The sequence below is a fragment of the Impatiens glandulifera genome, chromosome 1 (assembly GCF_907164915.1).
Source record: "Impatiens glandulifera chromosome 1, dImpGla2.1, whole genome shotgun sequence".
Classification (NCBI taxonomy): Eukaryota; Viridiplantae; Streptophyta; class Magnoliopsida; order Ericales; family Balsaminaceae; genus Impatiens; species Impatiens glandulifera.
Genome location: NC_061862.1, coordinates 34,196,519 through 34,268,607, shown reverse-complemented (window position 1 = coordinate 34,268,607; position 72,089 = coordinate 34,196,519). Strand labels below are relative to the sequence as shown.

General features: G+C 33.5%; 1 protein-coding gene across 1 annotated transcript; it reads right to left on the bottom strand.

Annotated features, from left to right (window-relative positions):
* Nucleotides 1-33,882: 33,882 nt before the first annotated feature.
* LOC124924289 (keratin, type II cytoskeletal 1-like) lies at nucleotides 33,883-35,846 on the bottom strand. The gene is made up of 3 exons (XM_047464351.1): nucleotides 35,318-35,846; nucleotides 34,737-35,161; nucleotides 33,883-34,257 (listed from the first exon to the last, which is right to left on the bottom strand). Exons 1-3 carry the CDS (start codon nucleotides 35,844-35,846, stop codon nucleotides 33,883-33,885), a joined length of 1,329 nt encoding a protein of 442 aa, XP_047320307.1.
* Nucleotides 35,847-72,089: the final 36,243 nt, after the last annotated feature.

Genomic DNA, 72,089 nt, shown 5'->3' with positions numbered 1-72,089 from the left:
AGTGATTCCTCGATGGTTAAAGTTCTATTGTTGTACACTCTATATGCCTTACTCACTGCTCAGTAACCTAACATGATCCCAGTGTCGGTTTTTGCATCAAAAGTAGAAAGATATGTTTTATCATTTATATGAATGAAGCATTTACAACCAAAAATCTTGAGGTACTTATGATTGGGAACCCTGTTAAAATAAACCTCATACGGTGTTTTGTTATGAAACTTGTTAATTAGAGACCGGTTTTGTGTATAGCATGCAGTGTTGATAGCCTCAGCCCAAAATTTCTGAGCAATGCCCGAATCGGCTATCATGGACCGTGCGGCTTCCTTGAGAGTCCGGTTTCTTCTCTCGGCCAGGCTATTTTTTTGAGGAGTCCTAGCACTAGACAACTCGTGTCTAATGCCGGATTCATCAAGAAATGCGGTTAAAGTACTATTGGTGAATTCGGTACCTCGATCACTTCTAATGCTATTAATGCGAGTTGATTTTTCATTTTGCAAACGTTTAAGCAGTGTGATCAGGTTTGATGTGGTTTCTCGTTTGGATGGTAAAAATATTACCCATGTAAATCTAGAATAGTCATCAATAACTACAATGGTGTAAAGCATACCTCCTAGACTAACGACCTGAATCGGTCCAAGTAAATCCATGTGAAGGAGATCTAAGCATCGGCTAGATTGGATATTTCCTTTACTCTTAAAGGTTGACTTAGTCTGTTTACCCATTTGACATGCTGAACAAACCTTATCCTTATTAAACACTATATCAGGAATACCTTCTACTAGCTTTTTACCGCGAATGTAGTTTAAGGTTTTCAGGTTTAGGTGGTTTAGTCTCTTATGCCATAACCAGGTTTGATCAGTCTTAGCTATCATGCATATAGGGTGTTCTACCTTAGTTTTCCAGTCTACCTTGTAGATATTACTTAACCTATTTCCGGTTAGCAGTATAATACCTTAAGAATTCTTAACTAAGCATGCATGTTTAAGAAATTCTACTGTGTATCCAGCATCACACATTTGACTGATGCTTAGCAGGTTAAAACGTAGGTTTTCAACTAAAAGTACGTTATCAATTGTTAAATTACCATGGACAATCTTACCCTTGCCCACAGTTCTACCTTTTGAGTTGTCACCGAAGGTGATTAGAGCACCGGTTTCTATTCTGATGTCGGTTAGCAAGTTGTTGTTTCCGGTCATATGCCTGGAGCAACGCTATCCAAGTACCATTCAGAATTTCCTAGTCGTTTCATTATATCCTGCAAAATGTACATATTTACAACTATTTGGTACCCACATTCACTTGGGTCCACATGCGATTAGTCCCTTGGGTACCCAAACCTTGACAAACCGGACAGCCTTCTTTGCTAAGGTTTTAACCGTCCTTTTAGCACTCGGTTTTGGACATCTCGGTTTTTCTACGAAGGTTTTAAATGAAGGTGATCTTTGGTTTGACCTATGCAGTTTACGATTGGCTATCCTATTTTTGAGAATGTCGGCTTTTCTTTTCTCAGAGTCAAGCCATTTCTCAGAGTCGGTTGGACCAACATAGTCGTATTTTAGCTTTTCTTCCCTATAGTATGCGGTCAACTCTTCTTCAGCGGTCAGGGAGCTTTTAAGGAATCTTATAAGAGGAAGGTTACTCCTTGTAAACCTTACTTTCTCTACGGGTTTTTGGTCTTTGGAGCTATCCTTTGTGTATCCTAGGCCGAACATGCAGAAAGGATGTCTGTAATGACTACACATTTTCTTTACCATATCACTAGATCTCTTATATGCAGCCATCTTATATTGGAGTCGGGCATTTTCTTCTTTGGTTAGTTCTCTAGCTGGTTCACTAGACTGTTCGGTACTGAGTGGTGGTTCCGGTTCTAATTCGGTTTCTATGCTAGGGATTTCATCAGGCTTTATGACCTCTGGTTCGGTTATAACGGGTACTTCTGGTTCTGTCGGAATAGGTACTATAGGATCGGTTCTAAGTTTGGTATTCTTAGGTAACATGGCTAGTAGGTTCTTATACTCTTATACCATGTCATTCAATGCATTATATAACTCATCTTTAGTAAATTCTTCACAAGGAGAGTCAAATACTTGTTCCTCGTTTGCCATGAGACATGTGAGTTCTTCATCACTGTCACTGTGAGCCCATAAGCTTCCTCCATCATCGGCTATTAGTGCTTTCTGAACCTCACTTCCTTCACCGGTTTGTTGATAATTGTTTCGGTTATCTTGGTTATCCGGTTTCTGGTTATCCCTCCTCAGTTTTCTGCATTCCCACTTAAAATGTCCAAAACAGTTACAGTTATAACACCTTACATTGGATTTATCGCCATAGTTGTAGTTTGTCGGTTGGCTTCTTTTCATGAACCTTCTAAACTTCTGTGCAAGCATAGCCACGACATCCTCGGTGAACTGTTCGGCGGTTCTGATCGGTGCAGGTGCAGGAGCAACCGGTTCTGTGGATGTGATCAGTGCTTTGGTTGATGTTGAGGCCGAGACTTCTTCTTCAGTTCTAGATCTCATTTCGAACTCATATGCCTTAAGATCTTTGAATACATCGTGTTGCTTCATCTTGTTTAGGCAGTTTGATTCCCTCATCACCATTGTCTTTATGTCCCATGCACTTGAAAGAGATCTTAGTGCTTTCATGATAACCTCCTTGTTGTCGTACCTCTTTCCAAGTGTTGCTAGCTCATCTAACACACCAGTGAACCGGTCACTATACTCTTTCATCGTTTCTCCTGGTTTCATCTTGATGCTTTCAAACTTCTGGGAAGCCACCATTATCTTGTTTTCCTTTGTTCTTTCATTTCCTTCAAATATCTGAATAACCGTGTCCCATGTCTCCTTTGCGGTTTTGCAGTCTCTGATCTTGCAGTACGTATTTCTATCCACACTGTTGGAGATCCGGTTTTTGGCATGATTATCCAGGTTGTTTCTTCTTCTGTCTTCAGCTGTCCATTCCTTTCTGTCTTTATCAATGATTATCGGTCCTTCGGCCAGAATGGACTCCATCTCATCATCCAAAGTGATTAAGTGTAGGTGCATGTGTGCCTTCCAGTTGTCAAAGTCATCACCTTCTAGCATTGGAGGCCTATCGAAAGACATGTTTGCTTCAGTATTGAAACTAACTGCTCTGATACCAATTGTTAGGATCTAGGACGCCGCTGGAGGACCAGGGTTGGACCGGTTAGCGGGTTTCACTCAAAGGGTGGTGGTTAATCCGGTTAGAGATTAACACTGGGGTTTTAATACTACACAAACTGTCACAAACCCTTGAACTAGGTTCAAGCGCGGAAGAGGTTTGTTTCAGGTTGAAGCAGCACACTTGTATAATAGGCAGAACCGGTTTCGGATGATGAAGGTGTAAAAATTGATGGGTCGGTATTTGTAACCTGGCGGTCCGGTTTGAATAGAGTCAAATAGGTTAGATCGGTGTCAGTCAGTTAGGAAATTGAACCGGCAGAAAGTAAGTAACAAGACAGATTTTATGGATGTTCGGAGATAAAGCTCCTACGTCACCCCTTCCTCTCGAAACTGCGAGAAGGATATTCACTAAGGAATACAAGTACAATCGGATCGAGACTTATTTCCTGCTCGATAACACTCTTACAATTTACACCGAAATTGTAAAATACACACTTCAACTTTAGCAATTAGGCTTTCTCTAGAGATAGAACACACTGTTTTTCACTTGTAAATTAAATGCTCTTAGAATCTCTTGTTGTGCCGCATTTACTCTTCTTCAACTGCCCCTTTTATAGATGAAATATGCCAACGGTCATATTTTACTTCCTTGAGTCTGATTGGCTGAGCAGAGGTTCAGAGGTTCAGTGATTTAGTGATTCAGAACCTGCGGTCATCTTTTCAAACCTGACGGTCAATCTAAGACCTGGCGGTCAATCTCACAGACTTGGCAGTCTGTTCTTCCGGTGTGTAAGACAAACCTGTTAGGTTTGTCTTTTACTCAATGTGGACATTGTCTGTTAAACAGTTGTCTGTACTTGGAAGATCTCCTTTCTGACTTATTCCGAAGTGGAAAAATCCTGTAGGACTGTCTTCTGCAGCCTACAGACTTTCCTCAGACTTGTATGGATATGGAAGTATTCAATCTGTTCCTTTGATATCATTCTCAACAGGTACCCGAATTGTCTTCTTGTACTAGTCGGTCATTCGACTTAACCGGACATCTTCCGGTTATTCCTCTGCCTTGTGGCTGATCGGCTGTCTGATGTTTCCGGTTTTACTTTGGACGTGGTCTGAGTAATGCGCGAGCAGACGTCGTCTAATTACTTCGGACGTGGTCTGAGTAATGCGCGAGCAGACGTCGTCTAATTACTTCAGACATGGTCTGAGTAATGCGCAAGCAGACGTCTTCTAATTACTTTAGACGTGGTCTGAGTAATACACGAGCAGACGTTGTCTATCTTCATCAGAAATTGTCTAAAGAAGAGCGCGAGAAGACGTCGTCTATCTTCATCAGACGCGGTCTGAAGAATAGCGCGAGCAGACGTCGTCTATCTTCATCAGACGTGGTCTGAAGAAGAGTGCGAGCAAACATCGTCTAACTGGTCTAATACCTTGCTTCAGCAGCCGTCTGAAGGATTCCTAGCCTAGGACAAAGAAGCTTTCCGCACCTAAGACCAAGGAATCTCGCACTCGACCGAGGACTCCTAGACTAGGACCGAGAAGTCTTCCGCTTCTTGGACCGAGTAATCTTGCACCCGACCGAGGATTCCTGACCCAAGACCGAGAGTCTCCAATATCCGACCGAGAGCTAGCTCCTCGCACCCTAACCGAGGAACTCTAGCCTAGGACTAAAAGCCTCCCACATCCGACCAAGAGTTCCCGCACCTTGACCGAGGAACCTCAACCCAAGACCGAGGAAAACGACACCCTAGGCCGTGAGGGTTAGTCCTAGGGTTAATAATTTTGTTTATAATTTTGAAATCAAAACAATTTTCTAAAATTCTAAAAAAATAGAAAAAAAATTTCAATTTTTTTTTTAGAATATTTTCATAAAAAATATTTTGATAAGGGTCAATTTGAGATTTATTTTTAATCCTAATACCTTAAACGGATATTTTTCAGTTATTTTCTTCATCAATCGTAGACATCAACCTCATGTACCAGTATTTAAATATTATTATACAATTTTAAAGGTAAGAAAAACTTGTGCATGTGTAGAAGGTGAAGAATGTTGGTTAAATAAAACAAAATAAAACCATTTTTTTAAAGCAAAACATTATAAAGTCGAGATAATTTTTAACGGATAAAGAGAATATAGTGCGAAAGTCTTTTCCTTGATATCATTAAACATCGAACTTAAAAAACTCTAGTCAAAATATGTTTGTATATATATAATTTTATTGGTTTTTTGAAATTAATTGACTACTATTATTAAAAAAATAAACCTTTTAATTATTTTGAATTAATATATATTTCTTTAATCAAATTATAGTTTGATTATGTAAATCTAAAAATTATTTAAATTTGATGAAAAAAAATTAATTATTGTTCTAATTAAATTAAAAATATGGGGACATATTTTTGAAAATTTTTAAAAATAATATTTTATTAAACAAATATTATTTGACATGCAAATAGATGTACATAAATTAATTCAGACCATTAAATAAAATTGAGTTATAAACATACATTATTATTTTTTAAATATTATTAATTAACCTCAAAATGCAATTGTAATAACTAACTGATAATTTTTTTAAACAACGAATTAGATTTTATCTAAATTTCATTCATACCCTTCAAAATTTACATTATTGAAGTAAGTAAAAGAGAAAATAGTGTGTTTTTTATTTCTTCTAGAAGAATGAAAGAATATTTGTGAAAATTATACGTTTTTGAGAGTTTTGTACTAAAAAGAGGGTAATATTTCTATTTCATATGTTAGGAGTTTGTTTGATCATGGGTTATTTGAGATTGTTATTGAATTTGTTTAAAACATATATTTATTTAAAATATAGTTAGAAGGGGAGAAAAAATACATGAAAATTAATATACATATTTTATTTATGAAAATAAAAATTAAATAATTTTTATAATTTTATTAATCAAATTTGATCTTAAAATACCTTTTTCAAAGATTTAAAAATCAATTATGAAGTAAAAAAAGAAAGAGTAAATTTTAAAAAAACCCCTCTATGAACCTACCTAAATAGTTAGATAGAGTGTTAATTTCATTTTTTTTCTTCATAATTCATTTTTCAGCTTTTGTTGTGTTTATACATAAATAGTAAATAGAGGAAGTGTATTTTCTAGACCACACAAATTAATCTAAACTTATTTTGTGAGACTATATATAGAATCAGGTACATATTCTATTTTAAAATAAAGACATTATTAAATTTATTATTTTGATCACAATTTTTAGTTATTACCAAATTAATAATTTGTTAATATTAGTTAATTATAAAGTTATTTTACCCAAACTCATATGACAAAAAAACGACTTGACAATGTAGCCTTTTCAAAATTATGTATTATTTGGTAATATAGTTAAGTAAATATGATAAAGATATAAAAAAAAACTCTAATATAAGACAGAAGAGCTGATTGTTGTAATTAATAAAAAAAGTATAGTATATATTTTCATTAAGTGATATCTTATTATGATACAGTCAAGTGACGACGAGCATTTACAAAACAGATACTTAAATTTAAACCTAATTTTGCTTTAATAATTATATTTGATGGTCCCAAGTAGATTCCTTGCATTATTGGTGTATTTTTTTTAGTAAGAATTTCTCCAAAATGGTCTATCATGCAACATGTGACGTCTGAGTATTCCCTCTCTCTCTCTTACTCTTAGCTAATTAAAATTGATCGAGGTGAATAATAAGTGGGGTCCTCCTATTCCTTCCTAGCTAACTAATAAAATTGAGGTGAATAATAATAAGTAATAGTGAATAATAAGTGGGGTCCTCCTATTCCTTCCTAGCTAACTAATAAAATTGAGGTGAATAATAATAAGTAATAGTGAATAATAGTAAAGGTAAATTTAAAGGATGGAATCACCGCGTGCGCCTGCCTATATATGTAATGTAAATGGCCTCTTGTTTGTTCATCAGTATCGAGAGAGAGAGAGATCAAGAGAAAACCGATCCAGAGAGAGAGAGAGAGAGAAGTTAAGAACTGAAGTTCAAGAAAACCAAACAACGTTTACAATATTTCCGAAGAGAAGAGAGAGAGATGGCAAACAATAAGAAGGTGATGATGTCTCTCACATTTGTAACACTGATCTTCTGCTTGCAGGTACTGGTGGAACCTGCCCGTACCATTTTCATCCCCATGGAGGTTTGCACCCTAAAGCTCTGCGCAGCAGCATGCCTGAAGCGTTTTGGAGGACTCTATCAGTCCTCCAGCTGTAATATTATCAACCGAACTAGCTGCGCGTGTACCGTTAAGTCCCAGGGTGATGTATGAAGAAGAGCAGGAGATAGATACATGACCATGACCATTATTATTATTATTATTATTTCTGTTTGTTTGTTTGTTTGATGATGAACTGATGAACTGATGATGAACTGATGAACTGATGAACTGATGAACTGATGAACTGATGATGATGATGATGTGACGAACTATTATTATTATTATTTATTGTTTGCTTGCTTGCTAGTTAATTAATTATCTATCCTATTTGCATTATATATTAATCCTTTATTTCGTACTTCACTTGATTGCTGTTTTAATTTGTATAACATTTCACTAATTAATTAATTACTTACTGCATGTATGTATGAATGTAGACATTTATAGATATGTGTAATATAATTAATTTCTTCTTCTTTTTAAAAATCACTGTTAATTATCTAGAAATAGATCACTGTTAGCTACAGGTCAGTTAAACGAAGATGAAGATGAAGATGAAGATGAAGATGAAGATGAAGATGAAGATGAAGATGAAGATGAAGATGCCGCAAGCAAGCAAGCAGACTGGAGAAAGAAAGATCCGGGAATGATTGACGACGAGCGTTCTTTGAGATCGATGAAAGTAAAAGCAGACCCACAAATTAAAAGAGTAGCTTGATAGATAAACAGTGCTAGTACCATCGGAAAACCCTTGTCTTAGAAACCCTTCTTTTATCCAAATGACTTAATTCTTGTATAAATTCGTAACTGTAACTGATTTATCTACAAATTTATCAATGTGATCATTTTTAGTTTGACTTTTAAACAAATTCCATTTAAATAAATTCTATAAAATTGCCTAAAATTGATTTTTAAAATTAAAATATTAAAGATTTTCTTTAAGTTTTGTTTTGTTTTCCTAATTATATGTCTTTAAAATTTAAATTATTTATTTTGTGATTGTTTTCATATCAAGTTGGTAACTTCATTTTTACTATTTCATTTTAACTCTAACCATGACTATAACTCAAATGAATGATTAAGAATATAATTTTCTATAACTAACGCGCAAGGTTGAACTAAATTTAACTTCAGAAATTTCATCTATATTTTTTTGTGACATTTTTATGGTCTAGTTTAATTAGTACTAATGGATAGTATTGATTCATAATGAGATTTCAATACTAATCAAGATTCAAGTTTGATACTTTTTTAAAAAAAAAAAATTTAATTACATTTTATTAAAACGACAACATTAGCAAATTAACGATAAATAGAAGAAAATGACTTGCAAAATTTTAAAAAACAATTAAAAATCATTGCATCAAAATCTCAAGTAAAGGTAGTCATTAAAATTGAGTAGGATATCTAATTGTTAATTGACCAAGTTCTTTTCTGATGGGAAAAATAATTTTATATTTTATATTAAGAAAAATTTATTTTCATAATAATTAAAATTTTCTTCAAAAATCACAATTAAATATTACATAACCTCTATCAGATTTTCCAACCGTGCTACGATTAGGTAGAAGGGTAAAATTATTATTTTTCCTTTTTTTCCTCATAATTCAATTTTTAACTTTTGTTGTGTTAGTATTTAAAATAGTAATTTTAATTTATAGAAAACATAAAATAATATTATAACGTGGGATGATTCAGTTTGCTTTTCATATTTAAGTGCCGTACTTTTCAACTTTTATATTTTTTTTTGTGCTAGTACATAAATGGTAACATATTCATTTAATATTTTTTTTTTTATGTGAAAGTCTAGAATCAAAGTTGGACATTAAATAGAATAGTTCTATTTAATATCTTTACTAATGAGGTGTTTCGAAATGGAAGAAGAAACACTCTATTCACATTTGATACCTTGTAATTAAATAGTTTATTCTTGATTATTTTTTTAATTATAATTTATGATAATATTTATATCACAATTTTGTACTCTTTCAAAAATAAAATAGTTTAGTCATAAAAATTTTATTCTCAAAATAAGCTCCCTCCATCTTTTATATATTTTACCAACTTAATTTCACCATTATTTTATTCACCCTTAATTTGAATACAATATGTTATCTATTTTATTTACATTTAGTCATTCTAAATAGAGAGCACCAATAAGTAACAATAATAATGCATGCAGCGTCGGTTTTAGTTGGGCACCGTCGAATCATTTTTATGTAACTGAAAAAAATAATAGTGCTCTACTCCAACTATTGTCATTATTTTTCATATTTTATTCCAAATTTAAATTAATATCTATAATTTGTTACATTAAAATTTCCAAGAAAACTTTTTTCTCTTTAGAAATGTTGAATGCATGAACATGATACGTTCCATTTACGTATAACACATGTGATTAAATTGAGGTTAATTAATAATTTCAACAAAAATAAAAATAAAAATTATTTCTGTAATTCATTTTTTTTATTTCATATTTCCATATTAGTTTAGAACTAGTCATAATCCCACTAAATGCTTGTTTGATCTTTGAGTTTCTTTAATAATTTTTACTTAAAATTTTGCAATCACTTCATCCATTTAATCACTTTTTTATCTAATAAAATACTAAAATTATCTTTTATTTAATTATTTTAAATTAATTTATCTAAGAGAGAATAAATTAATTTAAAGATATTTTGGTCACACAATTCTATTTTTAATTTTAATCAAACCGATTTAAAAAATAACTTATAAAACCCAAAAAAACTATTTCCTAAAATGTGCTCTAAGATTTTATATTTATATTAGATTAACTTTAAGTGATATTTAATTTTTTAAAACTACATTATCCAAAATTCTGATTTGTTATAAAAATTATTTATAATGATTTGTTAAAGGCTTATTTTAAACCTGCTTAGAACATCCCGAATATTAGCCTTTTATATTATTAAACTCTTATCAATGATGAAATTAGAAACAAACATTTTTGTTTGGCAAGCTTCTAAATTCCATCGTATCCTTTATTAACAAATAACGATTTGTTAATCAATATTTCCTTTTTTTTTTACCCGTTAACTTCAGTCTAACATCAAATAAAATAGAATATATATATATATATATATATATATATATATATATATATATATATATATATATATATATATATATATATATATATATATATATATATATATATATATATATATATATATATGTTAAATAATCAAATTGGCAATTGTTTAAAATTATTATTTATTATAAAAACAACTTCAAATATTATCTTATTAATTTTTTTTAAATATGGACAATATTAATTTCAATCATATTTTGATCTTATTTTGAAAATATTAATAATAATTGAAATATTATATTTTAAAAAATAATTAAATATTTTGTACTTTAAAACAATTTAAAAAAATTATTCCTAAAACTCGTAAAGTCTCATATATATAACTTTGAGAGATTTGAGATTGAATTCTTCATTTCTCAAATTGATTTTTTGAAGTTAAGTTATTACATAATTAAACAAAAAATAATAATAATATTTGGAAAGTTTTAAATTGGAAAATTTTGAATTACTCGATTGAAGTTTAAACATAAAAAAACACACAAGAAAATGATAGAGAACCTTAATTAGATAGGCGCCCTACATTTCACTCATAAGCTCTACTATTTAAGTATTATCAATATCACCCCTCAACTTATTTACGTTTATTATTAATGTGTTTTTTATTTTTTTACTTCTTGCATACAACTTTAATTAATTTATTAAGAAATTAGGCTCTCTAAGGGCTTGTTTGATTTGGTTATTTGAGGGGTTTTATTAAAATTATTGTTTAATAAAAAAAATATTATTTCATTTTTTAGTTAATTTAAAACTGTTATTTTCTATCTAAAATTTAAACTTGATAAATATATATATATATATATATATATATATATATATATATATATATATATATATATATATATATATATATATATATATATATATATTAAAACCAAATCTAACAACAAAATATTATTTTTTTTTTTGAAAAGATTAGACTTTTCATTACTCACTCAGTCGAGAAGATCAAAAGCATACAAGAAAAAAAAAAATACCCCACAACCACAAAGACGAACACCCATCCCAAAAACAACAGTACTCCATCAAGAAAAAAAAGAACAAAAACATTTGGGCAAATCAAATATTACATGGTTAATTAACAACATGGAAATAATTTGTAATGACAGACATCGTTTTATCCCAAATGAGCGGGGTGGATGCATGACCTTCACTAAACAACAGAGCCGACCCCGAGGTTTGGGCTGCCCTAGTATCGGTAAAAAAAGTTCGATATACTTTTTGTTGTCCTAGGTCTAGTTTTAAAAATTTATACAAAAAATTCAATTTTGGTGAGATTTGAACTCATAACCACATAGAAACCTTAAATGCATATCTTCAACCACCAAGTTACAACTATTTATGTTTAAAATTACAATAAATATAACTAAATATTTTGATATTTTTAACAAATGGGCTTCCCTAAGGAGTGGACTTCCCTAACTCGAGGGCTTGCGGGGGTTACCTAGGGCCGACCCTTCTAAACAAGCATCTATTAAGTTCGATCCATACATTCCAAATCACAAATGCATAAATAGTCGTCCGAAGTTTTCGTTGTTCATCGGCCGCGGCTCCAAAGGCGAGCCATCCCATGAAAAAAAATCCGCAAGTTACTAGGGAGCATCCAAACATGAGAAATCGTATCCACATTTCCACGCTACACGAGTAACCTTACAGACTTACAATGAAGAAGCAAATGATTAATGTCCTCTTTCTTACAAAAACACACAACGACTACCCAACATCACATCCTTGTGTTTTAACTTTTAACCTTCCACATTTAGAGTGCGGTGTAAGACTGGCCAACAAAATAAAGATATGCGCGGAGGAATGAAAATACCCTCAAATTATTTTCCATGTAAATGAGTCGGGGTTTCCCATTGATAAAATACCCTAACATGATCAAACGGTCAAAACATCATCATTATTCTTCAACGCCAAAGAATTCAATCGAGTGTTATTACAATGGACTTCGGACAAGCATGATAGAAAGAGACCTTTGTTTGGACAACATCCCACACAAAAAATCTCAGACAAAAGAATCTTAGAACCTTCGTGAACCCATAGAGAAATAAAAAATGTATTTTAATGTGAATTAAATATAGAAAAAATTTAAAAAAAAACTTGTTTGCTGTGTCCACATTTCTTCTTCCTGACAACTCAATGATGAATATTTCAGTCAACAATCAATAACATCAAAAGAAAAAACCTAATACAAATGATTAATTTTCCTTCTACAGTATTATAATTCAAATAAAAAGTATAAACTTTCATATAAGCAGATTAACCATATAAAAAGAATAATCACAAGATCCGCACACCTAATATTATAATTAGAGATCTAACAGTGTACTGCCAATTATGAATATTGAAATAATAAAAACAAAAAAGACATAAAAAGGTAAAAAAAAAAATACCTTACGTAGATTCATTTTTGCATAACCTGGAAGATGACAACTCGAGAATGAATACTTCAGTCAGCCATCAATACCGTCAAAAGAGAAAACCAAAACCAAATGATTAATTTTATATTTACAGTATTATAACTCAAACAAAAATATATAAAACTTTCACATAAGTAGATTAACCATATAAGAAAAAACATCTAATACAAGAAGATAAGAAGAACAATCACAAAATCCGCACATCTAATATTATAATTAGAGTTCTAATAGTGTACTGCCAATTATGAATATTGCAATAATCAAAACAAAAAGACATAAAAGGTAAAAAAAATACCTTACGTAGATTCATTTTTGCATAACCTGGAAGATGACAACTCGATGATGAGTACTTCAGTTCGCTATCAATACCATCAAAAGAGAGAACCAAAACCAAATCATTAATTTTATATTTACAGTACTATAACTCAAACAAAAAAAATATAAAACTGTCATATAAACAGATCAACCATATAAGAAAAAACATATAATACAAGAAGATAATAGAAGAATCACAAGATCCCACATCTAATATTATACTTAAAGTTCTAATACTGTACTGCCAATCATGAATATTGTATGTATCAAAACAAAAAACATAAAAAGGTAAAAAAAATACCTTAAGTAGATTCATTTTCGCATAAAGTGGAAGATGTCTTGACAGCTCCCTTGTCAACCAACAAAAATTCTAACTTATTTATTTGTGCTTGCATCTTTTCTTGGTTAGCAACCATCCTCTTCAATTATTATTTTATATCATTAATCTCATCAACCTTTGTTCTACCATCCACAGAAAAGTCAACACTCTTTAAAGATTTTGGATATGCTTGAAGACCCAATCCTCTCACACGTCCATATGTATCAGGACCAATCACTTGTGAGTATATATCGCTATGAAAAGCTCTTATGTCTTGTCCCTCAGAAGGTGTTTGGATTAACTTGTTTTTAATTGATTCCTAAATGTATTAAATTTAACGTTAATACATTTTAAACACATATAAAATGTATACGCATAACATTTTTACCGCGGCTTGAGATGAATTGTCATCTAAAGGTCTTCCATCTTTACAAGCTTTATGTGTTTCGAGAAATACATGAGCTCGTGAGTGCTCCAGTCCAGCGTTTGCCTAAAACACTACAAGTAATACATATTTATAGAATAAATTATTGATGTCATAATTCATATTATTATACCATTTCAAAAGCAACACGAGCAAAACTTTTAGATCCAGATGTATGCGGCATCTTCTGTTTCTCTCGACATCTTTTGTTGATTGAACTATTTCTCTAAACAATAAAAATTATAAATTTTATTTATATAACAATCACTATAAATATAGAATCACATTGTCATACCAGGTTCTTATCTAAGTACCAAAAATTGACAAGGACATTCCATTGTACATTTGGAATCCCAACTGGCCTATTCTTTAACAAATCTTCTCTCAACGGATATTTTTCAAAATATCGTGCTTTCAAATCAGATCGATAACCTTTCAATGACCTTCCCAACGATTTTAGTACCCAAATTTCAGCCATTTGAGGTAAATCAAACCTATTCTGTAAAAATAATTAGTATTAACATTAATAAAAATAAATAAATATTATGAATGATAAATAATTTACCTTGACCAATGTTATTAGATGGTCTTTCAATTCTTTGGGAAAGCATCTCCACTCATTACATAACAATGGAGTTATTTTTGCATTTCGCACGAGTGTACCTAAGAAAAAACCTAATGTGCATCCTTCTTGTCCAGTAGGTTGGTTCAAATGATTGAATGATACTGTAATTCTTTTATCACTTGGTAAAGTCCATACATCAGGTAGAGTAGTGGGTCCGCGTACTCTTTTAAGTGGTTGAGAATCTGTATAAAAATACGTTAAAAATTAATAGATACATTTAAAACTAATTAAAAAATAAAAACATAATAACTACGTTGAGTATCACTATGTAAGGCATCAAAAGTAGAAGCATCATGTATTGAATTATTTGATGATGAATGCATACAAGACATTGATCCATTAGCCGAAAAATCTACAGTATTTAACTTTTTTTTCCGAGCCATTTATCTGCAAATACATTACAAAATATATTAAAACACTATACAAACTCACTTATGAGTCAAACATAAGATGTATTAATATTGGAAGTCTCACTTGGTGATATAAAATTAAGCTAGTTGATTTATAGTTTCTCCTTCAATATCATCTCTAACCCAATCAACATCATCATCTCCTATAATTAGTGAAGACTCCTCAATTTCAATGTGAACCATACTTTGATCTCCCATGTCATAAGTATTTCTAACTTTTAGTTGCCTTGGGAGAAACCAACCAGGATTTGAAACATCTTTAACATATATAACTTGCTGACATTGCGAAGCAAATACAAATGGATCATCTGTGAGATATTTTCCTATGTGTATCAACCTAGAAAAGTTGATCATTGTAAATCCTAAAAGATCTTTTTTTATTCCTGTCTTTTGATCAACATCAGCCCACTCACATCTAAATAATACAATCTTAATTCATTAGAGTAGTTTAATTCAATGATATCAGTCAAAATTTCATAGTAGACTACATCACCAATGATTGGTCTTCGATCACTCGCACTTGCATAACTATTAGTTTTTGAAATAACCATCACTCTACAATTTTGAGTGCTTAAAAAGATACACTTACCTTCGAAATTCTTCAATTATACCACAATTGAATAGAACATATCGATGAGCTTGTATATACGTCATTTCATCCAATGTAATCACGTGTATCGCTCTATAATGTTGTCCCACATTAGGAAATAGACATATTTGCTCATTTGATTGTTGATGTGCATGATTTCTCACAGATTTTTATCCTATCATTTTATTATCATCGAGATATTGAGCACAAAATGTTAAACACTCGTCCGCAATATATTCTTTAGCTATTGAGCCTTCAGGGCGTGCTCGATTGCGTATATATGATTTCAATTTTCCCAAGTACCTTTAAGTTAAAATTAATAATAAGATCATTTTCAGATTATTAATAAAAAAAAAAAACAAACTCATTACCTCTCAATTGGATACATCCATCTGAAAAATACTGGACCTGCAAGTTCGACCTCATCTGCTAAATGGACGACCAAATGCACCATAACCGTGAAGAAAGATGGTAGAAATATTTTTTCTAAGTGACATAGTATAATTGGTGCCTTGTCTTGAAGTGATTTTACCTCCGAATTTGATAGAGATTTTGCACATAGAGCTTTAAAGTAGTTGCACAACTCTATGAATACTGAAGACAATTTCGATGGCAAAGTATTTCGCAATGCAATAGGGAGAAGCTCTTGAATTAAAACGTGACAATCATGGCTTTTAAGTCCATAAAGCTTGCGTTGACTACGAATACAACGTAAAATATTTGATGCATAACTATCTGGAAGTTTGATATTCTCTAATACTTCTAAAAACTTGTTCATCTCATCTGAGGACATAGTAAAGCATGCTGGAGGGACATAATATCTATCTTGAACTTGTTGTTTGAGCCATAAATCTTTTCTGATATTCATCTTTTTCAAATCAAGACGGGCGTTTGCATTATCTTTTGACTTCTTGTTAACTTTTAATAAAGTATTCACAATGTTGTCACAAACATTCTTTTCAATATGCATAACATCAAGATTGTGACGTAACAGATTGTGCTTCCAATATGAAAGTTCAAAGAAAATGCTCTTCTTTTTCCATGTCTTTTCAAAAACGCCCGTAACTTTCTTATTAAGTTTTCCATAATCAAACTTAATATTTTGCAATTGATCTAAGACTATTGATCCACACAGCATAGAAGGAGAGGACCTTAATTCTTCTTCACCGTCAAAATATTTTAAGTCAAATTGATAATTATGACTTCGATCTAGAAAACGTCGATGACCCATATAACAAAACTTTTTGCTATCTAACAAATATTTCGAACAAGTATCTTTGTTACAACAAGTACATGCAAAAGATCCATAAGTACTCCATACAGACAGATTACCATAGGCTGGAAAATCATTAATAGTCCACATTAAAGTTGCATGTAGTTTGAAAATTTCTTTATTTGAAGCATCAAAACTCTCCACACCAAAATCCCAAAGTTGTTTTAAATCTTCAATAAGAGGCTGTAAATAAACATCAATGTCATTTCCAATGACAACATCATATAAGCTTCCTTCATGCACAACCAAGGAGGAAAATTATAAGGCATCAATATCACAGGCCATGTACTATGATTTATCCTCATTGTTCTAAATGGATTAAACCCATCAGCTGCGAGTCCCAACCTCACATTACGAGAATCTTTAGCAAAATCTGGATAAAGAGAATCAAAAGATTTCCATGCTTTTGAGTCAGCTGGGTGTGCATTATTCCATCTTTAATGCGTTTCTTATCATGCCACACCATCAAGTTTGAGGTCTTTGATGACACAAAGAGACGTTGTAATCTGGGTATCAAAGGAAAGTGCCTCAATATTTTAGCAGCGACTTTTTTCTTCTTCACTCCACTAGATTTCGAAGATTCTGTTAGGTTGCTTGCTTCATTATTTTTCCATCGAGAAGTTCCACATTTCAAGCAATTCTCCACCTTGGTGTCTTTGTGTTCTTTCCAAAATAACATACAATTATTTGGACACGCATCGATTTTTTCATACTTAAGACCCAAATTATCCACAATCTTCTTTGTTTCTTTGTATGAACTTGGAAATGTGTTACTATCCGGGAATGCATCCTTCAAAATTTTCATCAGTGTATCAAATGATTGATTGGACCATCCATGTTGATATTTCACATTATAAACATTCGAAATGAAAGATAATTTGCTAAATGTTTTACACCCAGGCCACAATTCTTCATTAACATCTTTCAACAATTGATCAAAGTTTTGAACATTGGGATTAGAATATTGAGTATTTGCTTCAACATAGTCATCAAACGTGTTTATGTCTTCTTCATCATTTTCATCTACATCCATTCTCGTAGTTTGTTGTAATATTCCTAATGCCTCCTGCACTAACTGGGTCATATCATTATTGGGTGAATCATGTTGCACATTAGGGATAGGTTGAGAAGTTGACTGATTCGATAAAAATTCACCGTGAGAAAACCCTGTGCTATATCCACTCATAATTCCATTTACAACTAAATCATCATATATATCTCCACGAACTTTTAGCTTATTCAACACACATTTCTTACAAGGACAACGAACTTTTCCACCATCTCCACCCTCTCGAAATGCATATTCTAGAAAATTTTCTATCCCATTCAAGTACTCTACACTAAATCTATCATAGTTTGACAAATCAATATGATCTCGACTATCCATGCAGTTGTCAACTAAGATAAACCTAAAAAGTTAATACAAAATTAAAATAAGTAATAGAAAACATAGAATGACATTGTTTGAGAATAAAAATATAACCTATAGGACTTGTAAAAAATGTTGTAAGAGTATTCATTTAGATCAAATATAGTAGAGTGAAAGAAAAATAAACAATCTAATGAGGTTACCTAGAAATTAATTCATAGCACACTAAATTGATAAGATTTTAATTAGAAAGTGTGAGGAACCATAATATCCATAAAATAATGATTGAGGAAGTAAGTGATATTCAAATCAATTGTCAATCATTCAAAGTACTTGAAAATGAAAATATTAGCAACGAATAAGAAATTCACGGAATAAACAAGTTGACCACGAGAATAATTTATAATGTTAAAGATAATGATCAATTATCTTTAGATAGTTATTAATTTATTTTTACTTAATGATAATTGTCATGATTTCCTATATTTAAGTTGTTTCTGTTCATTTAGTAAATAAATATTAGATTTGTTAGACTAATGGATTACTTAGCACAAAAACATGATCTAAAGTTATAGATGAGAAGTTTGTGGTTTAACAAGAAGGATGCAGCTAAAGGTATAATATACAACTTATTTGGTCCACCTGAACCAAAAACGAAAGAGAAATCACAGATCATACACAACTATTGGATCATTCTATGTGATATTCCTTTTATGCATATTGATACGTAAATGTTCTGAAATCGTAATATCAGTATAGCATTTATATAGATCGACAAATTCATACAAAAAGACATGTCCATGGAAAGAAAAGAGAAGTGAGAAAACCTGGACATCAAGAGAAAAAAGAGCGCATTATAATGTAGATTCCTAGAGAAGCATTTAACTATTATTGGAAGCAATCCAGTCAGTCTCTTTGTGAGCGTTTAAAAACGTTTGCCCCCCAAAAATGATTTTCTTGACTTTTAAGAAATAAATATAACATATAAAAATCTCTTTAAAAAAATTTTGAAATTAAATCAAATTTGGGAATTGTTTAAAAACTAGTTTGTGACTAAAGAGTCGTCACCTAAATTTTTATAAAACTAGGAAAAATAAATTATTTGGCATGTAAAACAATAACGTCTTTGAAAAGAAATTCTTTAAAGGTTCGGTGCATGGTTACACGTAAAAAAGGGCTTTTGGCGCTATGTCTCACATGCCCGTTAAAAAACAGTCTCTACTTTAACAATTTTGGCCTTTTTAAAAAAAAAATTATTATACTTTACATTTTAGACATTTTAGATCCTACCATACTAAGTCTTAACGCTAAGGATATATCTTATTAATCATTTCAATTCGTTCAAAGCATTAATTACAAAACGAAGCATAAAAATTATATAAATATAGTAGAGTTTATAAAATAATACTTAAATTAGAAGCCTAGACATTTTCCTAATCATGCCAAACACTAATATATTAATAGACATGTATCCAATATTAATTTATAATCAAGTAAGTAATTTACATTTTATACATAAAATTAGTTTTAGGATTTTTAGAGCCCTAAAACAAAACAAAACAAAAGTAATAATATATGAAAAATTAGATAATGATGAAACTGATCCTTAATTCCAGAATAAGTTTTAACTTTCCTAATATTACTTCCTTAATTATTTTTTTTCCATTATTTAGTTACTATTTAATTATTCCCGATGAATATCAAATAATAAAAAAAATAAAAAAATAATAATTAATTAAAATAATAGACCTGAATGTTTAGTAAATCATCTCTTTTGATTCTCTGAAAACAAAAATAGGCTATATTAGACTTATTAACAGAAGTCAAGAGGCATGGATTGTTTCAGTTACTCATTTTCTAGCTCCGACTCATCTTTAAATCTAATGTTACTCATTTTCTAGCTCCGGTTCATCTTTAAATCTAATTTGTTCGTCTTTGAATCTAGCAGCCAAAATCCAACCAAAAAAAATCAAACTAATCTAATAAATATTACAATAACATTCACAAATCTATCAGCAAAGATTAATTTGCACATCTCAAACAGCACATCGCAAACAACTTCATATATATTTAGACATTCAGGAATTTCACTCCAGATCTTTCAATAAAAATAATATGTATATATAAAGAACAACAAAGAAGATGCGCTTACAATGATGTCAATTGTTCTTCGACAAATACCTGATCAACAACTAACTATCGCTCAAGATCTACTCACAATCACTCAGGAAAGGAAAATCAGAATGTTTTTTTTATAAAAAATCCTTTAAAATCCCAGGAAGAATCGTGCTCCAAATCTTCTCTCCCTTTCTCCTTTTTTTTTCTGTTCGTCTGCTCGATCTCCTTTTATAGGCGTCTGGTCTTGGGAGACTAGATCAAACTTCTCCGCTGGGAGACTAGATCAGAGGACGATGTCTTCTCGGAAGACCAGATCTACTGCATACCTGGCTTGAGGAAGTCGCTGGAACAATTGGAAGGCTTGAGAGGGAAGTCGGCAACGGAAATCGGTCAAAAACCCTTCATCTTTGGGAGAGCCTCGCTCACTCTCTCTCTCTGGAGGAAGAAGTCGTAGTGAGGGGGGCAGCTGTGAAAGTTTACAAAAATAATCTCTCTCTTCAACTAGGGCTCTTTTTTTATTAGGCCTAATCTGATGGGCCTGCTTCATTCTCCCTACAACAAAATGAAAATAAAATAATAATCATAATAATATCAAATATATATATATATATATATATTATTTGTTTGGATTTCATTGTTGATGGGCCGCTCATATTTTTTGGATTTGGTCTTTTTATTTATTTCCTTTATAAATTAATGGGCCGGCAAAACAAAAAAAATAATAAAATTAATATCAATCATATATATTTATTACATCTTATTTATACATTTTTAAAATATCTCTACATAAAATAAAAATAACATTAATAAGTATATTGATTATTACTCAACTTACCATTTATTATTTTGTATTTTATTTTATATTTTAACATCCAATATATTTATATATAATAATAGATTAATTTTTTCAAACTTTAATTATTAATATATTTTGATCAATTAATTTTTATCTTTCTCAAAATACCTAATAAATAATGATAATAATTCCTTTAATCTATTATTTACCTTAATTATTTGTTTGTAAAACTCAGATTTTTTAAATAATCCTTCAATTAATTATTTTAGGATCCAAATAATACGGCATTGTTGCTTAAAATAATTTCTAATTCCAATACTATTAGCCCTTTAGAATAATATTTTTATAAACTCAAAAATAATAAAATTTGGGGGAACAAAAATAAGTGTCTACAGAATGCCCCTCTTGGACAAAGTTTGAATGAAAATTTTATTTTTAGTAAAACGCATGTCCAAGCTTGAGTAATAGACACTTCATTTGAATCTCCCAAATTTATTATTTTCTCAGATTTGTTTACTGAAAACAAATAAAAGATAGAGAGATAAAACCTGATGATGCTCATGTTCACAACATTTCCAACTTGATACTCGTATGACGTTTATTGGAGAATTCAAAATGCAATGGCTATCCATTTAGTTCATCTTGACAATTATTGGTTTTGAGCTTAATTTGTCCACTTAAACTAAGGACCCTGTGTCATAACTTAATTTGTCCACTTAAACTAAGAAATGAAACTCTTGTGTTTGACTTAGTTTGTCCACTTAAACTAATAATTAAAATCTTATGGTGTTTGACTTAACTTGTCCACTTTAGTTAAGAAACGAAAATTTTACGTTTTGACTTAGTTCTTCCACTTAAACTATGAACCCTGTGTTATAACTTAATTTGTCTACTTAAATTAAGAAATATCTTTGTAGCTTGTCCACTTAAGCTAATAAATGAAACTCTTGTGTCTGACTTAGTTTGTTCACTTAAACTAAGACCCTGAAGTGTTTCTACTTTTAACCTCACTATTACTTAGTTTGCCCACCTAAACTAAGAAATATCTTTTAGCTTGTCCACTTAAGCTAAATAACTAAATCTAGCTTGTTCACTTAAACTAAGAAATTTTAAATTACTTAGCTTGTCCACTTAAGCTAAATAACTAAATACTTTTTCATTTTTATTTTAATAAAAATGCCCCTAGTATAGAGGGTTCCTTAATTTCATCAATTGATTAGTTAACCACACTTTGAGAAACGAAATGTACACCTTCTTAACCTTCTAGGTATTTTAGCACCTCTACGTTCTCACATTTTTGGTGACGTTGGATCAAAACATTTTCAAGAATCGGTTCAGTACATTGTCTCTTTGACTACTCAGAAAAAGACCAATCGTAAGTGCATTTCTTCGACACGGAGTTTATCAATTAAGAATTCAAACTCTAGTACAAACGATAGCGTCGATTTTCCTTGAAGGATCCTATAAGCTCGAAGATCAATATATGAAGTTCACGTCAAGCTTAATCTTTCAACCACGTACCATGAGGTTAGATCTCGTTTCTCTTTAGGAAGTTTCGTGCTTCGAACTCTAAGCCTTAAAATGTATTTACTTAGACATACTCGAGGTATATCTGATAGAATTGATACACTCTTGTTCTTGCCTTTAGCAAATCTGACAAAAGTCTAGGTGAACAACAAGTGGTGATTTCAATATCTCAACCATTATGAGTGTCTTTTCACTATTTTTCTTCAAACGACCGGGGTATATCTGATAGAATCGATACACTTTTGTTCTTGCATTTAACACTCCAGACAAGAGTCTAGGTCGAACAACAAGTGGTGATTTCAATATCTCAACCAACACAATCTTGTTTAATATAAATTCTTGTCTTTTTCTTTTTTTTCTTTTTTAGAGACATTGGGTTCTTTCGCATAACCTCCTTTAGAGATGAAACGCCTCTGTTGGTAATAATGGTTCCGAGTTTGGGCATTTTGAATTTTTCCACGAGCTTTTCCAACAATATTTCAGACGCTCCGTAAGACTTTCGAGTGAGTTCAATCAGATAGTACTCTATTCGAATTTCAAGAGTTACTTTGGCTCTTTTTGAGACAATCAAGGAAACGGTTGACCTTTCCTTATCCTTACTTGTTTTCTAAATCCTCGTTTCACTTTTCATCAAAATGTCAACAATTGTCTCAATGTGACCATAATCAATTGCGTGAAAGAATTTGATCGTTTTCAATGCCCCTAATTTCGATGTTAGTTTTGACGTTTGACTTGGTCAAGGTTAGCTTTTTACCTAAGCTAAAAGTTCATCATTTTAACCATCATTTTTATAAAAATGCCCCTAGTGTTGACATAGGGGTTGTGTATTTATAAAAAAGTTTAGGACCGGGCTCATACAAGCTGCCTACGTATCCCATTGCTAGGGGAATTCAGGTCCAACGTAGTTCATTACAAAAGAAATTTTATTTTTATTATTGGGGCCGAACCTCGTGAGAGGTTGCCTACGTACTCTCATAATATGAGAAAATCAGGCCCGACGTAGTTCATTACAAAAGATGTGATTTTTTTTAGGGCCGAACCTCGTGAGAGGTTGCCTACGTACTCTCATAATATGAGAAAATCAGGCCCGACGTAGTTCATTACAAAAGAAATATAATTATCCTTGTCGTGAAACATCTTCCTCCTTTGGCTTTATACCCTGATTATTTATTGTATGCACTTGGCTCGACTCTTCAATATCGTCAGCACAGATATCAGTAACGACTATCAACTTTTCATCTTCAACAATCAAACCCGATGGATCACACTCGTCTATCAGATCTTCATACACCTCAATTAGATTCACTGTATGAGCTGGTAGAGGTTTCGATTTGGCCTTTGGGGCTGGGATGATCTTATCGTCGATAAGTATTTGAATCACACCTCTTAGTGAAAGACAATAATTAGTCCCATGCCCTTTATTCTGGTGGTATTCACACCACTCATTCGGAAACTTCCCTGATATAGGCTTATCGGGATTGAGGGTCTGGACCTTGATTAAATTCTTTTTCTTTAAAATCTGGAGAGCTTCAGATAGTGTCATTCCCAAATCATCAAACTTCCTGGGTGGCTTAGGTGTAAACGAAGTATTTCCTTTAGACATTGGGGGATAAGATGGTTGTCGGCTAGCAGATGATCCCTAAAGGTTCCCTTGCCCAACATTCATGACATCCGATGTTTCCATATCCCATGCATTGGCGATGTAGTTTACTTGTGATTTAGACTTTTTCTGATTAAAATGAGGATTGCCTTGGTATGACGTCCTACCTTCGATGGCTTCTTTCTTTAATGCATCGTCGTATCCCATTCCAGAAGCAATCAAGTCCTCCATGAAAGCATATTTGTTGACCGACATGACTTTGGTGTACGCTACATTCATGTTAGCGTAGATCATATCCACTTGAGTTTGTTCATTTGGTAGTCCATCAATCAGTGAAGCCACATCATTCCACCTATCAACGTATGATTCGAAAGTTTCACCTGGACCCTACTCAATACTCCTAAGTTTTCTCTCAGGCTTGTCCACCTTCAAAAACATACCGAATCGACTTATGAATACCTTGGCTAGCTCTTCAATAGTCTGGTGTTGTGCTATGTTTTGACGCAAATACCACTCAAGTGTCACTTCTTCAAGATACCGAGGGAATAATTGCAATACTGTAGGCTCTCCGAGTTGTAATGGAAAGATGTTCGTCAAATACATGTTCATAAAGGCTGCTGGATCTTTATTTCCGGCATACTTGGTCAGATGTGGTAATTTTAGTCCGTGAGGGACCACGACCCTCTTAGCCGCCTCTAACCCAAATTTCCAACTTTTAGCTCCGTGTGTTGACTTCCCTTTAGTTAGGGCATCTATTTGGGCTTTCATTTCGATTTGAGAAGCCCTGAGTTGCGCTAGTTCTTCGCTCTGACTATATGATTGCATCGATGTTGTTGGGACGATTAGTGGCAATGCAGCTTGTGCTCTAGCAGGTGAAGAGGTTTTCGTCTTCAGAGCTAGTTTTGTTTTGGTATTGGTACTCTATCCTTGAGGCATGTCTGGAACAACAGACTCTGTCTTTTTCGGTTCTTCAATCACGACCTTCTTCCCTTCTCGATTCCGTTGTAGCATTAGTATCTCAAGAGCGGCTTCCTGAGCTTCCTCGTCATCTGAGGCATACCATGATTCTACTAGCACCTCATCTTTAGGGTCATGTGTCATATGAGTAGCTGATACGTTGGGCTCAAGTGGGTTAGTGGGTCTACTAGTAGCCCCGAATAAAGGTTTTTTTGGCTAGTTGGTGGATTAAGTAACTGCCTCATACAGTCTAGTAGTAAAGACATCTTCTCATTAAGATTGTCTACTTGGATCCCCGAGATGATGCCAGAAGTAGTTTGCTCATCAACCATTGGTCTAAGAGGAATAGAGGGCGATGCAGTTTACGATGTTGGTTCTGTATCAGAAAATTTTCGGATGAAGCGTCCGGTGGTGAGATCTCGTGTGCGACCCGTGGTGAAAATATTTAGTCTATGGAACCATCAGGAGAAGTGAGTTTAAAACAAGTAGTGGGGACAAGCGGTGTCACCCTTATGCACGTATGTGTCCTAATCTCAATAGGCGTCCAATTTCTGATTCATTTAAAAAACGTGTTGTATTTAGATGTGAGATAAAACTTTGATAACTCAAAAGGGAAAATAACATAAGAAACAATTTAGTTTAGGCCCTTTATTGTTCGTTTGCTCCTCCATTTCTAGCTCTGCATACTTTTGTGTTATTTTCTTCATAAAATTCCCAGATTCTTAGCCTTCTTGCTTTCCTCACAAATAACACCTTAATCTCTAGTCTTTGCGGTTAACGATCTTATATATGTGTAATAAAGACTATAAGACAACAACTCGTTATGTTATGAATTTTAATTTTCTCTTTTATTCTCAAACGGATTTAAAAACATACTTTTGGACGCCTATCTCATCTATATGCATACATGTATTTAATATATATAGTAGACACATAATAGGCTCTTCGACGTGGTTTTGTTGCTTGGGCACGACAAGTCAACGACTTGGTAGAAATGGCTTTTTGGCTTTTTGTTCTAAAGTTGGAAATGGCTTAAGAGAAAGTTGTTCCACCGACAAGGATACTATCCCAAAAGGGATCTCTCGATGTAAGGGGAGCTCTCAATTGGACATCCCCCTCACCTCTATTTCAAAATCCCTCATTTTCAATAGTAAGGGATATTTGAAAAGAAGAGAGGGTTAATATGGGTTTTTTCCTAGTGTTCTTCTCAACTCTCAAATCCCACAAAGCCTTCTTGGCGGGTTGAGATCGTCAATCCTCATTGACAATCCTAGCACATAAACAATAGATGTATAGGCTTCGTCCAACGACGTATACCTTATACTATCTTAACATCGGATCCCCGGAGCTCATGCACAATAAGAAAACAAATTATTTTTTCCTGGGGAATAACATTAAAGTGTAAAATATATTTTCTAAATTGGCCAAAATTATTTTTTCAAGTTAAGCATCAAAATGTCCCAAGCAGAGTCGCCAGAAAACTGTAAGCGTTTAAAAACGTTTGCCCCCCAAAAAATGATTTTCTTGACTTTTAAGAAATAAATATAACATATAAAAATCTCTTTAAAATTTTTTTGAAATTAAATCATATTTGAGAATTGTTTAAAACCAGTTTGTGACTATAGAGTCGCCACCTAAATTTTTATAAAACTAGGAAAAATAAATTATTTGGCATGTAAAACAATAACATCTTTGAAAAGAAATTATTTAAAGGTTCGGTGCTTGGTTACACGTGAAAAAAGGCTTTTGGCGCTATGTCTCACATGCCCGTTAAAAAACAGTCTCTACTTTAACAATTTTGGCCTTTTTAAAAAAAATATTATTATACTTTACATTTTAGACATTTTAAATCCTACCATACTAAGTCTTAACGCTAAGGATATATCTTATTAATCATTTCAATTCGTTCAAAGCATTAATTACAAAACGAAGCATAAAAATTATATAAATATAGTAGAGTTTATAAAATAATACTTAAATTAGAAGCCTAGACATTTTCCTAATCATGCCAAACACTTATATATTAATAGACATGTATCCAATATTAATTTATAATCAAGTAAGTAATTTACATTGTATACATAAAATTAGTTTTAGGATTTTTAGAGCCCTAAAACAAAACAAAAGTAATAAAATATGAAAAATTAGATAATGATGAAACTGATCCTTAATTACAGAATAAGTTTTAACTTTCCTAATATTACTTCCTTAATTATTTTTTTTTCATTATTTAGTAACTATTTAATTATTCCCGATGAATATCAGATAATAAAAAAAATAAAAAAATAAAAAAATAATAATTAATTAAAATAATAGACATGAATGTTTAGTAATTCATCTCTTTTGATTCTCTGAAAACAAAACTAGGCTATATTAAACTTATTAACAGAAGTCGAGAGGCATGGATTGTTTCAGTTACTCATTTTCTAGCTCCGGAAATCTAATGTTACTCATTTTCTAGCTCCGACTCATTTTTAAATCTAATTTATTCGTCTTTGAATCTAGCAGCCAAAATCCAACCAAAAAAAATCAAACTAATCTAATAAATATTACAATAACATTCACAAATCTATCTAGCAAAGATTAATTTGCACATCTCAAACAGCACATCGCAAACAACTTCATATATATTTAGACAATCAGGTAATTTCACTCCAGATCTTTCAATAAAAATAATATGTATATATAAAGAACAACAAAGAAGATGCGCTTACAATGATGTCAATTGTTCTTCGACAACTACCTGATCAACAACTAACTATCGCTCAAGATCTACTCACAATCACTCAGGAAAGGAAAATAAGAATGATTTTTCTAAAAAATCCTTTAAAATCCCAGGAAGAATCGTGCTCCAAATCTCCTTTCCCTTTCTCCTTTTTTTTTTTTCTGTTTGTCTGCTCGATCTCCTTTTATAGGCGTCTGGTCTTGGGAGACTAGATCAAACTTCTCGGCTGGGAGACTAGATCAGAGGATGAGGTCTTCTCGAAAGACCAGATCTACCGCATACCTGGCTTGAGGAAGTCGCCGAATCAATTGGAAGGCTTGAGAGGGAAGTCGACAGCGGGAATCGGTCAAAAACCCTTCATCTTCGGGAGAGCCTCGCTCACTCTCTCTTTGGAGGAAGAAGTCGTAGTGAGGGGGCGGCTGTGAAAGTTTACAAAAATAATTTCTCTCTTCAACTAGGCTCCTTTTTTTATTAGGCCTAATCTGATGGGCCTGCTTCTTTCTCCCTACAACAAAATGAAAATAAAATAATAATCATAATAATATCAAATATATATATATATATATATATATATATTATTTGTTTGGATTTCATTGTTGATGGGCCTCTCATATTTTTTAGATTTGGTCTTTTTATTTATTTCCTTTATAAATTAATGGGCCTGCAAAACAAAAAATAATAAAATTAACATCAATCATATATATTTATTACATCTTATTTATACATTTTAAAAATATCTCTAAATAAAATAATAATAACATTAATAAGTATATCGATTATTACTCAACTTACCATTTATTATTTTGTATTTTATTTTATATTTTAACATCCAATATATTTATAGATAATAATAGATTAATTTTTTCAAACTTTAATTATTCATATATTTTGATCAATTAATTTTTATCTTTCTCAAAATACCTAATAAATAATGATAATAATTCCTTTAATCTGTTATTCACCTTAATTATTTGTTTGTAACACTCAGATTTTTTAAATAATCCTTCAATTAATTATTTTAGGATCCAAATAATACGGCATTGTTGCTTAAAATAATTTCTAATTCCAATACTATTAGCCCCCTTTAGAATAATATTTTTATAAACTAAAAAATAATAAAATTTGGGGGAACAAAAATGAGTGTGTACACTCTTCTCTTTGAGTCAACTGAGATTCCTATTATCATCAACAATAGCGGAATTCACGTGAGACAAAAATTAATGGGCCACTCAAAACAATCGACAATATATTATTATATTTAACATATTTTGGTATTAGAGGAAGGAGGTCGATGTTGTACGCAACTGAAGAAGAACATGAAGTTAATCTAAGAGATTAAATGTCAAGTTTCATTTTCACTTTTAAAAAATAATGGTATGTTTTTAAGTCATTTTAAAATAATAATAATAAATGAAAAGGAACAATGTTATAAATAATATAAGACTAAACGAGAAATTAATTAGGAAGTAACATACATGATACATCTACAATTATCAACAAGAGAACTTAATTCTCATTTCTGAGTTCATTTTAGAACAATTTGCTACAAAGAATTTGTGATTTATTAAATACATTGCAACTGTTGTTAAAAGGAAACATTAATACTTGATAATTGAATTCCAACTATAAACAAAAACCTAGAAAAATTCCATGTCAATGCTGTGTTTACTCCATATATAGTTAAAGAACAAGAAAACCTTCAAAACTAATAAATATACTTTATTAAACTTTATAAATCAAATAAAAACGGTTCTCATTTGTCGTACATGTTTAAGTAGCTAAGAATAGAAGAAACCAAGAACAAAAAGCGGTAAATTATACAGGGTTTTGTGTAATTGATCAACCGAGTATTTACAACATAATAGATCAAATGATCAATGGAATTCCTGTGTAAAGCTATAGCACGTTGAAGTGAAAAATATCTTCCTCATACCACAAGATATGCCTAAATTTTCAACTATTCTATAGACAAATGGCTCATTGGGAATACTCAAGATTCGAAACAAGCTCGAGACTGCTATAAAATATAAAATAATTTCCTTCTATAACAAGTTTTTTGGCCATGTGTAAAACTTAGCCTTCACATTGCATATTCCCTCGTCTAATTGGACCATGAACAAATCTTACTATAAGTTTATCAAAAATAACAAATTGATTATCAATACTCAAATTATTCAAGGAAATGAAGAACATACTGTAACCAGTACTACATTATCCATTGCACAAATCTATGTGGATTACAAAAGAAATAACAAGCTACAAGAAACGCTAGAAAAGTATTTATATAAATAATGATGGATCATCTTAAACAATGGCATATCTACTTATGGAATATCTGGGTGGTAGTCCTGGTGACCCAAAATATTAGATATATATATATATATATATATATATATATATGATAAATTTTGTGAAATATGTTTTAGCTCGGATAAATTTTAACAGAGCATTACTTCTCACATTAAATGCAAAGTACATCACAATAAAGTAGGAAATGAAGGAGCTTAAGAAGATGAAAATGCTCTCACCTCTCTTTCTTTCGTAGCAATGAAAATTCAGTATTTAGGGTATACCCTATTTTCACACCTTTATCTGGAACATTGTCATTTTTGTCAAAATAATTTGATCTTTTTTCTATGAAAGTACTATAGATTGCTTGTTTGTTTTCGGTTGATATTTTTTAATTTTTTTACCAAACACGGTTGATTCAAAATACAAATACCTTACCTTTATAAAACCCAATAACCCATTTCATGAAATAGGATTTCTTTTAAAATTTACTCAAATGGGTGGAAATTGGCTGGTAGTGGACACATCGTGGATGGGAAAGGGAGTAACTTTACAGAGACATGAAATATCATAACAGCATAAAAAGACTTTCAAGTTTCTTCGGCTAAATTGTCAACAAAATAAACAGTCTAATCTGACTGACAAACAGATAATAAACTTAAGTAGAGTAGATAAATTCAGTTTTAACCCTAATAATTTCAATCTTGATAAAACCATCAAACAACAACAGAACAAGAAAGAAGAGATCAAATCCAACACATAAAATTTGATCACAATAGAGTCCCAACTTATTCTTCGACACAAATAAGATTATATATTATATTAATTTACTGTACCAAAATATTACTAACAAACTATTTATATTATAACTATGATACAGTTTTCTCTCCTTTAACCTCAATGTTCTTTGATTGTTTAAACATGATTTTGAGGACACGCCATAAACAAACACCATCTAAATGTGAAGAAAACTATATACCCTAATTCATACATACATAGAAGATGGATTAAAGGGAAACCAATAAAGTAACGAATAAAAAAAGGAAATCAAAATCGTTTTACAGTTTTAACAAAATGACCAACTTTAGGTAGAGAAACTTTCAGGAGCAAATTTATCTACACCACTTCACACTTAGCCTTCTTAAAGGATAATTTAGCACGACAACATGATCTAAAGTTATAGATGAAAAATTTCTGGTAAGAAGGATGCAGCTAAAAGTATAATATACATCTTACTTGGTTCACCTGAACCAAACACAAAAGAGAAATTTGCACAGATCATACACAGCTAATGGATCATTCTATATGATATTCCTTTTATGCATATTGATACATAAATGATTTCAAATCGTAATATCAGAATAACATTTATGTAGATCGACAAATTCATACAAAAAGACACATCCATGGAAAGAAAAGAGAAGTGAGAAAACCTGGACAACAAGAGCAAAAAGAGCACAATACAATGTAGATTCCTAGATAAGCATTTAACTCTTCTTGGGAGCAATCCAATCAGTCCCTTCTCTTTTAGTCAACTGTGTTTCCTATTATCATCAATAATGGCGGGATTCACATATAATAATAGCAGTAGAAAGCATAGCAAAATGATTCTCTTGAAATGAATATGCACTTATTCAAACATTTTCTAATAAAAATAAGTTGGGTTATGATAGGATCGGCTTTATCAATAGATACGGGAGTCTGGCTAAGGATGAATGCTTATGAAAAATGGTTTGAAAGAAATCCTGTTAGAGATTTAATTCGCTTTCTATTCTACGCAAACACTTGTAAACACTTGAAACAGATTCAAGGCGGAATTGTTTACTTGGGTTTGAAGCACAAGATGAAATATGAAAAGATGACAAAAAAGAGAGAACACAGCAGTTTGTTTATGGATGTTCGGAGAAACTCTCCTACGTCACCCCTTCTTCCAACCACCGGAAGAATTCACTATAATATGATTCGAATCAAATACAGTTTACACACACTTAGCTCACTACTGAACATAACACTTTCTGTTCAATTACAAGATGAATAATATCACTCAGCTAAAGGTGTTTTTGATTCTAGCTCTGTCTTGATTCACACACAGTACAATCAGAAAGAAGCTTCACAATATAAATATTCAAAGGCTTGAATTCTCTGTAATTTCAGTAAGCAAGATGATCGAGAGATTGTCCGTTGTCCTTGAGATTTATTAAATACTGAGCATGAGATAACGGTCGAATCTTTTAGAATGATACGTCACACTCTTCCGTTGGAAAGCCTCCATTGTACACAGCAGGTTATGAGTACAAGAATCGTGGCCGTATATCACTGGTAGTGCGCCGAATATTCCATCAGGGATGTACCTGCAAAACAAATAATGTGAGGAAAATTATCTTACATTGCATTCGTTGGTTGGATGCATATAGTTGTTGTACTGATCTTCACTAGAAAGTGGAGCAGGAGTAGCGTACAGCTATAGCACGTGGGTAGACAAATGCTAGCTTCAAACATACTGCTTAAGCTGAGCATTAGACGTATTTCAGTTAGACGGATTGTAAAAATCAGTCTAATGAAATCAAACATCCCCTTTCACAAACAAAGTCTATTAGACCGCCTGGTCTAATAGAATTAGACTTACGTCTAATTACAATAACCATTAGACTGCACGTCTAACTCCACTAAGTTAGACTGCACATCTAATTCCGGTTTTACCTCAGACTAATCTGAAGGAGTTAGACTCACGTCTAACTTTCACTTAATTAGACTACACGTCTAATTATCCAATAACCATTAGACTGCACGTCTAACTCCACTGAGTTAGACTGCACGTCTAATTCCGGTTCTACCTCAGACTAATCTGAAGGAGTTAGACTCACGTCTAACTTTCACTTAATTAGACTACACGTCTAATTATCCAATAACCATTAGACTGCACGTCTAACTCCACTGAGTTAGATTGCACATCTAATTCCGGTTCTACCTCAGACTAATCTGAAGGACTTAGACTCACGTCTAACTTTCACTTAATTAGATTACACGTCTAATTATCCAATAACCATTAGACTACACGTCTAACTCCACTGAGTTAGACTACACGTCTAATTTCGGTTCTACCTCAGACTAATGTGAAGGAGTTAGACTCACGTCTAACTTTCACTTTCTATTAGACTGCACGTCTAACTCCGCTAAGTTAGACTGCACGTCTAATTCCGCACATATTAGACTGTCCGTCTAATTGTAAATATATTAGACTACACGTCTAACTCCGTTGTGTTAGACTGTACGTCTAATTCTATGCATTCATTAGACTACACGTCTAACTCCATTGAGTTAGACTGTACGTCTAATTCTATACATCTAATGCCAAAATCGGTCTAATGACCCTCATTAGAGCCAAGTCTTATGAAATTTGATTTCAATACATCTGTATCAAAACTCATAAGTCATTTCATCATCAAAATCTCAATGGTTAAATTATTTCAACACTCAGTCAAAATAATTTGACCCAACAATTTCCCCCTTTTTGATGAAGAAATTGGAAACCTGCATACATATACCAAAATATGCATTCATCATATAACTAAAACAAATTCTTGTTCACTTACATCAAACTTCCAAAACCAATATTCAGAAAACCATCAAAGAAACATTGTTTGAAAGACTTAAAATGAGTAGAAGAAAAGAAATTATTGTTCTTACCTTTTAACTCGAGGATCAGTTGGGCTCATGTCTTGACCGTGAAGCATGTTGAGATAAGGAGGATAGCCGCGACCACCACGACCACCTCCACTTGATCTACCACCACGATCATTACCACTGGCACGACCTCCTTGATCAACATTGGATAGCCTACTATGGACACCACCACTGTTTCTTCCTCCACGATCATTACCGCTTCGACCTCCACCTCTCTTGGTTGGCCTAGGTTTATCATCGTTGCTTGGGGCTCGTCTGGATCTAGTGCTGGTTGACACACCATCATTTCTTCTACTTGACTCGCCTTGAGCGGGTCGAGGTTGTTCTTTTTCAACATTTGCCTTTGCATTCTCCTTTGTTTGAAACTTTTTGCACTGGAGTCCGCAAATTCATGTCGTTCATTATCATTTCTGCTCAAACAACCCTGAATTTCCACCATCTGATTTTTCACCAGATTGAATTCTTCCAAAGTCTCCTTATGATGTTCATTATTGATTTGCCTTTCAATGTCTAACAATTCAGTTTGACGGTTGAAAAGTTGCTTTTCAAACTTGGAGTAGTTTATATTTGAGACATGAGTCTCATACGTTTTCTTCTTCAAAGTGTTGTCCAATTCATTGAGAACTTTGATAATTTCAGCAAAGTCCTTTCTTTCTTCTTCCTGAGTATTCAAGGACTTTAGCATGCTCTTCTGAAGAGATGAGAGCACAGAAGTCATAGACTTTAACAGCTTGTTACCGTCAGCAGAGGATTCTTCATTTGATGAATTTTCTTGAGACTCTGCTGCCATACTTTGAATCGGCTCAAAGTTTGTATGAATCTGCAAGGATTGCTCCGGTTGATTCTTCTCTGCTTTCTTAGCAGCTTCATCCTTCTCTTCCTCTAACAGTTCTTCTTCAGCTCTCTGAAATCTCTCATATAAATTTCCAGAGTAATGAAGAGGAATGTTGATATTTTCGTGAACATTTCTCATAATGGTATCGGGAAATAGACGGGGCTTTTTATAAGTTGTGTGTTGATCACGTTTCTCCTCAGATGGGGAACGTTCTTCTTCAACAACCTTCTCTTTGGAGGGTTCCCCCTCAGATCTGATAGTTTCTAGCTGAGTTACCTCGGCCACTTTCTCTTGAGCTTCCTTTGTTCTCACAACAGAGGTTATTACAACATCTTCTTCCAGAGGAGCTTGATCAACCTCCTCAATCACATCTTCTACAAGAACTTCTTCTTCATTTGTTTCAAGGGCTTGTTTAGGCTCTTGAACAATTAGTTCTTCTTCTTCTTCATTTGAATTCTCTTGAATAGGTTGATCCAGAATGCGTCTCTCTTCGGCAGAAAGATTCCCGAATTCGATCAAGAGAGCAGCATCTAGCTCATCTGCATCGTTGTCAGCATCAATAATATCCATAGTTTCATTATCATCGAGAGGTGTTGCGCCAGAGCAATTGGCGCCATGGACGTATCGAGTGACCACCGAGACGTAGCCATCCATGATGTCGTTCAGCTTCTTCAACACTTTCATTTCCACTTCAGATCCTTTCTCAACAGGATTGAAATTAGCCTTTCTGGCTTCAAGAATTGGAAAAAGGGCTTTTCCAGACATGCAAGCTTCAACGAGATCTTTTCTCTTCAAAGCCTCAGCTACCTCTGAAGTTCTAGCCCATTTAAAAACTTTCTTTTCATTGGCTACCCACTTCTTCCATTCTCGGGTTATCACAGAATTCGTAAGAGTATCATTGTACTTGGACGATAGTCTCTCCAAGGACCATGATTCAAAAATCTCCAATTTTTCAGCTGTAATGGCTTTGACTTGATCTATGATGAGGTCAAAAATGCATGTTGCCTCCGATACTTTTTCAGGAACTTGAGTTACAATCTTCTTACCTTTTCCAATAACCTCTATGGGTTTTGGTGCAGGTCTGGGTTCACCGATCACGATTCCACCTGTCTGTCTTGCGGAACGCATCAGTTCGAATACAGATTGGGGTTTCTTACATAGCTCAGTAGGGAGCTCTACACGAATAACTTTCCCGCCCACCAATGAATCTTTAGGAGCGGGAACAGAAGATTCTTGTTCAGCAGATTTACCAGTAGCAAGGGTAAGAACAACAACTTATTCTGGTTGGGATAACTCTATAGCACCGACGGCTACTAGATCAGGTTGGACAACAGGAGACACATTCCTGTTAACATTTTCATCATTTGGACCAGCTGACTCAACACCGGGCCCTTCAACAAATTCTCTTAAGGGAGAAAATACAGATTCATCTTGTTCCACAATAGGAACATCAAACTTAGGCACAACGGCGAAAGATTTGAAGAGGTTACCTTTAACGATTTAGACGCGCGAGGCGCCTTTGTCTTCTTTTCCTTTGAGACACAAGATCTCGAAGGCTTTCTCAAAATGGTTGACGGAGTATTTATTATAAAAACAACTTCAAATAAGATCTTATTAATTTTTTTAAATATGGACAATATTAATTTCAATCATAATTTTGATCTTATTTTGAAAATATTAATAATAATTGAAATATTATATTTTAAAAAATAATTAAATATTTCGTACTTTAAAACAATTTAAAAAAATTATTCCTAAAACTCGTAAAGTCTCATATATATAACTTTGAGAGATTTGAGATTGAATTCTTCATTTCTCAAATTGATTTTTTGAAGTTAAGTTATTACATAATTAAACAAATAATAATAATAATATTTGGAAAGTTTTAAATTGGAAAATTTTGAATTACTCGATTGAAGTTTAAACATAAAAAAACACACAAGAAAATGTTAGAGAACCTTAATTAGATAGGCGCCCTACATTTCACTCATAAGCTCTACTATTTAAGTATTATCAATATCACCCCTCAACTTATTTACGTTTATTATTAATGTGTTTTTTATTTTTTTACTTCTTGCATACAACTTTAATTAATTTATTAAGAAAATAGGCTCTCTAAGGGCTTGTTTGATTTGGTTATTTGAAGGGTTTTATTAAAATTATTGTTTAATAAAAAAAATATTATTTCATTTTTTAGTTAATTTAAAACTGTTATTTTCTATCTAAAATTTAAACTTGATAAATATAAATATATATATATTTATATTAAAACCAAATCTAACAACAAAATATTATTTATTTATTTTGAAAAGGTTAGACTTTTCATTACTCACTCAGTCGAGAAGATCAAAAGGCATACAAGAAACAAAAAAAAAATTACACCACAACCACACAGACGAACACCCATCCCAAAAACAACAGTACTCCATCAAGAAAAAAAAAGAACAAAAACATTTGGGCGAATCAAATATTACATGGTTAATTAACAACTTGGAAATGATTTGTAATGACAGACATCGTTTTATCCCAAATGAGCGGGGTGGATGCATGACCTTCACTAAACAAGCATCTATTAAGTTCGATCCATACATTCCAAATCACAAATGCATAAATAGTCGTCCGAAATTTCCGTTGTTCATCGACCACATGAGAAATCCGCAAGTTACTAGGGAGCATCCAAACATGAGAAATCGTATCCACATTTCCACGCTAGACGAGTAATCTTACAGACTTACAGTGAAGAAGCAAATGATTAATGTCCTTCCACATTTAGAGTGCGGTGGAAGACTGGCCAACAAAATAAAGATATGCGCGGAGGAATGAAAATACCCCCAAATTATTTTCCATGTAAATGAGTCGGTGTTTCCCATTGATAAAATACCCTAACATGATCAAACGGTCAAAACATCATCATTATTCTTCAACGCCAAAGAATTCAATCGAGTGTTATTACAATGGACTTCGGACAAGCATGATAGAAAGAGACCTATGTTTGGACAATATCCCACACAAAAAATCTCAGACAAAAGAATCTTAGAACCTTCGTGAACCCATAGCGATAAAAAATAGTGAGGGGATATTGGATCTCCTTGTCGAATCCCCTAGAGCTCGTAAAACGTTTCGATGTCCCTCCATTAATATATATTCTTTTTATTTTCCTTTTATTTTTTAAAAATTAGTTATAGACTGAGAGGCTAATTTTTTTATTTAGTGAAGCCCAAAGTGAACAAGTCCAAAGTGTTTTCCAGATTAAACAGATCGGTTTGGTTTGGTTTGCAGGTAATGGGCTCTTAGGTGCGGGTTGACCTAAGTCAACTGATGATTACAACAGTCAACGAAGGTATAAAAAAGGCAGGGGGAGCCGACCGTTCGGTCGTCGAATAACGTCGTTGGATTGCGGGTGCAAGACTTTCGTTACAACAAATCAAATATAATAAGGTCGCAATAGACCGAGATAACCAACATAATACATGAAAATAAACCTAGATTTATCATTTGTACATATTTATTAACAAAAAAAATGTCTAACTAAGATTGTCAAGCACTGACCGAAAATGCATCATTTTCTATCTAAATGTAACGGTCCAAAATATGAAAGATAAGATAAGATTGAATCATATCAGTAACCAATATTAGAAAAACCAAACTTAAATCACATAAACAAATCTAGATTGATAATTCAAAATTCCTATTTACAAAAACATAAGACAAATTACAAACATTTGTTTTGAGAAAAGGTTAAAAAACAGGATATGAATATGAGACTAATAAGATAAAGAAGAGATGAATATAAACTAAAGAAATACGATAAATAACACAAGATTTACGTGGAAACCCAAAACAGGAAAAACCATGGGTAGAGAAAGAAAAAATTCACTATGGTTAAAACAGAAGATTACAACTTTAGATAGAAAAGAATAATTAGGGCAATATATCCTGAATACTGTAATGTTGTAAATAAAACTTTAACTAAGACCATATATTTATAGGTCACATAATTGGGCCTAGTAGGCCCAATATGAAACAGCTAAAATTTTATATTATATTATATATTATTATATCGCGAGCCTAGGCTCAAACCACGATCAAAGCCCATTTGGGTCACCATAATCTAACAATCTCCACCTTGACACGGATCTAGTATGTCAAAAGAAATTTAATTTTCAAAATATAGACAATAACCATATCAGTTTCCACCTCTTTCAAAAGCCTTATGGGCTTCAACAGCCAAAACCAACTAAGTTCGAGCAATGCTCAAACTTAGCAATGGGGAGCGTCTTCGTCATCATATCAGCAGGATTATCAACAATACTAATTTTGCTCACATCAATATCACCCCGTACAAAATGATATTGCACATCAATGTGCTTCGTTAGAAAAATATCATTTTGACTATCACAAAAGACTGTTGTCATCTGTAAATCCTTATTGAATTCCCCGAATAGGTCTTTCAGCCAAATATCAACTTTACAAACTTATGTAATGTTCATGTATTCTACTTCAGTAGTAGACAACGCGATTGAACTCTATAGAGTAACTTTTCAACAAATCGCAAAACCGTCAATACAGAAAACAAATTTTGTAAGTGACCTTCTTCTATCAAAATTGCCAGCATAATCAGAGTTAACATAATCGACAATTTCATCATCTAATCCTTCCAAACTGTAAGTGAACGTTCGTTGAACTTCTTAAATAACATAAGGTCCACAAAACTGCTCTCCAATACTCTTTATTTGAATTTTCCAGATATCTTCTAATTGTACTTGCTGAATATGTCAAGACTAATCGAGTACGAACCATTTCATACATAAGTGAACCAATTGCAATGGAATATAGAGCTCGTAATAAATACTCGATATCCTCATCAAACTAGAGTGACATAATTGAAGAGAGTTTAAAATGAGTTGTTAATGGAGAACTCACAGGATTGTCATAAAAATTGTTGAACATATAAATGATTTTGAAGTAAACGTAACTATCAAAATCACATCTCTTGAAATAATGTGTGGTCATACAACAGTCGAAACTTTTATACCACCACCTTGGCGATTACTTTAAACCATAAAAGAATTTCTTCAAATAACAAATACATTCATCTTCTCTTAAAACTGTAAATCCTTTAAGTTGATGCATATTGTCTTCATCTAAAACTCCATGTAGAAATACGGTCTTCACATCTAGCTGATCAAGCATCAAAATATGCATCGCCACGATACCAAGTAATACTCAAATCAAAATATGTTTCACAACCGAAGAAAATACGTCATTAAAATCAATCTACGGAATTTGACTATAACCTTCCTCAATGAGTCTTCGAGGAGGTCTAATTTCATATATGGGTTTATCTACAACAATATGATATTGTGGTGCAAAAAGTGAAGTATATGACAACTCTGGTGTAGTTAACAGTAGTGTTGTGGGTTCGAATTATGATCTACTCTCAAACTCCACATGTTTGCTAAATTCTTGCTGAATTTTATCTCGAAACTATATAAAGGATGTAGCATCAACACCATCACCTACAACTATGGAGTTTTTAAGAACATATAACATGTCAAGTTTTCTTTCAGCTTTTCATCACAACAAGAACACCTCTACTAACCTTCAGTACTCCACCTTCAATAGTGTACTTGTAACCTTTTGAATCGAGGGTACCAAGAGAAATAATATTTCTCTTCAAATTAGGAACATGTCGCACATCATCAAGTGTTCGAACAGCTCCATCAAACATCTTAATTTTTATAGTTCCTATACACACAACCTTACATTATGAATTGTCTCCCATTAACGCAATACCTTTAGAACTGTATCATATGTTGAAAACTAGTCACGATTGGAACACGTATGATACATACAACCATAATCGAGTATCCAATCATCTTGCGACCTTGCATCACAAATAGAAGCCATGAAGAGTTCACTATCTTCGGCGTTAACAATACTGGTTTCGTCGCAATTTTCTGTCTATTTGTTAGTCAGAATATAAACATTTTTCATAACTTTGTTTTGTAGCTTCCAACACACAAATTTTATGTGTCCTCCTTTCTTGTAGTAATTGTAAGTCTTCCAAAGTTTTCTAGAATTTGATCCATTTTCTTGGATTCTTCCTCGAGCATTATGACCCTTTGTTGAACCATCAGAATGACTAACAATTTGTTTCACCTTCTCCTTAGTTAATAATGTATCATAAACATCTGTAATAGTGACAACATCACGACTGAATAGATTAGTATCTTGAAACGTGATATAAGATGAGGGCAGCGAACACAACAAAATTAAAGATAGATCTTCATCGTTATACTTGACTTTCAAGGCTTCCAAATCAGCAACAGTTTCTTTAAATGTCGATATATGCTCTAGTAGAGACGTATGTTCTAACATACGATGGAAATATACCCGTTGCTTCAAATGTAACTTACTAGTAAGACTTTTGTCATACATAGTTGTTCCAGCTTCAGCCATAACCCGACAACACTTGTCTCCTTCAAAACATCTTGTAGAAAATGCAAATGTATATGAGACAATGCCTTACGATCTTTCCTCTTTTTCTCTTCTATAGTCCATGAACTGAGCATCTTATCAAACCCTAGTAGAGTTTCGTCTAAATCTATCTGAGTGAGCAAACCTCGCATCTTTATCTTCCATAAAGAAAATCTGGTGTTGTGATCCAATAATGGAATGTCGTACTTCATACTTGACATCTCTAAAAATAGATATAGTCTCAGAATCAAAAAAGCTCAAGGCTCTAATACCAATTATAGAAAAATAGTATATGAATCTGAGACTAATAAGATAAAGAAGAGATGAAAATAAACTAAGGAAGCACGATAAATAAAAAAAGATTTACGTGGAAACCCAAAACGGGAAAAATCACGGGAAGAGGAGAAAAAATTCTCTATGGTTAAAATAGAAGATTACAACTTTAGAGAGAGAAAAATAATTAGGGAAAATATCTTGAATGCTATAATGTTGTAAATAAAACTCTAACTAAGACCATATATTTATAAGTCACATAATTGGATCTAGTGGGCCCAATATCAAACAATTAAAATTTTATATTATATTATATTATATTATATAATATAGTATAATATAGTATATATAATATAGTATAATATAATATAATCTTATATTATATTATATTATTATATTGCGAGCCTAGACCCAGGCCCTGATCAAACCCATCTGGGTCACCATAATCTAACAAAAAAGAATTAAAATAGATCTCTTATCTTTTATGTCTTCTCTTCTTTTTCTCCTTGCCCCTTCTTTCTTCGTGACTACAAGGGTCCTTTTATAGGCCCCAACTTTTAAATTTTTAGCTAATTTGTCGATTTTTGTTAGATTCATTGATAGACAATCATCTTAGGTCGAGATTTATATTCTTAGGTCTTTGATTTCGGCTGTGTAAGGCTAGGGGTAATAATGTCTTTGTAGTCTGATATGGCGTTTTCATTTCCAAATGGCCCATAGCTTTGACGACGTCGACGTCTACGTGAGGAAGAAGACAAGGCAAAGTTAAACAAAGATGATATATATCGGATGTGATAAGACTATATCTTCGTCATTTTGAGGAATGGATGAAAGGAGGGTGACATCCTCATATTTGTAGGGTGATGAGAGCTCGGCGGGAGAAAGAGAGTGGACTATGTTCTTTTTGGGAAATAGGAGGCTTCTTGCCTTTTATTAGTGCATCGAGGTCCTCAACCCTTTGATGCAAAAAGGCCTATGACTTCTTTGGTTGTTTACTCTATATTATAGACCGGTTATCTGAGCCTTTTTTTGTATTGGGCTTTCCTGCTGGTGGATCTAACATGTTTGTAGTTCGATCAACTTGTTTAGGTTTGTGCTTCAATTTCTAGTTTAGGCCAGTATTATGTATCTACAAAAAGTCCCTTTTGGACAGAGTTTAAAAACTTTTTATTTTGAAAAATAATATTCATGTTTGACTATAGAATCTAAATTACTTCTTCTTCAAGAGGGAAACATGAAAGATTAGGTGAGCCCCATTTATCGGGACTTATTTAATTTAAAAGTGGTTAAAAAGATCGGGATAAAACTTGACAAGCCTCTCTCTGTATCATGATTTTTAAATATTTATTCTCATTAGGGTTTGGAGTAATCTTTTACATTTTGAGGATTTATGGTGTCATTTCACTCATCTTAGGGTTTATGTTATCATTTTTACACCTTTTCGGTTTCTTGAATAACATTTTACGCCATCTAGGTTTTAGGCTAGCCTTTACTCTTTCGAGGGTTTTGATCCGATATTTGATTATGAGGGCTAGTATATTCCTTCTTTCATTTTTAATTAAGCTCCTCATTTTAATCATTTTATTTGTTTTTTATTTTCTTCACAATTAACGCTCTTTATGTCCATTTTTACTTTTTCGTGCAATTAATGTTTTTCACGTTAATTATTTATATTTTAACGCTCTTCACGATAATAATTTTTATTTTTTAATTTAATTAACTTTTTTCACGTTAATTATTTTATTTTTTTAATTAACTCTCTTCACGTTAATAATTTTATCTACTCTTCACAGATTAAGAGAGATCCCTAATCAACGTTCTTTAAATTGATTTTATTTGTCTGCTCTTCATAGATCAAACTTTCTTTAGTAATGCTCTTCACATTAATTGTATTTGTTGGAAAAAATTAAAACAAGGAATGAAAGAAAGTTAATTAAGAAAGAAATAGTTTAATTAACTTTAAAATAATATAAAGACTTGTATATTTTGGAACATTATTTTGATTATGTTATTATGAGAAAGCTGAGTGGTCTATTTGTTTTGTTCATGAACAAATCTAAAGATAATGCTTCTTTAGACGCAGTCTGTCTTAGACGTCTTACGTAATTAGACGGTGTCTAACTACTTTAGACGTAGTCTAAAGAGAAACGTAGTTAGACAAGGTCTAACTCCTTTAGACGGAGTCTAAAGGGAAACATAGTTAGACGATGTCTAATTCCTTTAGACGAAATCTAAAGAGAAACGTAGTTAGACGAGGTCTAACTCCTTTAGATGGATTCTAAAGGGAAACGTAGTTAGATGAGGTCTAACTCCTTTAGATGGAGTCTAAAGGGAAACGTAGTTAGACGAGGTCTAACTCCTTTAGACGGAGTCTAAAGGGAAACATAATTAGACGAGGTCTAACTCCTTTAAACGGACTCTAAAGGGAAACGTAGTTAGACGAGGTCTAACTCCTTTAGACGGAGTCTAAAGGGAAACGTAGTTAGACGAGGTCTAACTCCTTTAGATGGAGTCTAAAGGGAAACGTAATTAGACGAGTTCTAACTCGTCTAAAGGAAAACGTAGTTAGACGATGTCTAACTCCAGTCTAAAGGGAAACATAGTTAGACGAGGTCTAACTCCTTTAGACGGAGTTTAAAGGGAAACATAGTTAGACGTGGTCTAAAGGGAAACGTAGTTAGACGAGGTCTAACTCCCTTAGACGTGGTCTAAAGGAAAGCGTAGTTAGACGAGGTTTAACTCTTTTAGACGCGGTCTAAAGGGAAGCATAGTTAGACGACATCTAACTCCTTTAGACGCGGTTTAAAGGGAAGCGTAGTTAGACGAGGTCTAACTCTTTTAGACGTGGTCTAAAGGGAAGCGTAGTTAGACGACGTCTAACTCTCTTAAACGTGGTCTAAAGGAAAGCTTAGTTAGAAAACGTCTAACCCCTTTAGACGAGGTCTAAAGAAGAATGCATGATGCCTTGCTTTAGCAGCTGTTTGAAGGAAGCATTTGTCTACCCACGATCGATTAACTGCATGCTCCACTTATTTCAGCAGTCTGACAAGCCAACCAATCTCATCAAATGAATAAATGCCACGTACTCGAATATTCCTCAACCATATTTCCAGTACAAGACAAGATCAGATGATATTCAGTGCACTACATGTTCGGTACGGCCACAATCCAAACATTCAGAGCCTACTGTACTCTCGTACTATAGGAGGCTGCCCAACGGACACATGTCACATGTCAATAAAGAATATTCGACCATTGGTGCACTTCATCCATAAATAGAAGACAAAGGACAATGGCCGAATTACGAGTTTCACAAGTCCTTTCTTCGTCTAATCAATTCGTTTAGAGAAAATCTTTTCAAGCTGAAGTGTTAAAGAACCTTACTGTCTAGGGTGATCAAAACGTAATTACATACTGTCTTTTCTGTGAGAAACCTCAGTGCTGTAAGTTGAACAAAGGCTATTTTGTTCAATAGAGAGTTAGCTAGATTAATTAATTGTATTTGATTCAAAGTCTTTAGTGGATATCCTTTCCGGTTTTGGAAGAAGAGGTGACGTAGGAGTTTTATCTCCGAACATCCATAAAATCTCTTATGTTCTTTACTTTCTGTCATTTGCATTCAGTTATTTAGAGCTTCAAATTCGACGAACATTTCCGCACTTGAATCTGTTTCAAGAGTTTGGAGGATTTGCGAAGAATAGAATTAGATAATAATCCCTCACAGGATTAATATCGAAAAATTTATTATAAGATGTTCACAATAGCCAAACCCCAGTCTCTATTGTCAACACCAATCCTATCAAGTGGTATTAGAGCCTCGTTTTCTATTCTCAAGCCTTTAGTAGAATTTGAATCATGACTAAGGATGCCAACTCCAAGGTTCCCACGTTTTCGAAAGAAAACTACATTGTGTGGAAGAAGAGAGTTCGTGCTCATCTTGCTGCCTAAGATGATCACATGTGGAGTGTCATCCCCGATGGTTCTATCAAGATAGAGAAAGACAAATCTGAGTGGACAAATTAAGACAAGAGGAAGAACTACCTCGACAACTTGGCCATGAATATCTTGTACAGAACTCTTGATGACAACATGTTCAACTACATTATATCATGCGAATTTTCCAAATAAATTTAGGAAAGACTTACTCAACTCTGTGAAGGCAACGGACAGACTAAAAAGAACAAGCTTATGGTTTCCACACATCAGTTCAACAACTTTAAGATGCGTCATGTAGAGACGATGTCTGAATTTGATGGGAGATTTAACAAGATTATCACCACTCTTTCCACCTTGGGCGAGACTTACAGCAACAGAGATGTTGCAATCAAAGTTATGTGCGCTCTACCCAGGGAGTGGAATATCAAGACAATGGAAATGAGGGACTCCAAAGACCTCAACAAGATGGATCTCTTTGACTTGTTAGCCGATCTAAAGGCCTATGAGTTTGAGTTGAACTTTAGGAATGAAGAGGAGCACCCCACATCTGCCATTACAACCAAGGATTTGGTGACGGCTGAGGAGTAACCTGCTGCAAATGATGTGAAGACTACTGTAGAACAAATCAGCAGCGACGATATGACTCTCTTCATGAAGAAATTCGGAAAATTTATGAAGAAGAGAACCTCTAACTCAAGCTCTTCAAATAATAAAAATGATGATAAAGATAACTCTAAGGCTAACATTAAATGTTTTCACCGTGATAAACTAAGTCATTACAAATCGGAATGCTGAAAGCCAAAGAAGGATAAGAAGAAGAAGGACAACAAAGAGGTGAAGGCCGTCATGGAGGCTGAGAATAAAGCTAAATGGACCCAAAGCGACTTAGATGATTCATCGTTCAACGATAGTGATGATGAAAAGGTCACTTGCTTCATGGCTAATGAAGAAGTTGACTATGTGGTATTTGACTTCTCTTTTGAGGAATTCACAAGAGATGATTTAACTAATGCACTCAATGACATGGTCATTGAGTACAAGAAGTTGTGACACTCTTGTAATGAAATGAGATTGAAATATGAAACTGACAACTCTCCTTCACCTCAAACTTGTGAACCAAAAGTTTTTGAAAACAAACTAATTGAGCTCTCATCTGAGAATGACAAGCGAAAAGAAAAGATTCGAATTCTGTTTTCTAAAAAACAACGGTTAACATATGTGGTTAGCTCCTGGACTATGTCTGGAGACGAAGTCAGACAGCAAATAAGTGTGTTGAGGCCTGTCGGATGCAAATTCGGTTTAGAATTTGACAATGCAACTTCAGACAAGTCTTATAAAAAGTTAAACTCAGCAACAAACAATTTTAAGCCTATAAACTTTGTCAGAGGGAGTTTAACTGATAAAGGAACTGATCCAAGCTGTGGAGACTTAACCTTAAAGGATGAGATTTCCCATGTCAAGCCAATTGTAAGCTGGCTGAAACCTAGAAAGGAAGCAGCCAACAAGTCTGGCAAAACACAACCTAATAGTAAGTCAAGGAGTTTTAAATAAAAATCATCCTCTAAGGTTAGCAAATCAGCTGCTAGCAGGAAGACGTCTGCTAAGCCTAAATGATACGCATTAATCACAACATAAAATGAGAAATCCATTAGAATAACTCAAATATGGATTCCTAAGGGACTAATTGACCGTGGACCCAAGTGAATGTGGATACCAAATTGTAAATATATATTCTATTTAGGTACAATAGGTCAGCTGCATGGAGAAATTTGGAAGCATGCTCTTCTAAGAAGGATGCCCAGCAAGTGACAAACGTGTCCGCAATAACACTCCTCAAACACTAGCCTTCTTTCCTTAAAATGTTTTTGGTCTTGTAGACCCTAAAATTATTTAGTGTTTTAAACATACACAAATTGAAGGAAAATTGTTGAATATCAAACAAACGTGGTTAGACGGAGGCCCTAATCAGTCTGATTAGATCATTTGTCTAAAGAATAGAATGTACTCAGACGAGTGTTTGCCTAAGCAGCTTGCAAATTATGTTTGGGTATACATCTATGTAATAAGAACATACGTCTAAAGTATATGTAGATGGGAGTAGTTAAACGCCATCTAAACAAACGCAAGTTAGACGCCTGTTGATGCGCACAATTAGACGCCGTCTAAACTAGATGTCTATCCAACTTAGACGCAAAGGATGCAGATGGAAAGTTAGACGTCTAACTACGTGTATCATTAGACTTCTCTTCTTCGGACCAATTGAGGATAGTTGTCATTCTAACATGCGTTGTCATTTTATTTTCCCGCTCAAATAGTAAAACAATCATATTCTAAATTCAAATAATTTGAAGACGCGTGTCTCTCAAAGTTTAAGAATGTGACTAATATACCCTTAAATTAACTACTTAATGTTTGGTAATTAATAGGAATTTGGTAAAATACAGTTCATGATGACTGTATATGGGAAAAGACATCTAAAATTAAAAGACGATTCTATTTCTAAAAGTGACGGTTGAACACGTGACTGTTCAAATTCTATTTAAGGATATAGTGCATGCCTAAAGGATTTTTACGCTTTGCATTCTTAAGAACCCTAATATTTTCTCTGACTTCTCTCTAAAAGAAACCTAAATTTCGCTTGTTGTCTAATCTGCTTCTCAAACTCAAATATGGCTGATAAGAAGATTGTTTCCCTTTCTCACAATACGTTCTAGGTAAACTTTGATTCAGTCCATTCACTTGAGCAACAAGACATCGTGGACATGTTCAAATCTCTTTAGGCATCTGGCCTTAAGAAGTATCTCAGCGGTCCCTATATTCTATATGAAGAAAAAGTTTATGAGTTCTTCAAAACGGGGAGGGTGGTTGAAGATTCTATAGAGGCAACGGTGAACGACACAACTATCTCTTTCTCTGAATCTATGTTCACTGAGTTCTTTGATCTTTCGTCCGAGGGGCATACCTTTGACGTTGCGATTCCTGCTCCGATTATCTTAGAAATGCAGATCTCTTTCTTAAACAACGACAGTCCTATTAACATAAATGGGATGAAGAAAGTCATGAAGACCTAGTTCTTCCTTCAGAACAATGTTGTTGCTAAGGAGCTTTAGGCTAGGACGGGATCATTCGATCTGTACTCCCAAGACAGATTTGACTACATGGTTCCATATCCAAAGGTATGTCGATCAACTGGGCATCTACCTTATTCTCAAATCTCTACCAGTTGGTCTCTTCATGGAACAAGTAGAGTACGGGTTTTCAGTCCAACCTGGCTGGTTCTTGGAGCATCTGGGTGTTCCTATGGGTAGGGGTGCGGCCCTAAACTCCTACCGAGTATTAAAAGAAACTTCAGTAAATAGCACTGTGGGAAGGTTGAAACTATCAATGGAACTGAATCCTGAACTTCTTAGTCAACAGACAAGAGGTCAATCAGTCACTTGGTCCAAGCGAAAAATGACCTCCAACCACACGACTAGTGCTAAAAGAGCCAAATCTTCTATCATGGAGTCTGCCGCGAGCTCCAACTATCTAAAGAGGACATCAGAGAGGGAATCAAGAGTAGTTGACACCATTCCTGAAGGGGTTAGACAAATGAGTGCACCTATCGCTGTTATTCCCATATCCTCTTTCTCTCCTTCACCAACAACTAGCCCAGTCAAAAAGAGGGGCAAGTTGTCTACTTTTGTTGCTAATCAGACGAAGGCGTCTATACCCGCCAAATAGAAATCTAAGGTAACCTCTTCTGCTCCTAAGGCTGCATTGTCAGTGGTGGAACAAGATGAAGGACTAACTGTTGAGCCAGTTGGTCAAAATAATGAAAATGTAGGCAGAGTAAACACATCGGCTCACATTGATGAACCGATAACTGCAGATGCTATTGGTATTGTTAAAGTTCCAGTTGAAACAGAGCAGGTATAAGCTCCTTCATCTACTGATGCTGTTGCTATTTCTGAACAAGCTCCTATTCAGACGGATGCGGCAACACTTGTTGTTAAACCACCAGTTCAGAAGGGAACTGGAACAATAACTGAGATACTAGAAGGTGCATTTCAAAAGGCCCTCTCCCCTTTCAAAATTCTAAGAGCAACAAGAGGGGCCCCAGGAATCTCCTCTAAAGAACCAATGCCTACTCCCAAACTAGCTGAAGTTCCTAGTAAAGGATAAGGTATTTCTAAAGACATTCCGTAAAACCTCTCAGAAGACAACCTTATATTTAACCTTATCATGGAGGATGTTGAGGTAAAAGCTGCTATGAAGATCGAGGCCTTCGACACCTGGATGAATCATAAACTTATTTTTCAATACGATGAAATCATCTCCGGCGGCGAAATTGAAAAAGAATGGAAGAAGCTGGTAAAATAGAGAAGCGGGTCTTTCTTTAAGTGGGGAAAAACATCAAGTGTCCATGAGGCACTTAAAAGAAAAGAGCTTGTTGTGGCAAAGGCAATGGGACGTTCCCTCTTTCCATTGCTTGAGGCAAGAAAAACAAACTTCAACCCTCTTGACAAAGATTCCAATTCTGAAGAAAAGGCACTTAAACGTCTTGACTTTCTTATGGATGGCTACTACTCTACCGTCCTCCAGTATGTTCATGGTACATGATCCTCTAGAGCTGAAATCTTTTGTTTTGAATCATCCAGGGAAGAACCACATTGCGAAGAAGAGGAGGAATCTGTTAGGATCAGTGCAACCAATAGAGATAGGGATCTGACTATTGTTAGCAAATTCTGATAAACGGTTTGATAGAAATCATTTAAAGATTAAAATCATTTTCTGTTCTTCACAAACCCTTGCAAACTCTTGAAGCGATTCAAGTGTGGAAATGTTTACTTAGTGTTAGGATCGGGATCGCCAATAGAGGACCGTTGTCCGGCTAATGGAGAACGCTTACACACTCACACAACGGTTGACGCTAATCCGGTTAGGAATTAACACCGGTCTTAACACCACACAGACTGTCACAAAATCTTGAATCGAGTTCAAGGGCGGAAATGTTTGTTTCAGCCTAAAGCAACACACACAGATCAAATAGTAATAAGAATGGAGAAGGGCCAGTTAGAATAAGGAAAAATCGGTTCGGATAGTTAAGTGACCGGAAATGAGTAAAGAACACAAGACAAAGTTTTTATGGATGTTTAGAGATGAAACTTCTACGTCACCCCTTCTTCTCAAACAACGAGAAGAATATTCACTAAGGAATATTCAACCATACAATACAACACACGATCGAGTCTTATTTACTGCTTGATGTTCACTTTACAACACTCACATAGTATTGTAATACACTTTTACAAATATATAAATACCTAGGACTTAACAATTTATTTTTATTACTCAATAGCTTTGTAATTTTCTCAAGGTATGTTCGCAAGATTGAAAGGATCGCGCAAGAATTTCTCTAACTTTGTAATCTTATAAACTCACGAGCGCCACCAAGAAGAAGAAGAAAAAGAACAAGAACCGAGAGCTGTTTCTTCAGCTCTTTAACTTCCTTTTATAGTAGAAATATGACAACGGTCATATTTCTCTCTCTAAGATGGTTGGTCAAAAGGATCAGCAATGCATTTAATGCGTTGGAAGCTTCTCAAGGTATGATGTTGTGTTGGCTCAAATCAGGTAACTTGTACATTTTGTATTTGTACACTTGGCAATTGTACATTTGACGGTTGCCTACTCCTTGGAGGTTTCTTCTAGATTTATACTAAATCAGGTAACTGTTCACCTGACAGCTGCCTGCAGTCTAATCAACAGACTTGTTTCAGAAGACAAGTGATGCAGTCTGAGCCTTTGAAGACCTTCCTCTGCACATTCCCAAAGAATATATGTTTGTATCAACATGTCAACGGACACATATCGGTTGATAACTTGACCGGTCCTGAATTTTAGCCGAGCAGGACTTCCGAGAAGATAAATAAGAAGTTTATGCTTATGCTGTTTCAGGAAAATAGTTTTGACCAGTCAGGTTGAAAGTACCTATATGCACATAGAATTGAATTTTAATTAAGTTTTTTAGATAGTTAATTACTTATTAATTAACTATTTAATTTTTCTAACAATTTCTCCCTTTTTGATTATTTAAGTTAAATATTCAAAACCCTGTAATCGTTGGCCGGTTTTAAAGAACTTATATTTCTTTGGCCAATTTTAGAAAGCAGTTTGATTTAAGAATAAAGTTTTGAAGAAAATTTTTAGAAGAATTTTGTATGTTTATCAATTTCTCCCTTTTTGATATTTTTAAAATAAAAATATCAAAAATAGCAACTTTAAAAGAAAGTTAATACTAAATAATATAGATTTCCAAAAATATCATAGGTTTTTCCAAAATATTCATAAGTCATAAAATATATATAATAACATTTTAAAACGAATAATTTAGATACCAAAAATGTCACCCAAGTGAATATATAATAATCATCTATAACTACCATAGTATAATGCATACCGCATAGGCTTGTGACCTTAACCGGTCCAAATAAGTCCATGTGAAGCAATTCTAAACATCGGTTAGATTGCGGTTGCCTGCACATGCATGAAAAAAAAACAGTCTTTGTTAGTATTTACTAGGGTTTCATGGAAATAATATCATAAACCCTAACACTAGGTAAGTTTTCCTAAATACGATGGATTTTCATTGAACGTGACATTTTGAGAGTAGGGTTTCCTAAAGATTAACGAGACAACGACATCACATAACATAATCTAGGATTTAGTGGTTTCATAATCCTAAATATGAAAAGTTACTATTTAGGAGTACGTACCATTGTGGAGACGTGAAGATGTTGCTTCTGGTCTGGTCGACGGGGAGCCGGTTGCGAATCGCCGTGAAAGGAGGCAGGAAGAGAGAGAGATGAATCGGGCGGAAATGATTATAAAATAATCATATTAGGGTGTATATATATTCATGGAACCTGGGCGAACAAGTCTTCTTTCGAAAAGCGACTATTCATTCCATTTCACATGACACCTGAACTAGGGGCGAATAAGTGTTCTCTCGAAAAGCGACTATTCAATCCATTTTACATGGAACATGGTCTAGGCGAACAAATATTCTCTCACAAAGCGTCTATTCATTCCATTGAATCTGGGCGAATGGGTATTCTCTATGAAAATCAATTAATTGAAGCGAATAAGTCTTCGCTCCTGAGCGTCTCCCCGCAAAAAAAATAATAAAAAAAAAGAGTGAAGTAATTGAAGCAAATATTTGTTCAGTTGCTGCATGTGATTTTTAATAAAATAAAATTAATATTTAATAAACGGAAATATAAAATCCATGTAATTTTTGTCTTTACATACACGGGTAAGTGTATTTACATGACAGGTAAGGGGTCTTCTCATGGGTGAGTTGGGAGGTTTACATGAGGGTCAGGGCTCCTGGGCGTGGAAATCTTCGCTCCCATCGCTTCTCACCTTTCCCTTTGACATGGGGCCCGGAGCGAAGATATCTTATCCGAATATTATAATATTTCCTGACGTTAACAGGCCCTTCCGTTAACGGCGTCTGGTGTGAACCCGAAATGAAACCCGGATTCCGGATTCTCCCTCCTTCCGTCTCCTACCCAGATTGATTTATTAATATAATAATAATGCTGCAATTTGATTGGTCCGCAACAGGGGAACACGGGAATCGGTAGCAGAAGATCCAGATTGCTAAAAATTTGCTAATTTTTTAATTCGTTTATCTCAATTACATTCTAGGAGTGTGGTTTGATAATGGATTATTTGAGATTTTTATTTAGTTTGTTTAAAAAATATATATTTAATTTAAATGTGAGTTAGTTAAGGGGATAAAAACCATCAAAATTAATATAATATTCAAATTATAAAATTTTAATTTTAATTTAAAATTGTATTAAACCAAATTTATCTGAAAATTGTATTTTGAAAACTTGTTTTTAATTATATAGAAATCAATTATGAAGAAAAAAAAAAGTAAATTAACAATGTACGACTACCAACTTGTTAGGTTGAGTGTTAATTTACCTTTTTTCCTTTTCTTCTTTATAATTCACTTTCAACTTTTTTTAATGTGTATACATAAATAAATAGTAAATTTTTAATGTGTATTTTCTAGTCCACTCAAATAAGACTAAGCTTGTTTTTTTCTCTTTTTTTTTTCTTAATAATTAATTTTACTAACCTTTATTTTTGTTTATAAATAATAAGTAGTTGACGTGTTACTATGTATTTCTTAAGCTACAAAAAGAAGTAAGCTTGTTTGATTAGAATATATATAATTGCATATTCTTTTAATAAAATAAATTAATATAATTTTATTTTGACCATATGTTTTAGTCATTACAATTAGTAGTTTGCTAATGTTAGTTAATTAAAAAAATAAAATAAAATTAATATTTAATAAACGGAAATATAAAATCCATGTAATTTTTTGTCTTTACATACACGGGTAAGTGTATTTACATGACAGGTAAGGGGTCTTCTCATGGGTGTGTTGGGGGGTTTACATGAAAGTTTTTATTAAAATTAATTGAAGCGAATAAATCTTCGTTCCTGAGCGTCTCCCCGCAAAAATTAATAAAAAAAATAAGAGTGAAGTAATTGAAGCGAAGATTTGTTCGGTTGCTGCATGTGATTTTTAATAAAATTAAATTCATATTTAATAAATGGAAATATAAAATCCATGTTAATTTTGGTCTTCACATACACGGGTAAGTGTGTTTCCATGGCAGGCAAGCGGTCTTCTCAAGGGTGGGTTGGGGGGTTTACATGAGGGTCAGGGCTCCTGGGCGTGGAAATCTTCGCTCCCATCGCTTCTCACCTTTCCCTTTGACATGGGGCCCGGAGCGAAGATATCTTATCCGAATATTATAATATTTCCTGACGTTAACAGGCCCTTCCGTTAACGGCGTCTGGTGTGAACCCGAAATGAAACCCGGATTCCGGATTCTCCCTCCTTCCGTCTCCTACCCAGATTGATTTATTAATATAATAATAATGCTGCAATTTGATTGGTCCGCAACAGGGGAACACGGGAATCGGTAGCAGAAGATCCAGATTGCTAAAAATTTGCTAATTTTTTAATTCGTTTATCTCAATTACATTCTAGGAGTGTGGTTTGATAATGGATTATTTGAGATTTTTATTTAGTTTGTTTAAAAAATATATATTTAATTTAAATGTGATATAGTTAAGGGGATAAAAACCATCAAAATTAATATAATATTCAAATTATAAAATTTTAATTTTAATTTAAAATTGTATTAAACCAAATTTATCTGAAAATTGTATTTTGAAAACTTGTTTTTAATTATATAGAAATCAATTATGAAGAAAAAAAAAAAGTAAATTAACAATGTACGACTACCAACTTGTTAGGTTGAGTGTTAATTTACCTTTTTTCCTTTTCTTCTTTATAATTCACTTTCAACTTTTTTTAATGTGTATACATAAATAGTAAATTTTTAATGTGTATTTTCTAGTCCACTCAAATAAGACTAAGCTTGTTTTTTTCTCTTTTTTTTTTCTTAATAATTAATTTTACTAACCTTTATTTTTGTTTATAAATAATAAGTAGTTGACGTGTTACTATGTATTTCTTAAGCTACAAAAAGAAGTAAGCTTGTTTGATTAGAATATATATAATTGCATATTCTTTTAATAAAATAAATTAATATAATTTTATTTTGACCATATGTTTTAGTCATTACAATTAGTAGTTTGCTAATGTTAGTTAATTAAAAAAAAAACTCAACAATTTAGTTTTTCTAACATAAATATCATTACATTAATATATATATATATATATATATATATATATATATATGATTCTCATTAAAAACACATAAATTAAAGAGTAAATAAACATATAAATTAATCTGGAACATGAAAAAAAAAGTGAGTTATAGAAATACAATATTATTTGTATTTTAAAAAAATATTAATTAACCTGAAATTGTATGTTTTAATAGTTCTAAAACTTCATCTAACCCAATACTATTTACTATTTAGAGAATTAGTGGTGAGAAAAAAATAAAATGTGGTGAATATCTCTTTCTTATAAAGAATGAAAGAGTATTTAAATGATATGTTTTGAGAGTGATATTGAATGTCTTGTTAAAGAGTAGTATTACATTTTTTTCTTTCACATTCTTTCACATTTATAGAGTTTGTTTTATATATTATGGGTTATTTGATATTTTTATTAAGTTTGTTTAAAAATATATGTTTTATTTAAATGTAAGATACTTAAGAGGACAAAAAACCACCAAACTACAAAAGTCAATATAAATATTCAAACTATGAAAATGAAAATTAAATGATTTTTATAATTTTGTTAAACCAAATTTATGTGAATATTTGATGTGAAAAGTGAAAACTCATTTTAATTGTTATGAAAAAAAATTAAATCAATCATTTTTACTGTTAACCATCTTATTAGGTAGAATGGTTAATTTATATTTTCTTTTCTTTTTTCATTATAATTAATTTTTCAATTTTGTCCGACAAATGCTTGAACAAATTGGCGAGTCCGTTTAGGTTGATTTCTCGATAAATATTTGTCTCTTCTATAATCTAAACGCATTTTTAATTGCTGAAGTTGGTTTAAATATTCATAATTTGCATTTCATTTAAAAAGTAACTTACTAGCTTATTTTGTCCCTTTACAATTCCAAATACTTACTAGCTAGACCAAGAGAAGTCATGAGCTGGGTCGCCCTTCTTCTAGCCTATATTTTATTACTTTTACATTTGTAAATATATATCCCCTATAGTGGGATAAAGCATGGCTAGGACTGAGAACCTCAACCTAGGACCAAGGAAAATGACATCCTAGGTCGAGAGGGCTAGTCTAGGGGCATGTTTGGTTAAGATTTCCAAATTCAATTTTGTTTTTAATTTTGAAACCCAAACAATTTTCTAAAATTCTAAAAAAGTATAAAACAATTTCAAAATATTTTTTAGAATAAAATTATTTTTTTTCGGGGTGGGCTTTAGCCCACCCGAGCCCCTATATAGATTCGTCCATGTGTCTATTGAGAATCTATAAAAAAAATTACGGTGTCTATATAAATATTTCAATTTGGTTTTGTTTCAACCGCTTCAAGATTGAACATGAACGTGTGTCAATGCATAATTTTTGAATTTGGATTGTATTATTTCTTTATTATATGGTAATGTAAAATTAAATCCTAACTTTTTATTTTATTATTTTAACACCAATTAAAGCATATAATTAGGGATGTAAATGAACCGAGCTGCTCGCGAGCTATTCGAATCTCGGCTCGAAAAAAAGCTCGTTCTTTAGTCTTAACGAGCCGAGCTCAAGCTCGTTTAAAAGCTCGAAAATTTAAACGAGCTGAGCTTGAACTTCTCGATATTCGGCTCGTAAGCTCACGAACATGTTCGTTTATAGGCTCGCTTATAAGCTCGCGAACAAGTTCGTTTATAGGCTCACGAACACGTTCGATTATAATATTGTTTAAATATAATTTGTAAATTATTTTAAAAAAATAGTTTTATATAAATATATATTATAATAATTAATATTATTACATGATTATATTTATATTAATATAATAATAACCTATAAAGCTATAAACTAATTTGTTACTCTTATCATTTGAAAAGTATATTTATAATTATAATTTTAATGTTGGATTCATTTCATTTTTAAATTATAAACGAGCTCTTAACGAGCTTTCTAAACGAGTTTTAAACGAGCTTTCTAAACGAGTTTTAAACGAGCCGAACACGAGCGGCTCGTGAGCTCAAATAAATCCATACGAGCCAAGCTCGAGCTCGATTGTAAAAGCTCGAAACGAACTCGAGCCGAGCTCGAGCCCGAATATATACTAGACGAGCATGATACTGTTCGGCTCGGCTTGGCTCATTTACATCCCTACATATAACACTGGTGAAAAGGGGTCAAAACCGAGAGTAAAAACTCTCTGTTTTGACCCTATAACTTTCGGTATTGACACATTACCGAAGGTTTTGGTAACTCTCGCCATCCCTCGGTATTGACTCTCTCGTTAAAAACAATTGGGCATTTACCGAGAGATATCGTAGAGTTTTTGGTTTAAATACCCTAGAGTAAAACTGAAAGGTAATTGAAAAACTTTCGGTTTTTCTCTTTGTGGAAAAACCGAGGGTTTTACAAATAACTCTCGGTTTTCTTCAAATGGAGAAAACCGAGAGTTATAAGAAAACTCTCGGTTTTCTCCATTTGAAGAAAACCGAGAGTTATTGGAAAACTCTCAGTTTTTCTCCATTTGAAGAAAACCGAGAGTTATTGGAAAACTCTCGGTTTTCTTCAAATGGAGAAAATCGAAAGTAATATTGAAACTCTCGGGTTTCTCCATTTGAAGAAAACCGAGAGTTATTTGTAAAACCCTCGGTTTTTCCACAAAGAGAAAAACCGAAAGTTTTCATATAACTCTCGGTTTTCCTCTTTGGGTAAAAACCGAGGGTTTGTCATATAACTCTAGGTTTTTCTCTTTGGGTAAAAACCAATAGTTTTCTAATATCTCTCGGTTTTTCCATTTGAAGAAAAACCGAGAGATTTCAATATTACTTTCGGTTTTTTCCCGTAATTTTTTAAAAAATTTCAGATTATTTTGCTCGCAACCAAAACCTTGCAACCAAAATCTGTTCAGCCAAACCAATATATCAATGATAAAAGAAATGCCACATACATTAAACGATCACATTAATTGATCATTATCATTACAAAATTCGAAACCAAACTAATAATCCGAACAATCTGTTATAAATTCAAATTGACACAACTACTAATTAAAACATGTTTTGAATCGAAACAACCTTAGCTTGTGGGGGGAGGAGGTGGTTGTTGCCTCATATACAATTCGATTATCTCCATTCTTGCGTTCATCTCTAACTTCTCCCTCTCCATTCTTGTCACAATTTCTTCCTTTTCCGCTTCCATTTCTTCCATTCTGCGCCTTCTTTCTTCATCCCTCTTCTCCAGTTCCTCCAGCTTGAGCTTCATTATTTGATTCTCTTCTAACAATCGCTCATTGTTTCGCTGTGAACTGTTTCCACTTCGACGATCCTCACGAAAGTGTGTGGGCCGGACGCCTGAACCCATTCCGAACACTACCCCGTGTTTTTGTTGTCCGAACACCCTCTCTGTCAATTCAAAATCTGATATTCCCGGTTCGTTACTAACAACCTCCTCCATCTCAACCTGCACAATTCAAATAAAATATCATTTCTATAATAAAAAACTAGGCATATTCAATTCACTTACAATTTTCTCTTGCACGTGTTCGTCCAGGACGGGTGTTGGGTTTTCTTTTTTCGGTTTTGGGGTACGGGTCCTCTTGAATACTTCAATTACAGACGGTGCCTGTCCCATTTCAATCGCCTATTGAAATAAATGATTTATATAATTAATAACAATCTTTAGATTAAGTTATTACAAATAATGTACTTACCAACTCGTCTTCAATTTGTGCAAACGGTCTACTTCCCGTTCGATGCGGGAATTTCAGCTTCTTCCTGTTCTTCATATTTGTAGAACTGTTTCTCTGTATTTGAAATAAAAAATGAAGTTAGATTAATTAATATCAACTTTTATTTAAATTATGAAACCGTACCTTAAATGTTTCTGTGAAGAAATGGTTGCGACACAAAAACTCCCAATCATCTCGATCGTAGTCTGGTGGAGGATTAGCCAGTACCGCCGCCTCGTCTCCTTTGTGGACGCGGATATATGTCTTGTTCAAATCCGACCGCCATCTATCCCATATCTGATTGGCGTGTCCCAATCCGGTCTTTCGAAAAGACTCAATATCACCATTAGTAGCTTCGAACGGATCCTGAAAAAAATAACATCCAAATGTTAAAAATAATTATTTAATGACGTAATGTATAATCAAGTAATAAGTATTACCTTGATAGCAGTCCACAGTGAATCCAATTGGTCTGCACTTAAAGCCTTCCACTTTAGAAGACGGTGTGAGACGGTTGCGGGGTCCCGGATAATCGACCCCACATGTCTAGACCACCGTGTTCTTCCCACGTCTGTACCGCCTGGCCTCCCATCCTTCTCTCTAATTGTAAGAGAAATCCTTGTCCCCGCTACCCTCTTAGACAGCTCAATATTCTTGTTCTTCCCCCGTCACTTGCGGGCAGAAGATTCTTCAAAATTATCAAAATCATAATTAGATATGTCAATCAATTTAAACACTAACTAATTTGTAAACGAGTTACCTGTCGATGATGGGTCGGGAGTGGAACAACATTAATTGAACACATTTGATAACATTAAAACATTACATAATCCATATGATCAAACTTTATACACATTCATGTGATCATCAAACACAAACATATAAATACACTTCTTTATATAATCAAACACAATCATAAACATTTTAACATAAAACACAATCTTAATTTTTAAAAAACAACACACACTTGATTAAGTTAGTTCAGAATCTAGATTGGAATGTATCAAACCAATTAATTTTACAAATTATGATTTGGTAACACCGAAAGTTAATAGTATAACTTTCGGTTTTTATGGGTTTCACTGAAAGTTTTAAGAAAACCTCTCGTTCCTGACCTTAAACAAAATTTTTTTAGGAAGGGTCAAAACCGAAGGTTTTCAAATAAACCTTCGGTTTTTACCCTTCCCCATACTTCGAAAAATTTCAGATTTTTAAAACAGGGTCAAAACCGAAGGTTTATTTGAAAACCTTCGGTTTTTACCCTTCCCCACACTTAGAAATTTTGTAGATTTTTTTAAACAGGGGTCAAAACCGAAGATTTATTTGAAAACCTTCGGTTTTTACCATTCCCCATACTTAGAAAATTTTCAAATTTTTAATTAACAGGGGTCAAACCGAAGGTTTTCAAATAAACCTTCAGTTTTTACCCTTACCCATACCTAGAAAACTTTCAGATTTTTTTAAACATGGGTCAAAACTGAAGGTTTATTTGAAAACCTTCGGTTTTTACCCTTCCCCATACTTAAAAATTTTCAGATTTTTAATTAACATGGGTCAAAACCGAAGGTTTTCAAATAAACCTTCGGTTTTTACCCTATCGATACTTAGAAAATTATTTAGATTTTATTAAGCAGGGGTCAAAACCGAAGGTTTATTTGAAAACCTTCGGTTTTGGCCATGCTGTTTTTTTTTTAAAAAAGGAAAAAAGTGAACAAAAATAACATAATTAATTAACAACATGTTATAACCAAACCAAACTAAACATAATAATAATAATTCATGAAAATTAAAACAAAACACATAAAAATATTGTCATCGTTCGTACGGAAAAACAAATAAACACATAATTAATCTAGAAATTATTAGATGGGGTGGGAGGAGGGGGTGGTTGATTTAGTCGACTCCTCAAGAATACAAGTTCCTGTTCGAGATTCTCTAATCTTTAGGCCATTTCAGCCCTGACCGTTTTAATTTCACTCAGCAATCGGCCTCTTTCCGCATCCCTCAATCGTATTTGCTCCATTTCCAGCGTCATCTGTCTCACCTCTTCCTCACGTGCCGCAGTTTCTGTTTGTGATAGCAAATTCTGGTAACACGGAGGTAGTTTCTCCGGTGTACGCCGAAGACTATTCCATGAATCACCCATCCTAAATGCATTTCAGATATATGTATATATATATATTAATCAAACAAAATAATCGTAACCTAAATCTAATATATATAACTTCAATCAAACAAAATAACAAAACTAACATATATTTAACAAACTAACCTAAATCTAATCTAAACAATAACGTATAGACAAATCTAAATCAATGAAACAAACAAATAATTTAAACTAGCCTAAATCTAGATAATATATATAAACTTAAGAAATCTAAATCTAATAATAAACAAATAAAAAACCAAATGAAACAAACCTGAACGCGAGAAGAGAAGAACCGGCGTGGAGGAGGCGGCTGCGGCGCGGGAGAGAGAGAGAGAAAGGGGAGGGTGGAATGAAAAAGAGAAGGGTTAGGGTTTGTATTTATAGAGGTAGATGCCGAAGGTTTTCATATAACTTTCGGTTTTCATATTTTTAATTGAGCCAAAACCGAAGGTTTTCCAAAAACCTTCGGAAAAGAGAATTTCAAAAAAGGTAAAACCGAAGGTTCTTTGAATAACCTTCGCAATTAAAAATTCAAAACCGAAGGTTTTTGTAAAAACCTTCGCAATTAACCCACATCCAACACTTAGAATTTTTTTTGGTTTTTTGGGAAGGTAAAAACCGAAAGTTCTACAAAGAACTTTCGGTAATAATTAGTAAACCCGAAGGTTTTACTCCCCTCTCGGAATCTATTTTTAATACCGAAAGATTTATTCCTCTCGGGAGTATTTAGGAGAGTTTTATAGAACCTTCGGAAAGAACCGTCGGTAAAGGTCGATTTTTTACTAGTGGCAGTCTAACTCGTGGAGTTAGATGTGCAGTCTAATAGACTCGTAATTAGACGTGCAGTCTAACTCATGGAGTTAGACGTGCAGTCTAATAGACTCATAATTAGACATGTAGTCTAACTCGTGGAGTTAGACGTGCAGTCTAATAGACTCGTAATTAGACGTGCAGTCTAACTCGTGGAGTTAGACATGCAGTCTAATGAATTGTGAAAGTTAGACGTGCAATATAACTCCTTCAGACTAGTCTGAAGTAGAACCGTAATTAGACGTGCAGTCTAACTCGTGGAGTTAGACGTGTAGTCTAATGGAAAGAGAAAGTTAGACGTGCAGTCTAACTGGTGAAAGTTAGACGTGCAGTCTAATTGGTGAAAGTTAGATGTGCAGTCTAACTCCTTCAGATTAGTCTAAAGTGATTGTAATTAGACGTAAGTCTAATCCCATTAGACCAGGTGGTCTAATAGAATCTGTTATTAGACGAGGTCGTCTAATTGAAATACGTCTAATGTCTTGCTTAAGCAGTTGCTTGAAGCTAGCACCCGCCTACCCACGTGCTATAGTTGTATGCTACTCCTGCTCCACTTTCTAGTGAAGATTAGTACGACATCGAGATGCAACCAATCAACCAATGACACGTAAGCGAATATCCTTCCCACTACTTGTTTTGCAGGTAAATCTCTAAAAAGTATTCGGCGCACTACCTGTTGTGTACGGCCACGATCCTTGTATTCAGAGTCTGCTGTGTACTATAGAGGCGTTCCAATGGAAGAGTTCCACGTATCATTATGAAGATTCGACCGTTGGTACCTGTTCATATAAAAAGATTTTTAAGGACAACGGACTATCGCTCGATCTTTCTGTCGCTTTCATTCTAAGAAGAGTCACTGGAATTACTGTGAAATCAAGCTCTTGAACATTCAAACTATTAGTTGCTTTCCTGATTGTACTGTGTGTTAATCAAGAGAGAGTTAGAATCATAGCATCGTTTTAGCTGAGTGATATTCATCATATTGTAAGTTGAATAGAGTCTGTTCTGTTCAATGGTGAGCTATTCGTGCAAACTGTATTTGATTCAAAGCATAATATAGTGAATCCTTTTGGTGGTTGGAAGGAAGGGGTGATGTAAGAGAGTTTGCTCTGAATTCTTTTTATTTTCCTTTTATTTTTTTTAAATTAGTTATAGACTTGAGAGGCTAATTTTTATTTATTTAGTGAAGCCCAAAGTGAACAAGTCCAAAGTGTTTTCCAAATTAAACAGATCGATTTGGTTCGCAGGTAATGGGCTCTTAGGTGCGGGTTGACCTAAGTCAACTGATGATTACAACAGTCAACGAAGGTATAAAAAAGGCAGGGGGAGCCGACCGTTCGGTCGTCGAATAACGTCGTTGGATCGCGGGTGCAAGACTTTCGTTACAACAAATCAAATATAATAAGGTCGCAATAGATCGAGATAACCAACATAATACATGAAAATAAACCTAGATTTATCATTTGTACATATTTATTAACAAAAAGAAAAATGTCTAACTAAGATTGTCAAGCACGGACCCCGAAAATGTATCATTTTCTTTCTAAATGAATCTGTCCAAAATATGAAAAGATAAGATATGATTGAATCATATCAGTCACCAATATTAGAAAAACTAAACTTAAATCACATAAACAAATCTAGATTGATAATTCAAAATTCCTATTTACAAAAACATAAGACAAATTACAAACATTTATTTTGAGAAAAGGTTAAAAAACAGGATATGAATCTGAGACTAATAAGATAAATAATAGATGAATATAAACTAAAGAAACACGATAAATAACACAATATTTACGTGGAAACCCAAAACGGGAAAAACCATGGGTAGAGAAAGAAAAAATTCACTATGGTTAAAATAGAAGATTACAACTTTAGATAGAAAAGAATAATTAGGGCAATATATCCTGAATGCTGTAATATTGTAAATAAAACTTTAACTAAGACCATATATTTATAGGTCACATAATTGGGCCTAGTGGGCCCAATATCAAATAGTTAAAATTTTATATTATATTATATATTATTATATCGCGAGCCTAGGCTCAGACCACGATCAAAGCCCATCTAGGTCACCATAATTTAACAATCTCCACCTTAACACGAATTCAGTATGTCAAAAGAAATTTAATTTTCAAAATATAGACAATAACCATATCAGTTTCCACCTCTTTCAAAAGCCCTATGGGCTTCAACAACCAAGACCAACTAAGTTCGAGCAATGCTCAAACTTAGCAATGAGGAGCGTCTTCGTTATCATATCAGTAGGATTATCAACAATACTAATTTTGCTCACATCAAAATCACCACGTACAAAATGATATCGCACATCAATGTGCTTCGTTAGAAAAATATCATTTTGACTATCACAAAAGACTGTTGTCATCTGTAAATCCTTATTGAATTCCCCGAATAGGTCTTTCAGCCAAATATCAGCTTTACAAACTTATGTAATGTTCATGTATTCTACTTCAGTAGTAGACAACGCGATTGAACTTATAGAGTAACTTTTCAACAAATCGCAAAACCGCCAATACTAAAAACAAATTTTTTAAGTGACCTTCTTCTGTCAAAATTGCCAGCATAATCAGAGTTAATATAATCGACAATTCCATCATCTAATCCTTCTAAACTGTTCGTTGAACTTCTTAAATAACGTAAGGTCCACAAAATTGCTCTCCAATACTCTTTATTTGAATTTTCCAGATATCTTCTAACTATACTTGCTGAATATGTCAAGACTAATCGAGTACGAACCATTTCATACATAAGTGAACCAATTGCAATGGAATATGGAGCTCGTAATAAATACTCGATATCCTCATCAAACTGGAGTGACATAGTTGAAGAGAGTTGTTAATGAGTTGTTAATGGAGAACTCACAGGGTTGTCATAAAAATTGTTGAACAGATAAATGATTTTGATGTAAACGTAACTATCAAAATCACATCTCTTGAAATAATGAGTGGTCATAAAACAGTCGAAACTTTTATACCACCACCTTGGCGATTACTTTAAACCATAAAAGAATTTCTTCAAATAACAAATACATTCATCTTCTCTTAAAACTGTAAATCCTTTAAGTTGATGCATATAGATGTCTTCATCTAAAACTCCATGTAGAAATAGGGGTGTTCATCGGTTCGGTTTTCGGGTTCCTCGGTTCGGTTTATTCGAATTTTTAATTTTTATAGCCAATTCGAAAACCGAACTGAATTCAAATAAATTTTAATTAAACCAAACCGAATTCGATATTCGGTTCGAATTTCGAATAATTCAAATTCAAATTCAAACCGAATTCATTTTTTTTATTTTTTGAAACTAGCATAACTCAAAATAAAGTGCACCAGCTGAGAATTGATCCCAGGTCTGTACCGTGGCAAGGTACTATTCTAACACTAGGACACTAATGCTTTTATTATCTTTTTTATTATTAAAACTTGAGTTCAAAATATTATAATTTGATTATTTTGAACTTTTTCTTAAGCTAAGTTTGTAAAAATAAATATTAAAAAAATGAATTCGGTTTGTTTTTCGAATTGAAACCCAAACTCGAAAACCAATTTAAAAACCGTATTTGAATTCGAATTGGTTTGAAATTCGATTCGAAAACCGAAAATGAAATTCGAATTCGGTCGGATATTCGGTTCAGACCAAATATTGAACACCCCTATGTAGAAATACAGTCTTCACATCTAGTTGATTAAGCTTCAAAATATGTATCACCACGATACCAAATAATACTCAAATCAAAATATGTTTCACAACCGAAGAAAACACGTCATTAAAATCAATCTACGGAATTTGACGATAACCTTCCTCAATGAGTCTTCAAGGAAGTCTAATTTCATATATGGGTTTATCTACAACAATATGATATTGTGGTGCATGCAGTGAAGTATCTGACAACTCTGGTGTAGTTAACAGTAGTGTTGTAGGTTCGAATTCTGATCTACTCTCAAACTCCACATGCTTGCTAAATTCTTGTTGAATTTTATCTCGAAACTATATAGAGGAGTAGCATCTACAACATCACCTACAACTATGGAGTTTTTATGAACATATAACATGTCAAGTTTTCTTTCAGCTTTTCATCACAACAAGAACACCTCTATTAACCTTCAATACTCCACCTTCAATAGTGTACTTGTAACCTTTTGAATCGAGGGTACCAAGAGAAATAAGATTTCTCTTTAAATCAGGAACATGTTGCACATCATCAAGTGTTCGAACAGCTCCATCAAACATCTTAATTTTTATTGTTCCTATACACAAAACCTTGCATTATGAATTGTCTCCCATTAACGCAATACCTTTGGAACTGTATCATATGTTGAAAACTAGTCCCGATTGGAACACGTATGATACGTACAACCATAATCGAGTATCCAATCATCTTGCGACCTTGCATCGCAAATAGAAGCCATGAGGAGTTCACTATCTTTGCCGTTAACAATACTGGTTTCACCGCAATTTTCTGTCTGTTTATTAGTCAGAATATAAACCTTTTTCTTAATTTTGTTTTGTAGCTTCCAACACACAGATTTTATGTGTCCTCCTTTCTTTTAGTAATTGTAAGTCTTCCAAAGTTTTCTAGAATTTGATCCATTTTCTTGGATTCTTCCTCAAGCAATATGACCCTCTGTTGAACCATCAGAATGACTAACAATTTGTTTCATCTTCTCCTTAGATAATAATGTATCATAAACATATGTAGTAGTGATAACATCACGACTGAATAGAATAGTATCTTGAAACGTGATATAAGATGGGGGCAGCGAACACAGCAAAATTAAAACTAGATCTTCATCGTTATACTTGACTTTCAAGGCTTCCAAGTCAGCAACAGTTTCTTTAAATGCCGATATATGCTGTAGTAGAGACGTATCTTCTAACATACGATGGAAATATACCCGCTGCATCAGATGTAACTTACTTGTAAGACTTTTGTCATACATAGTTGTTCCAGCTTCAGCCATAACCCGACAACACTTGTCTCAACCGGAAGAGGTTCAACCGGTCTAGTTAATGAAGAAATTCTCTCAACCGGATTCGATCAAAATCTGACTCATGAGGAGATGGTTAACAATACAACCATTCCGGATTCAGAAATTCCGGACTCTCAAATAGCCAATGATAGGGCCGATGAAATAGTGGATGGTGTTCTCAAGATGGTTGAGGAAAAAGCTTATGATTTATCCAACTCCTTCTATTAATGGGGGAAACTAAGGACTGAAGTATTATTCAAGGATATGCTCCCAGATTATTCTGAAACTGACAAGTGGTCGACCTTGATACATTTGGAGAAAAAGGTGACTGATCTCGCCAAGACATCATCCATACCGATAGTTATAACAAGGGCAAAGTTGGTCGAAACCAACGCAAAATTAAAGGTGCTAACCTCGACAATGGACGACGTTCATCAAAAATATATGGTTAAAGGTGGAATAGCCGGGGTAGACAAGAGTGTGATGGAAACATTGAAAATGGTTGAAGAGAAACTTCAAGCCGATATCAAGAAGATGGAAGAAGAAACCGAGAGAAATGTTGAAATGCTTAACCTTACTCCGGTTGAAGAGGCTGGCCGAAATGGGAAACAACCTGAAAAGACAAACTTCGAGGTTGGTCAATCATCCAGACCGACAGGGGATCAAAATGAAGAAAGTCAACTGGAATCTCCCTCTATGTCTCCGAAAAATAAAGAACAAGAAGATGGTGCAACAGCCTCTCCATCCACCGAAGAAGTCCAGGGCAAGGACACAACTAATGCCAAGTCTTCATCGGTAACTCTCCTAACCGAAATAAATCTATAGAGAACAATCCTCAAAGACAGACCGACACATCATTATCTCTATCAGTTCATTCTCCGCCTCCGGTGCAAAATCAAGTTGTTGTTCCATTTTCGGATGAAATGAAAGCTTTCATTCAGAAAACGATTCAAGACTCCATGGCCTTGTGGAAGGAATCCCTGGAAGCTAGGGCCTTATCCACCGACTCCAAAATCGAACACGTTGAGATGGTAACATCTCAAACGCTTGAAATGGTGCAAGTCATGTTAGTACAGATAAATGAGTTGGCAAGAATTAATGTTGTTTCCAATGAAGAGCAAATAAGAAAGGATGAGGAAACAACCAGGCAGATTCAAGCCGAGGAAGAAGACAGAAACTGGCTAGCCAAGGAAATTGAAATTAACGATGCAAAATTTTCCCGGAGACTTCAAGCCGAAGAGGATAATCCTAAAGTGGCTAAACAAGAAAACGCCGATGTGGCTAGAAATATTCAACAAGAACAAATTTTAACGGTGGCAAATGAAGAAAGAAGAAAGACACTCACTCCAATTGCCAAAAAGACAAGGACACAAGCAAACAAAAGAAACAGGGATCAAGTAGCAACGTTATTGGCTCGAGTTGAACAGGAAAATATTCAAATGGTTGCGAATCCTACCGTTGGTTCAGAATATCCAGTTTCTGACGAAGAAGAGGAAGATGTTGCACCTATGAATCCAAGAAAATGTCGGCCCAAAGCTTCAACCTCATCAATCCGAGCAGAACTAACTAACTTTGTTCCTATAGGTGCCTGGTCAGATCGAGGAACTAGAGCAGATTTGGTTGAAAATTTTTTTTTGAGTCAAAGGACTCCTACTTTCAATATTCCTATTCCACCAATCAGACCCCAATCGTCGGCTGGGTTATCAAGTCAACCAGAAAGTAGTTCCCAAGATCCCACTACTCCTGGAAAGGGTTTCTTGTATAGTTGTTTCACTGACATAGTCAACAAGGCAGATAAAGAGGGCCAATGATCTCCCAACCTTTATGCTTTTTAATTATATATATATATATATATATAAATATATATATATATATTATAACTTATGAATATATTGGGAAAACTTTTGATCACTTTTAGGAAATTATGATATTTTGGAAATATAAAGTCTTCGGTTTTAGTCTCAACTTACAAGTTTTGATACTTTTAAATAAAAATATCAAATTGAGAAATTGTTAAATATACAAAAAAATTTCGTACAAAATTTTTTCTTCAAATCAAACAGTTTTCTAACCGGCCAAAACAAAACTTAAGTTCTTTAGACCGGCCAACGATTGCAGGGTTTTAAATATTTAACTTAAATAATCAAAAAGGGAGAAATTGTTAGAAAAATTTGATAGTTAATTAGTAAGAAATTAACTATCTAAAGAACTTAACTAAATTCAACTTTATGTGCAAGTACAAGGAGCGATCATATATTTGGCCGGTCAAACCTGTATATCTGAAGAAGTTCAAACCGGAACTCTTATTTAATCTATCTTATTAGAAGGCCGGTCCGGCCTAAATATTAGAAGTCGGTGTTCTTCTCCTCAGTGGTAGAACCGGTCAACCGACTCCTTGGCAACAAACCGGATATATGTTCGGTCGGTTCGTATTCTAAGCCAACGAACATTTTTAATGGGCAAATTTTAAATCAAGACAAGATCAAAGATTTGGAAATGTTTAGAGTTGACGTCTTGGTGCAAACAGATATTTTGTGGGAATGAACAGTGGAAGATCTTCAAAAGTTTAGAATATGTCATTTCCATAATGATACAAGTCTTGTGATAGACTGCACAAAGCAGGTAACTATCAGGTGTACAGTTACCTAGTTTGGTATAAGTACAGAAGAAACGTCCTTGAAGCAGATAATTGTCAAGTGTACAGTGACCCAGTTTGGGCCGGCGCCGGATGTTGTGCCTTGGGAAGCTTCAACCGCATTAAATGTTATGCGGCTCCTTTTGACCAACTGCATTAAATGCTGAAGAAAGAGAAATATGACCGTTGTAATATTTCCACTATAAAAGGAGGAAGTTGAAGAGCTGAAGCTCTCACCTTACCAACAACCTTGACATAAAAAACGAGCTAACCCAACTTACGAACACAGAGCTATCAAGTGAGAGAGTCACTTACAAGTGCAAAAAGTTTTGTGTATTTACATTCTGTAAAAGTGTATTACAATACTGTGTGAGTGTTGTAAAGTGAACATCGAGTAGTAAATAAGACTCGATCGTGTGTTGTATTGTGGTTGAATATTCCTTAGTGAATATCCTTCTCATTGTTTGAGAAGAAGGGTGACGTAGGAGTTTTATCTCCGAACATTCATAAAATCTTTGTCTTGTGTTCTTTACCATTTCCGATCACTTTACTATCTGAACCGACTTCTATTTATTCCAACTGATCCTTCTCTATTCTCTTCTTTAACCGATCTGTGTGTGTTGATTCAAACTGAAACAAACATTTCCGCCTTGAACCCAGTTCAAAAGTTTGTGACAGTCTGTGTGGTGTTAAGACCGGTGTTAATTCTTAACCGAATTATGGCCAACCATTGTTATTGTGTAAGAGGCTTCCTTTAGCCGGACCTCGGTCCCCTATCGGCGATCCCGATTCCATCAATGTCGCTCAAAACTTCTATCATATGTGGAGAAATCATCCAGGCCTACAATGAGGACGCGACGAAGACGTCGCTAGATTGAGTGGGGGAGAATATCACGGACCAATCTTCCTGGCCCAATAAGAGGAGGAGGCTTAAGTGTGCTTAAGTCCAATCCAAGGAATATTCTACCTGAAAGGCAGGTGCTAGATTAGTGCATCATTAATTGATAGTTAAAAGGCATGTCATTGATTAACGCATCACTAATGGACGGTTAAAAGGAATGTCCCTTATTTGGGCATCACTAATTGGAAGTTATAAGGAATTCCCTAAATTAGTGCATCACTAATTGATAATTATAAGTAATGCTCTAAATTAGTGCGTCATTAATGTTATAGCTAGAATTACTCCTATAAGTACCTTTGAGGTATTACATTGTAAAACACCAAATATTTAAGTTATAAAATATTATTCTTTGTAAGAGTTTATTCTCTCTCTAGAATTCTTGTGTCAAATCTAATAAGCATCGAGTGTTGCTTCGAGTAAGGCTAACTAGTTACTCATTCTTACGAAGATCGTAACTAGTGCCTCACGGATCGTTGGTGGAAAGACTAAGCCCGTGACACTAGGTAGGGAATTTGAAACTGAAGAAGATGCATATGAATTCTTTTTAGCATACACTAAAATAATTAGATTTGGTATAAGGCACAATTCAAAACAAGATGATAAATCAAGTTTATTACCAGATAGGTTTTTTTGTTATAGTGCATAGGGTGAAAGGGAAAAAGACAAAAGAGATATTTATGTCAAACGCAATTGTTCTGAAACAAGGTTCGGTTGTGATGCAAAATTGAGGATAAAAATAGCAGACAATGGAAAGTATAAAGTAGTGAATTTTCTTAGTGACCATAATCATCCTCTTGCAAGTCCTAAAAAATCTCACCTTTGTAGATGTCATAGGAATATTTTTGCATCTGCAAGCATACAAATTGAGATGGTATCTGATGTGGGAATCCCTCCAAAGGCATCACATGCTCTTATGGAGAAACAATTAGGTGACATGGAAAATTTAGGATTTCTTCCTGATGATTAGAAAACTATTTGCAATCGAAAAGAACCATTGAATGTAAGAGTGGGGTTATACGGGGTATATTAGAATATTTGTAGAAAAAACAATTTGATGATCCATGTTATTTTATCATACTTTTCAACTTGATGCGGACGAGTTAATAATCAATATTTCCAAGATATGATCCGATTATTTATATTTTGGAGACGTTGTTTGTTTCAACACAACCTATAGGAAAAATAAGGAAGGTCGTCCAATTGTGCTGTTTATAGGTGTTAATCATCACAAACAATCTATTATTTTTAGTGTCGCTCTATTATATTATGAAACTGGTTTGACTTTTGAGTGGTTGTTTGAGACTTTCACCACAGCTATGTATGAAAAAAACTAACAACCATTCTTACAGATTAAGACGCGGCCATGACTAAGGCCTTAGCATCTAAATGGCCTAAAAGTAATCATCGTCGATGTATTTGGCACAATTTTCAAAATGCATCCATACATATAAGCATTGTGCTTCATGAGTTCAGAGAGTTTTCCAAATAACTTTCGGTTTTTCCCTCACAAAAAAAATGATTGATTATCTATTATCTCTCGGTTTTTATTGCGAGGGAAAAACCGAGTGTTTTTCAAATAACTTTCAGTTTTTCCTTCGTAAGAAAAACCGAGAGATAATAGATAATCTCTCGGTTTTTCTTGTGAGGGAAAAACCGAGAGTTTTCTAAATAACTTTCGGTTTTTCTCTCTAGTGTCTAAACTGAGAGATTCATGAAATTTATCGGTAAACACTCAATTAAATTTACTGAAAGCGACAATACTA

Coding starts and splice junctions, on each gene's coding strand:
- LOC124924289 (XM_047464351.1), bottom strand. CDS start 35,846: ATGCGTTCCGCAAGACAGACAGGTGGAATCGTGATCGGTGAACCCAGA. Junction 35,162..35,317: donor CCATGGCGCCAATTGCTCTG/GCGCAACACCTC, acceptor ATTCAAATGAAG/AAGAAGAAGAACTAATTGTT. Junction 34,258..34,736: donor AGGATGAAGCTGCTAAGAAA/GCAGAGAAGAAT, acceptor TGCGGACTCCAG/TGCAAAAAGTTTCAAACAAA.